Source organism: Archocentrus centrarchus, chromosome 2 (assembly GCF_007364275.1).
Source record: "Archocentrus centrarchus isolate MPI-CPG fArcCen1 chromosome 2, fArcCen1, whole genome shotgun sequence".
Lineage (NCBI taxonomy): Eukaryota > Metazoa > Chordata > Actinopteri > Cichliformes > Cichlidae > Archocentrus > Archocentrus centrarchus.
The window spans coordinates 15607683-15667492 of record NC_044347.1 but is presented as its reverse complement, the minus strand read 5'-3'; the positions used below and the strand labels follow the sequence as shown (position 1 = coordinate 15667492).

At 39.8% G+C, this 59810-nt stretch overlaps 3 protein-coding genes across 3 annotated transcripts; all 3 read left to right on the top strand.

Annotated features, from left to right (window-relative positions):
• Nucleotides 1-24579: 24579 nt before the first annotated feature.
• On the top strand, nt 24580-39592 carry LOC115797048 (C-type lectin lectoxin-Lio3-like). The gene is made up of 2 exons (XM_030753531.1): nt 24580-24628; nt 38683-39592. Exon 2 carries the CDS (start codon nt 38730-38732, stop codon nt 39468-39470), a length of 741 nt encoding a protein of 246 aa, XP_030609391.1. The 5' UTR covers nt 24580-24628; nt 38683-38729; the 3' UTR covers nt 39471-39592.
• A 3330-nt stretch (nt 39593-42922) lies between these two features.
• On the top strand, nt 42923-44366 carry LOC115797059 (C-type lectin lectoxin-Lio3-like). The gene has a single exon (XM_030753541.1). The coding sequence runs from the start codon at nt 42960-42962 to the stop codon at nt 43608-43610; it is 651 nt and encodes a 216-aa protein (XP_030609401.1). The 5' UTR covers nt 42923-42959; the 3' UTR covers nt 43611-44366.
• A 5426-nt stretch (nt 44367-49792) lies between these two features.
• On the top strand, nt 49793-50709 carry LOC115799384 (lymphocyte antigen 75-like). The gene has a single exon (XM_030756519.1). It carries the CDS (start codon nt 49890-49892, stop codon nt 50628-50630), a length of 741 nt encoding a protein of 246 aa, XP_030612379.1. The 5' UTR covers nt 49793-49889; the 3' UTR covers nt 50631-50709.
• Nucleotides 50710-59810: the final 9101 nt, after the last annotated feature.

Genomic DNA, 59810 nt, shown 5'->3' with positions numbered 1-59810 from the left:
CCTCTGACCATGAAATGTCATGTTGACCATAAATATTTTACTACAGGGATTAGAGCATGCCATAGGTATTGAAAGTACTGTACTGCAGTGGTTTGAATCATATTTATCTCATAGACTCCAGTTTTTTCATGTAAATGGGGAGTCTTCTTCACACACTAAGGTTAATTATGGAGTTCCACAGGGTTCTGTGCTAGGACAAATTCCATTTACAATATACATGCTTCCCTTAGGCCCTATTATTAGAAAAGTATTGCATATATTTTCATTGTTATGCAAATTACACCCAGGTTTATTTGTCCATGAAGCCAGATGATACGCATCAGTTACTTAAACTGAGGAATGATTCAAAGACATAAAATCCTGGATGATCTGTCATTTCCTGCTTCTAAATTAAGATAAAACTGAGTTTATTGTACTCGGTCCTAAAAATGTTAGAAACACAGAAATCAGACACTTACTCTGGATGGACAAGATCTTGAATAATCAGGCCCCATCTGATCTTAAAGACCTCATAGTACCATATCACCCCAATAAAGCACTTAACTCTCAGACTGCTGGCTTACTTGTGGTTCCTAGGATACTTAAAACTACAACGGGAGGCAGAGCCTTCAGCTTTCAGGTCCTTCTTCTGTGGAAGCAGCTTCTAGCTTGGATTCAGGAGACAGACACCCTCTCTATTTTTAAGATTAGGCTTAAAACTTTACTTTTTGGTAAAGCTTATAGTTTGAAATGCCGGCTCCTTGGAAGTAAAATATAAGGAAATGAGGACTGGCCCAGTACTTTTGTATCTACAAAAACATGCCTCACGTATAAGAAATTAATTTATGAAGTGATACATATCTTCCTTTTTATATTTGTTCCTTTTCCCTTGTCACACAACATGATTTATTTTACAACCAAATCCTGTGTTTTGGTTTAAGCAAATTCACAGATTTGTTTAGTCTGCCCTCTTTGAACGACCTTGTGATTTCTGTAAGTCTGTGTACAGCACCAGTCAAAAGTTTGGATGTAAACATTTGATCTGGTGCTGTATATTTTGGGAGATTCTACTAATTAAATCTAATAAATTATTAATTTAATCATTAATTAAATGTATTTTTAATTTTTTTTATAGGACCCCTGAAAGAAAACCTTTGGTGTGGTTAACAATAATTATTGTGAATGAAGTTAATACAACTTCTCCCTCAGGAAGTCTTGTGAATTTTGTGGTGTACTTTGCTGAGCAATACTGAATCTGATTATGGCGCTACACATGAAAAAAAGAGGTTTTAATGGGGCTCATAACTGTGAGAAGAAACTGTTTTATTTGTTATTGAGAATTGTTATTTAAATTGTCCTTTCTAGTTAAGTCAATATTCCTTTGTTTTGTTGAACTAAAGAGTCTGTGTGACACACTGGCAATTTTAGGATTGGTGAGTCTTTGAAATATTTTGCTTCCTACCAATGCTAGGGTTGTTTTGTACTGTGGCTCTTTTTGAATATCTTTGTATTGCCATCTCCTGCTTGTTATTGTGTGCAAATACTAAGAGGAGACATGGGTCTGCCATCCTGTAGCCCCACCACCTGCAGGAGGTGTGTCGTGACGCCAAAATGTAGTTTATGGTGGCAAAATTGTAGTTTCATGATGTGGTTGAAGAAATCCTTCGCCGACAGTCTTAATGTATAACATAAAGTTTATTTACAAAAAGACAATGTCAAAACAGGCGCTTTCCTTTGCGACCTGGGAGAGGGTATGTCTCTAATTGCCCTAGCTCCCAGAACATAAGGAAAGAAAAAGGTTATATAGTGTAGTGTTGGCAACCCCCACATCCTGCCTTCCATACATGGTTAAGAAACAAACTTCAGCCTCCTAACCTACAGCTAAACATCTGGACATCTCCTTATATGGCAAGCCAGAGAGCTACAAGGACATTCTATGCATTCCTTCTGGCTTGAGGCCAGACCTTAAAGCTCAGATTACCCTTCTGCACAAACAATAAAGCCTAAAAGAAGAGAGACCATATATGCATACACATAGAAAGTTTAACAGAACAATACAGACACTACATAAAGTATTTTCTGAATAACCAGGTATAGCTTATTTCCTGCATGTATGTGAGGTCATTCCTTTTTTAGAGAGAGCAACAAAAGGTTACACTCTCTCATACCATTCACTCCTAAAGCAGCCCTGACTCAAGGCCATAATCCTAAAGAAGAAAACCTATACATAGATGCAGTTTAACACACAATTTAACACACAGATCGATCAGACACTACATATTTCCCCCCTTTGAGACTTCCAAGTAAGTCTCAAAAGACAAAGATATTTATTATTACTCCAAACAACAGTTTCTCCCATAACATAACTTTAACAAAAACTCTTTTCTGATTTCCTGTGAGGTGTGGGAGCAAAAAACCCCTACTTCTGGCACCTCAGAGGAACTCAAAAAGAAAAAAGTGATTGTCATGTGACCATTCAGCAAATACACAAGAAAGCCTCAGTAAATAAAATCAAAAAAGTGTCCATTAGATCAGCTGGTCGACCCATCGGACCTCTCTATGGACCTTGTCCCTGCCTATCCATTTCTCTCCCTAGAATCGAATAAAAGAACAAAACATCTGAGGTTCCAATGTACTTACCAAATGACAGACATACTTCTTAAATTGATTTAACCAAACATGTTATGCATACATGAAAAACTGTCACAAGTTCTGCTATTGTGTTACTGTAATGAACATACAATGAAGCAATATTTTATTATCATATAAATTCAGCCAAACATTTGAATATCAACTGTAGTTCTCCAACAGCTTTGGCTCCTTCATGTGGTATCCATACTGTGTTGATTCAAAGCATCTCAGTCCTTTTTATTGTCCAATTGTATGAACCCCTCATCTCAGCGGGTTCCTGAACACCTTTTCTGAAAGACACAATAAACACTGAACAGTATCTTCTGTAAAAACCACAAATAACATTAAAACATCAAATGTTAATTCATTAATTTTCTTTTTATTTTAGATAAATGTAAAATTTCCTATTTCCCATTTTTGCATTTCCAATTTATCTTATTTTCTCTCATTTCCCCCCTTGGAAGCATCAAATCACTATATAAGACATAAACAAACAAACAAAGAAAAATTAACAACGGTTAGTAAGAGTTAATTAACTAACAACTACTAATAAAAACAGATGTGAAGATTATAATAAAACTCAACATAAAAGATCTAATAGGAGTACACATCAAAGTGAGTATTACTCCACCACTCCTTCTATCACCACATCATTATCCAAGCAAGTCAGTTGTTCGCATGCTGACAAATCTTAGCACAATTCGCAAACCTCATTCATTTTCCACAAATTAGATGATAAACATCACCAAGGCACTATTTAATTCCCAATTTTTCCCAATTTTTCAAGATCACTTTTACAGTCTTATCCACAAACTCTCTTCCATCTTTTCCAATCTTAAAATCCCCATCTGCTTTTCACTTCTCTGGACAGAAATTTAACAACAAATTACCCTTTTACTAATGCATAATCAGCACTCAATTTATCATTCACCATATTTTGGTTTTGGCAAGTTTTTGGCTAAATTAGCTATGACGCACCTCACTAAAGTGACATCTTCTCGCTCCAAGAGCCAACAATAGTCTCTAATTCTGGACATAGTCAATGTATATTTACCATAATTCAGCAATTTCTGCAACTATTATAGATAAAATTTTCACTAAGTAACCCCTCATGACCAATAATGCTTCATCATATATCAATGAATCCCCACTAGGACTCTATAGCATAGTGGTAGTCTCTGCTCCACTTCTTAATAAGCACTAGAATAATAAGAAACATATTGGGAATTTGTCCCTATTCCAATTGTCTGACAAAGAACTCCACACTCATATTTACCCGCCACAGAGGCAAACACTGAAAAAGTTCTCAAAATAGTCTGGAAGCACCAACGCTGGGGGCTTCTTGCAGCCTCTGTTTAATTGCTTCAAAGGCCAAAATGCCATCTTGCATCCAAGAAAGATTACAATGATGTTGCTTCAATCCATGCTGACAAACAGCCATCAATTCTCTGTTTCCAAAAGTTCTTCAGGTCGTAATTTGATTCCTCGCATATTGTCCTCACACACAGAGATGTGTAGCATCTTCAGGTCGCACACAGGTGAAATCTACTCCGCTATCCACCTTTACTGTTGAATCTTTCTCTGGTCTTGATGCTACCAGCTGACATCTCTCGCTCAGATTCTCTGGGCATCCCTAAAATCCTTGTTCCTTTCCCATGAAAGGGTTTGCTGGGCCTCTGGATCCACTTGGTTGGCCTCTAACTCCTCTGGATCTGTTGCAATTACGAGCAAAATGACCAAATTGTCCACAGTTGAAACATCCCTCTGAAAACTGTTGCAAATTTAAATTAAAACTTCTTCCTCTTCCTCTTCCAAAATTTCCTTGTCCTCTGATTCTCCAGGACTGCACTCGATTATACACTGACTGAGGGTAAGAGGTCACTGGAATCACCAATGATGGCTGCAACAGTTGAGGTTCAGCCTGCTTGGGCTGCATTTGTATTGCTGGTTGATCTGACGGCTGCTGGCTCTGCATGACCACAGCTTGCTTCTCCTCTTTTCTCTTACTCTCTCCCAGTTTTATCTGGTTGAGCTTTGTGAGAGTCTCTTGATCCTGTTGTTTTCCCATCCTTCTGTTCCTACTCTTCAAGGTTGATGTCTTCTTTTTACTTTTAGAACTTGGAACCAGTTTTGTAGTGGTCTCAGCTTGTCCCACTTCAATTACTCCATCGTTGTCATCCTTAATGTGGTAATTGCCATCTTGATTGAGTACTGGTAATTGTAAGCAGACGTCTTCAAACTCCACTTTCTGTTCGTATGGAGGTAGGTTTTGTACTGGAGTCAGTTGTGAGAATGGCAGATTAATTTCAGCCATCAGTTTCTGCGTTGATTTTGTCTTTTCCTCAATTTCTTTCAAGCTTTTTTTTTCTTTCTTCTTTTGTAGCTTGTATCAACTTCTGTCCTTCGATGTCAAACAGCTGTAAGATGCTCAGTTCCACTTCTCTCTTCACTTTTCGTCGTTCTCCTTTCTTCCCCTTCTTTTGTTCCGCTTTGTATGTAGACACAAGCACCCTTATGGTTTGAATCACATCTGGATTAAAAGTTCCATCCTTAGGCCAAGGTTGATCAATATGTGGCCATCGTCTTTGCAATTTTTCTGATGTCTTTGCGATGAGTAATTTAATTAATGGATTACTCCGTTGAACTACCTCTACTGGGGCAATTGCTCTCAAAACTGTGATATCATTGTCAGACATTTTAATGAATTCTCAAATTTCCCTTTTTTCCCAATGAATTAATTAACTTTCAAAGAAGGTATTTTATTTCCAATTAATCAATGGTATTGCAATCAGACAATTTTATTTATCTGTTTAATTGTTTATCATTAGCAGTAATTGATCATTTCCTCAATCTTAAACCACTTATTTATTAGTCACTCGGCAACAATCAGTAAACACTCAATTGCCAACACCAGAAGAAATACAAACGTGCTGATGCAAAAACTATTCAACCCACTATAACAATATATCTCAAATTCCTCCAAACCAGAATTAAGCTCAATATGCACCATAAGACACACTATTACTAACATCAACAAAGTATAAACCCCTTAAATGTGTCCAATCTTTTGCCAAATTGCCAGAGAATTGAAATCAAGCAGATGTTCTATATAAAATACCAAATTAGATATGTCTTTAAAAGCAAAGTAAATATGTACTCATAAATGTTTAAAAAACCATATCAGGAAGAGTTTGTGAATAAGAAAAACACTGGCCTTTCAAAGAGGTTGATCCACTGGCCCTCAGGCTCTAGCCAGATGTCTCCTCTGGTTCTGTCTATGTTGCCACTCCCCTTGTCTCTCATGCAGGGCAAAGAGAAAAGGCAACGATTAGTTCAGGTATTAACATATAAAATCACACATACATATAATAATAATATCCATCCTCCACATAGCTTTGCAGTATAGCATCAACAGAGCAAGTTTATTACACTACCAAGCATCTTGGACATGTAATCTCTCTTTAAACACCATTTCTTTAGAACCCACTTTATTTATTTCTCTTTTTCTTTTCTTTTTCAAGGAACCATAAAACTAACAAAATCCCTCTAAAAAGGAATCATGGAATTCTGTCATCAAAGACCTCTTACAGAAAGATGCACAAATTGTAAGAGCACCAAAACAAGATCATTAAGACATATTAACCTTAAACTGTTAACTATAAAGCCCTCAAAGAAGTGTCTGAATTTCTAACAATAGCAGGCAACTCATATGTTGTTTTTTTATCATTACCCATAATATAACATCTATAACCTCTATGTTTAATTACCAATTAGCAGTAACCTCATAAGGCAAGATGCCACACACACACACACACACAGAGATGTTCTCCAAGCGCAGGAGAAATAAAAAGAAAGGAGGGGGAACTCCTCCTCATAAACAAACAAAGGACAGGCTCAAATTCACACACACCTCCACAAAATGGTGAATCCTCACACACCCAAAAACCCAAAATGGACGCTTGGCCAAAAATGTCCACAACCACATGTTGATGATTTACAACTCTAAGCAGACAGAGGCCTCACAGCTCTGTCTCTCCTCCTATTCAAATCCTGCACAACCACATGCTCTCTTTACAGCAATGTATGTACCAGATTATCACTTTTTCACATGTTAACACCAATTATCAAATCCTCTACTCCAACTATTCCATTTCACACACACTTTTACTTCTCTTTAAAGCCAATAAAACTTAATTTATTAATCACACACCACTCTGCTTCTTCAGAGGAAAGGAGGGGCAAAAACACACACACACACACACACACACAGACATAAGAAGGAGGGGGGGTGAAAGGCTCCTTCTCACACATTTAATCAATCCATTCACATAAACATATGCCTACACACCCAGGTAATCTGCTCTCTACACAGACAAAAGCACTCACAGGCCGGCACACACACAACATAACTGTCAAACACATCTCATTTCACATAAACACATTTAGACTTTACAAAAGAGCCAGGAAAGTCAGGTCAAATTTTGTTATTCAAAAATAATAACCAATTTGACACACACACGTCTCGCTCAACATGAAACAGAAATACACAGACTAGTCGACTTTTTCTTCTCTAGTATTAATGCCGCTTCTTCTTATCTGGTTCTAGGATGATAATTTATGCTACCTCTTAACGAAAATGCAAAATCAAATAGAAGATTATATCATACACAACTCAGTGTCAATGAAACCTTTTCTACAGAACTTTTTACACTTCCAGTTTTCCTCCCCAAAAAAAACTGACCTAAGAAAACATTCTAATGTTTAATTAGGATTTAGGCCTACCTAAAGCAGCTCCATTATTGAAGGCTTAACCCAATTAAGCAGCTATTTCTTTCCTTATCTTTATTCTTATTTCTTTTCATTTTACTCTTATTTCTTCTCTTTTACACTTTTCTCTTTTACTCTTATTTCTTCTCTTTTACTCTTTTATCTCTTTTACTCTTATTTCTTCTCTTACAGGGGCTAGCTTTTACAATTTATTCTGAAGAAGAAAAGGACTTGTAAACCCAAATACTTGCTTTTAGTCTTAAGAATAAAAAGAGGGAACTCTAAACCCAATTTCCCTGTCTTTTGGGGGGCAGCTTTTACAATTAATTTTAAATCAAAGGACTTCAAAACCCCAATTGCTTACTTTTATGATTCAAAATTAATCGAGGGGCCTCGAAACCCTGCAATCCCTGGACTTTTAAGGGTGGCAGCTTTTTGCGGCATGTTGTGGGACATTGGTCTTTCTAACCTTTATATCCTAAACAGACCGCAAGGACCTCTAAACCTATTAAACCCCGAGGGTGGGCATTCTCAGTGAGGTGATCAATCTCACAGCCATCACCCATGTCCTTTTTTTTCTTTTAATTCTTATTTTACTTCATTCTTTAACACTGTTTCTCTCCCTCTCTTTTTTTTTTCTCAACCTCACAAATACTTAAAAATTTAAAACGAAGGATAACTACAACACACACAAAAACCCAAAAATCCTCCAACACAGGTGCTTTTGCTGTGTGAGCTGGAATAAAACACACACTCACTTCAGAGAGAAAGCTCCTGGCCATGAGCTCCCCAGAAGCAGAGGTCATCCTGCAGCCCACAAGCAGTTCTCAGTTCCGTGACGCCAAAAATGTTCGTGACGCCAAAAATGTCGTGACGCCAAAATGTAGTTTATGGTGGCAAAATTGTAGTTTCATGATGTGGTTGAAGAAATCCTTCGCCGACAGTCTTAATGTATAACATAAAGTTTATTTACAAAAAGACAATGTCAAAACAGGCGCTTTCCTTTGCGACCTGGGAGAGGGTATGTCTCTAATTGCCCTAGCTCCCAGAACATAAGGAAAGACAAAGGTTATATAGTGTAGTGTTGGCAACCCCCACATCCTGCCTTCCATACATGGTTAAGAAACAAACTTCAGCCTCCTAACCTACAGCTAAACATATGGTCATTCCTTATATGGCATGCCAGAGAGCTACAAGGACATTCTATGCATTCCTTCTGGCTTGAGGCCAGACCTTAAAGCTCAGATTACCCTTCTGCACAAACAATAAAGCCTAAAAGAAGAGAGACCATATATGCATACACATAGAAAGTTTAACAGAACAATACAGACACTACATAAAGTATTTTCTGAATAACCAGGTATAGCTTATTTCCTGCATGTATGTGAGGTCATTCCTTTTTTAGAGAGAGCAACAAAAGGTTACACTCTCTCATACCATTCACTCCTAAAGCAGCCCTGACTCAAGGCCATAATCCTAAAGAAGAAAACCTATACATAGATGCAGTTTAACACACAATTTAACACACAGATCGATCAGACACTACAGGTGTCATAGAGGTCCAGTGCAATGTGGCAGCAAAGGGCGAAGGCCCCGGTATACCAATCCCCGGCTGTCGAGGCTGGATATTGGGACATGGAATGTCACCTCTTTGGTGGGAAAGGAGAGTGAGCTAGTGTGTGAGGTTGAGAGATACAGGCTAGATATAGTTGAGCTCACCTCTAGGCATGGCCCGGACTCAGGAACCAGTGTCCTGGAGAGGGGTCGGACTCTGTTCCAGTCTGGAGCTACCCTTGGTGGAGTATACCCACCTCAGTGAGCTGGGGTGGGTATACATGTATCCTTTCTGCCCGTATATTGGAGTTTTCACCAGTGGATGAAAGAGTTGCCTGATTGTTGTTTATGCTTATCTGCCAAATGACATATCAGAGTGCTCCATCCAGTGACTCCATCATCCTACTGGGAGACTTCAACTCCACATGGACAGTGACTGTAAGACCAGGAGGGCCATGATTGGGAGGAACAGCCTGCCTGATCTGAACCTGAGTGGTGTTCTGTCATTGGACTTGTGAGAAAACCACAGTTTGTCAATAGTGAACGCCATGTTCAATTATAAGGATGTCACTGAGTGCACACGGAACCAGGACACCCTAGGTCACAGGTTGATTTTGTAATTGTATCTTCAGATGTGGCTGGACACTGGACACAAGACAGAAGCTGAGCTATCAACTGATGGTGGTGGTAGATGAGATTTGCCCTGAGTTCCTGAAGACTCTGGATGTCATAGGACTGTCTTGGTTGTCATGCCTCTGCAACACTGTGTGGAGATCTGGGGCGGTGCAACTGGATTAGCAGACTGGGCTGGTGGTCCCCATCTTCAAGAAAGGGGACCAAAGGATGTGCTCCAACAATCACATCCTCCAATATGAAGGTCTATTCCAGGGTGCTGGAAAGGAGGGTCCGTCCACTGGTAGAACATTGGATTCAAGAGGAACAATGTGGTTTTCATTAGAGTCTTATTCACGTATGTCGGGAAAAGGGAACAGAAGATCAACAGATGGATTGCGGCTGGTAAAAAGGGAGCTGAGTGTAAAAGCATAGCTGTTGATTTACTGGTCAAGCTACGTCCCTACCCTCACCTATGGTCATGAGCTTTGGGTAGTGACCAAAAGAATGAGATTGTGAATACAAGTGGCAGTAAGGAGCTTCCTCCGCAGGGTGGCAGGCCTCTCCCTTAGAAATAAGGTGAGGAGTGCTGCCATTCAGGAGGGGCTCAGAGTAGAGCCACTGCTCCAAAAGGAGCCAATTGAGGATGCCTCCTGGGCGCCTCTTGGATGTGGTGCTTCGGGCATGTCCTACCAGCAGGAGGCCCTGGGGCAGACTGAGGACACATTGGAGAGATTATATCTCTCGGCTGCCCTGGGAACACCTTGGCATCCCCCTAGATGAGATGGATGGATGGATGGAGGGATGGATGGTTGCTGTGTGTCATGAAATATTAACAAACTATTATCCATATCCTTGACAAGACTGCATTTTGCAGTGTCTGGGCAGCAATTCATTGAAAACGTCTGCAGTAATACATGTAGAAAAAAATCAACACAAAGTTTGCAAAAATGTTCATCATAATAAACAACTGAGAGGCTTAAAAGACATTTTTCAGAAGACTCATCTCAATTCATCATCACAATAGTCTCCAGTTGTGTGCCTGAGAGTGAGATGGGAAAGTAGGGCCCGACTAGGTCAAAATTCCAAGTAGTTTTGCCCAACAGGTAATGCAGCAACTGATCAAGCTGGTGGTGGGGAAACTTGCCTAGCTCTAACTGCCCTTACCCTTCTGAGCGTCTACCTTGACCAAAGACCCTGCCTGAGTAGCCTCGCAGGTCAATTAAAATTTGTCAGTCACGCTTGTTAATGGCAGCTCTATCAAATAACAAGAATCCCAAAATAAAATCAATTGAGATTTATTTGAACCTAATTAATAAATTTATTTTGGTATTAACCCAAACAAGGTGAATATAAAAAAGAGAAGATAAATATAAGACTTTAAGGAAGAATGGTGAAAGGAGCAGTAAAAGGTAGCTAGGTAAATTAAAAAATAAATTATATCCCTATCACACACACAAATAAAGACATTTTACTTCAGTCCTCTTTCAGTTTCTTGTCTTGACTTCTTCAGTTGTTTTCTAAGTATGATGACACGATAATATGTAAGTTTACTTTCTGTCCTGATCAGTGTGGTTTGGTTGTCTGATGTGAAGCCAGTGTCATGTCAAGTTTTGCCTTAAGCAAATTTAAAAAGAACAAAAAAAAAACCAAATCAGCTTGTCCACATCAGCTAGAGCTTTTTTATCAGCGTCTGTAAGTTTTTTGTTTTTTTTAATGTTTTTAAATCTGAGACCCCTGAGAGAAAACTATTTACTAAACTGACCCACCAGTGGCCATCATTTTTGTGATTAGGTACAATTACTGTGAAATAAAGTAAATAACTTGTCTTAGCGTTTCTTTCTTCAACCATAGCTGAAAACATTTATATACCTGTATCCTGTAAATTGTTATGTCTTAAGAATGGCAGTTGAAGCCCAAAATGTCACTTCATCTAAGGTTCATCTAAGGCTAAATTCAAAGGGAAAATGTTTTTTAGTGAGTTGGAGAAATCATGTCAAAAAACAAATCATTTCTTTAATTTACTTTACATTTAATAATTTACATTGATTTCTTCGGTTCTATTTTTCTGCTTTTGACACTTATATGAAATTCTGATGATGTGTTAGGTCAACCATAGGTAAACTCTTCATATTCTAAAGTGTTCATATATTTTCAAGCTCCACGTGTGAGATGAAAATTGAAGTCAAAGTTTGATGCTTAGTAGAATTCTAAACTGTTCCCTGTTGAGTTTTTGGTGATTAATAAAATTATTCATCAGCTACTTGAACAAGTGCAAGTGAGTAGTTGCTGTCTGTTCCTGCTGCTGAATACTGAAAGGTTTCAGTATTCTGAAAGGTATCCACCCTTTCACTTAATACCTAATATGACTAATATGCAAATACTTTTTGAGAGTCAAAGCTCACAGCTCCATCATATATGTTCCAGACCTCTTTGGATCCTCACTGCCCTGCAGAACCCTTTGAGAAACAACAATGGCTGAAATCTTCACCTGTATCCTGCTCCTGCTGAGCTTGTCTGGAACTTTTACAAAGTATGTTTACGTGAAGGAGAAAATGTTTCGGCAGGATGCTCAGAAGTACTGTCGGCAGACCTACACAGACCTGGCTCCTGTCAGTAATATGAATGATGTCAACGAACTTCAGCAGCTCTCCGTCAATAATGATTGTAACTGGATAGGACTGGAAAGAAATTCCTCAAACAGAACGCAATGGTTGTGGTCAGGAGGTGGAGCAGTGTCCTGGTCTTTTTGGGCACCAAATGAACCTAACGACTTTAACCATGATGAAGAGCACGCCTGTGTAATGAATACCATGTGGTACGATTTCAACCAAAAACATGACACAACCTTCTTTTGCTACAGTGTAGTTGTGGTGAGGGAGAGGAAGACTTGGGAGGAAGCTCTGGAGTACTGCAGGGAGCACTACGATGACCTGGCCAGTGTGGCGTCAGAGACTGAGATGCTGCTCATACAGAGAGAGCTGAACAAAAATGTCACCACAGAAAATGTCTGGTTTGGATTGCGCTTCTTATCTGAGGACTGGCTGTGGGTGGACGGGCAGGAGATGGACTATGAGGCCTGGGGTCAAGGGGGAAAACCATCATGTTCGAACACCAAGATGAAGTGTGCAGCCTTGCAGGTGATGGGAGGAGGTCAGAGTGATCCAAACCAATTTTTGAGCAGCAAGGCCACAGTTGGCACAAGCGTGAATGATGCAATAAATGTTCTTACTGGGCAAAGTTTTACAGTTTCAAGTGAAAAAGGTGTTTGGGGGGCTTGTGACTGTGAGCAGAAACTCAATTTTATTTGCTACTGAGCTATTTCATGTTGCAGAATGAATTTGAATCACCTTTATTTATTATGCTAGTATTATTTATTATGCTAGTATAGTTTATATTTATAGTATAGTTTAATAATATCCAAATGTAAAGTGACTCTTATCTCACAGGTGACAGGAGAGAGTAAAGGTGTTTGGGAGGCTCGTGGCTGTTTAGAAAATTAATTTGCTGCTGGGTTGAACTGTTTTAATGATGTGTGTGAGAATATTCTAAGGTTTTTTGTAAAGTATTCTGAATATTGAAAATTTGTCAACACATCCAAATTTGTCAGACTATCTGCCATAAAAAACACTTTTTTTTTTTCACATCTCGGCAACTGTGATGATGAATAACAATGAGCCAACAACCACCTCCAAAGGGGACAACCCCACTAGGGTTTAAATAAAGTCCAGTCACCTTTTGTCAAGTTCATGAGGACACCAGGAATGACACTTTACCCATCAACAGTGGGCAGCAAGTGGTAGCTATAAGAAATTAAGAAAGCATCCAGTTTCATCAAATTACATTGTCTATGCATATGGTCAAATTATTCTCTAATATGGGAATATTTAATACATTAATATCCAAATGTAAAGTGACTCTTTTTACTCAAGGAATTAAAACCCTGAGAATGCTGTAGAGAAGAGTTGTTTGAAAAATGTAAGGTATGAGTTATAATAATCATTATCTGAATTGTATGAATTGCATTAGTTATGAAGAGAGAGACTCCTACGTGTGGAGGATGAAAAATTTGTATGACTTCTTAGATGTGAAGACAAAAGTTAAGCACAGTTGTAATGTCACTCTCTGACTTTTATCTGAGTTTCATATTTGTGTACCTTGTTATTGAGAATTGACAAAAGATGTTAAGAGTATGTCTGATTTTCATCCTCTTCCCATGTCTGGTTTCATTATTAGTCTGCATGCACCAAGGCAGAACTTTGCAGAAATCTAAGTGTTTCAGTTGCTTCCTCTTTCTCTTACAATCTTCCTGTACCACGTGTTTTCTGTCTGTATAAATATGGAACTTAGATAGTCATTCGATAGAGTCCTTACGATGGCCCAGGCAAACTGTAACCGTCTCTCTCTTCTTGCAAGAATAAACCCTTTTTACCGCACTGATCGTGTGGTCTTGGTTTTTGATAAGTTTTAGAATTTATCCAACAAGATTCTAAACCAGTGGCTCCATCTTGTGGACAAACAGCCTCTCTCTCTGTTTGCCGTGCCACCAGGAGCTGGCAAATAATCCAAGAAGCAAATTTTTAGAGCAGTAAATCAGGCTTGGACATGGAAGCTGAGGTGACCTGAATGTGTCAATAAGCTTAGTTAATGCACTCATATTTACTTTTGCTCTTCTTTCAGTTGGTAGAGACCATAAAAATACATATTTATTAAATTGTGCAACATAACTTTATGACTTTGTAATATTAAGTTTGTTAAAAAAAAAAAAAAAAAGTGTGTGTGTGTCTAATTAGCCAATCACATGGCTGCAACTTTTTGCATTCAGAAATGCACACATGGTTAAAGACACCTGCTGTTCAAAGTGAGTGTGAGAATGAGGATCAAAGGTGATTGTTGGTCAGTATTTCAGAAGCTGCTTACCTGCTGGGATTTTCCCACGCAAACATCTCTAGGGTTTTCAGAGCTTGGTCTGAAAGAGAAAATATCCAGTGAGCAGCAGTTCTGTGGGTGAAAATTACATGTGGATCCCAGAGGTCAGAGGAGAATGAGCAAACTTCTTCAAGCTGTTAAGAAAGCTATAGTAACAAAAATAATTACTTGTTACAACAAAAAGACTTTGGAAACAAAGGCTAATTTTTTTTATTTTACTTTATTTTATAGGCTTTTATAGAGGGACACAATTATCTACTTCTCTGAGGAGGTGGATTACAGGGTGATGGAGAGGAGAGTCCACCAGTTTGTCAAACTTTTGTTCCAGGAGGGACAGTGCAGCTTTTGTCCAGTATGTGGAATACCAGACTCTATGCAGGTAATGCAGATGTACTCTTTGAGGCTGATTCTATTCATAATGTGAAAGGACAAACACAGAGATGAGAATTAGGACCTCCAAATTCAAGGGCATGGTTTTCAGCGGTAAAGGGTGGAGTACCAACTTTGCATTCTGGACTCACTGCTGACCCAAGTGGATGAACATAAGTGGGGTCTTGTGCACAAATAAGGGAAATGGTGATGGAATGATTAATAACCAGTCCAATTCTCCAATAAACTACTTAATTCCCCTAAAACCATACCAACTAAATTTCTTTCAACAAATAAATTTGAGAAATTTGCATCTTCCTACAAGAAAAAACATTTCTAATATTAGAGGTAATATCTTAACCTCTCATAGTATTTTATGTAGCACTGCTGATCAAATTACTGCCACAAGTGCAATGTCCACATTCTCACCTATAAATTCTAAAGACCTGCAAGAAATTGTTAACAAAAAAGAAAAAAAGAAAAAAAAAAAACAGCAACTCAACTCAACTCTGTTAAAGTTTGGCACTTCTTTACCCCATCATCACCAAAATCTGTATCTCATTGTTTTACAAATCATTTAGTATACATTATTAGCAGCTCTCTACAGTCTGGCATTTTCCCCGTTTCTCTCAATTGTGCTGTAATCACATCGCTACACAAGAACAAAAACTTAGATCCACTGGTAATTAAAAATTATTGAACTATTATTTCTAGTCTTTCATTCCTCAGTAAAATATTTTTTAAAAAAGATTCACAAACAACTGAATGAATACCTTTCAGTAGTGATTCACAGAGAGTTTCAGTTTTAGTTCTCCTTGATCTCAGTGCTGCTTTCAGTACTCATGGCATTCTAATTCAACTCAGTTGGTTTAACAGGTCAAGTTGTTGACTGGCTTTCATCATATCTAAAAGGCAGAAGTTTCTTGTTTCAATTAGATGTTTAGATCTACACAAGTGAAAATTCAAGCAGGGGTTCCTCAAGGGTCTGTCCTTGACCTCTTTAACTTTAACATGCTCTCTCTTGGTACTGTCATAAAGAACCATAATCTATCCTACATTCGTATGCAGCTGATACACAGTTGTACTTATCATTTTCCTCTGATGATCTAACCTCAGTTCACAAACTAATGAACTACATCAATGATATTAACTGCTGGATGTCTCAAAACCTTTTGGAATTGAACAGAGACAAGACAGAAATATTTGTTGTTGGTCCAAAAACTCAGCGACTGAAATTTTGTTCATATTTATCATCCCTGTCTCTGAAACAAAGTGAGCACATCAGGAACCTTGGCATAGTTATGGACAGTGATCTCAGGTTTGATGAGCACATCAGCAAGGTTACTAGAACTACTTAACCACTTTCAGCTTTAATTCAAGGGGTTTAAAAATATTTTATGTATGAACTGTTACAAAGAATTACACCCTTATTTTTAGTCCCCCATTTTCAGTGGTTCAAACTTAATGGGACAAACTGTCAAATTTAAAGACTTTAATACCTGGATGAAAAAAAAAAAGATTTCTGCTTGAAGTCTAGAACCAATGGATATCATCAAATGTTATGCTTCCTCCCTTGAGTTCCTCCGCTAGACCTTTACTATAGTTGCCTTCAAGTGCTGCTTGTTTATGGGTCTTTCTGCATTCAGTTTTGTATTTAATAATGGAAAAGAATTCTTTGTTGGGTAGCGATCAGGTGACTGACTTGGCCATTGAAAAATGTCCAATCTCTTTACTTTGAAAACTCTTACTATCCATTTACACTGTAAAGTGATATCTGATGAGTTTTTGCAGCATTTAGCTCAATCTGAGCAGAGTGTGTAGCCCTGTACACATCGTAGTTCATCCTGCTACTTCGGACAGCAGTCACATCATCAATAAACGCTACTGGCCCAGTTCCACTGGCAGCCATACACACCCATGCCATAATGCTGCCTCCACCATGGTGTTCAGGTAGTGTGGTTTTGGAACAAGAGCCTTCTTACTCTTTTCACATTCTCGTTCATGTACAAATTAACTTTGGTTTCATCCGTCCAAAGTTTTTTTTGTTTTTTTTTAACAGAACTGTACTCGATCTCATCTTTTCTGGCAAAGTCTAATCTGACCTTCCTAGTCTTGAGTGTAATCAGTGGTTTGCTCCTTGTTGTAAACCCACTGGATTTCCATTTCCATTCATGAAGGCATCTCTCACTTGTAGACATTGACAGTGATACACCTGCTTCCTCAAAACTGTTCTTGAATTGGTTAGATGTAGTGAAGGATTTTTTTCTTAACCATGAAACCAATTCTGTTTTCATTCACTCTCGTCTTCTGCTCTTTCAGGCTTTTTGATATTGCTGAGCTGGTCATTGGATTCAATGTACCAGATTGTCAATCTGGCCATTTCTAAAGTTTTTGCTGTCTCTCTAAAAGGCTTATTTGGGTTTTGATCACCTGATATTTAAAATTACATTAAAATTACAATGAAAAGCTATAAAATACAGATTCAACACTTTGAATCAACCTAAGATATTATCTCTGCTTCATTTGCACTGTACTGAAAATGAATTAAAAAAGCAGCCACTGTCCAAAGAAAACCTTTGAAAGACCTTGTTAAAAATTAAAAGACACTCTGGCTCCATGGAAGCAACATCTGCAAGACTTTTGTACTACATGCCACAAAAAACTGCCTAAATGGATAGGACTTAATGGATAGGAATTAACTTATGATGTGATGTCTTCTATTACTTTGAATTTGTTCTCTTGAAGTCATTTGTTTTCCAGGAAGATGCTAGGACAATATGAAAAACTACTTCCTCTTTTCAGATGAGATATTTGTTTGTCTGCCAGGCAACCCTTGGCTTTTCCCTTAAGCAAATTCATAAATTTGTTTAGGCTGTCCTCTTCCAATAACCTTGTTGCATCTGTCTGTGTATGTTTTTAAAGGTTTTATATTATTATTATAAATTATCTTTACTTCTTATTTCTAAGACCCCCAAAAGAACACCATGTGACAAAAAGACCCATTTCTGACCTCCATGGGATATTTGTGTGATTAATTATTATGCACCAAATTAAAATACTTGGCCTAAAGTATTCTTATAGAACCACAGCTAAAAGCTATACATATATACATATACATATATATACATATACATATATATGTATATATATATACACACTCCTGATCAAAATCTTAAGACCAGTTAAAAAATTGCAAGAATTTGCATTTTGAATCTTAAGAAGGTTCTAAGTAGAGCTTCACAATGCTAAAAGAAGAAATCGGTGCAAGAGACAAAAACTTTTGAGCAGGCAATTTTGTAAAAACTGCATGTCAGTGTGTTGTGATTGCTGTGCTGAGAAAATAAGCTCTTATTTCTCTACTTCAGCTCCCAGAATGGATTGCTATTAGTACTAGCAATCATTCAGTACCAGAAGGACCAATTCCCTGTCAAAATTTTTTATACTTTAATTCCTGATTAATGAATACATATAGACCTACAGTAGAAATGTATTTGGGAGAATGCTTGTGAATACAAAACATTAGAAGATTACAATCACACAGCCCCCAGTTTTTCAGCATAAACACTGATAACACAACAGCAGCAGCCAGCTCTTTTACTTGCAGTCTGCATGCACAAGCTCAAAGAAGTGAAGCCGGAGACGATGGGATATAAGGAAATGTTTTTCTAGCGTCCAAAACCCCCACCCCCCACCCCCTAACCACCATTAAACCTTAATGGAAAACAGTTGGAGGTTTCTTCATCAACCACCTGATCAGTAAGTAAAGAAAAGAGAACTTTGTAGCTGCTCCATCCCCCCTGTTTGTTTCACACAAAGAAAAACTGCAGTATGGAAGTTAAAATGACCATATCATTTTATTACAGAGATTATAGCATAAAGGTACTGCACTACAGTGGTTTGAATCATATTTATCTAATATACTCCAATTTGTTCATGTCAGTGGGGAGTCTTCTTCACACACTAAGGCTAATTATGGAGTTCCACAGAGTTCTGTGCTAGGACCAGTTTTATTTACATTATACATGCTTCCCTTCGGCAGTATTACCAGAAAGCACTGAATAAATTTTAATTATTATGCAGATGATACTCAGCTTTATCTATCCATGAAGCCAGATGACACTCAGCAATTAGTTAAACTGCAGGAATGCCTTAAAGGCATAAATTCCTGGATGACCTCTAATTTCCTGCTTCTAAATTTAGATAAAACTGAAATTCTTGTACTTGGCACCACAAATCTTAGAAATATGGTGTTTCTAGGTGAGGCAGGATAATAGCTTACTCAGCATATCTTAGAAAAACAACCACACAAAAAAGTCTCGTCCTATCTAGTACAATATCCGAATTACAAATAAAATATGCAGAGTCCCCTGCTCCAGACCTGATAAAAAGCTTTTTGATAAAAAGGCTGAATTTGAAACTCTTGCCTCTGATACAGCTGTGGCATTACTAGTGAAAACTTGTAATTATTATGAGTTTGGTGACAAGCCCAGCAAAGTGCTTGCTCATCAGATTCAGATTCAGCACATTCCTGAAATCAACACATCAAACAGATTTTCTATTAATCCACAAGCCATCAATAATCAGTTTAGAGACTTCTGCTCTGCTTTATACACCTCAGAGTTTTCACCAGGCGAGGCTCATTATGAAAGTTTCTTTAATAATTACCCACTCAATAGTTTACCATTCAAGACCTCACTGCAAGGATTTAAATACCTAGGAATACATGTGACTAAGAGTTATTCACATCTTTTTAAAGCCAAATTCACTCCTTTCCTTGACCAGCTGACTTAGGACTTACAGCATTGGTGTATGCTGCCACTGTCAATAGCAGACAGGATTAGCTCTATCAAGATGAATGTGTTGCCAAAATTCTTGTACCTTTTTCAGTGCATACCAGTATTTATCCCAAAAACATTTTTCCGGTCACTGGATGCTTCAGTTTTTCAATTTAAATCGAGCAAAAACCTCCTAGAATATGAAAGAATATCCTACAGATAACCAAATTTCCTATTTTATTATTGGTCTGCTAATATCCGTACAATGTTATTTTGGTGTAGTGCTAACCTTGAGATTCCCAAATGGCTACCATTGGAGGAGACCTCATGCAGCTCTGCTTCTTTGCACTCTCTCTTATGTCTTCCTCCAGCACTATCTCCTCTATCTCATAATAACAACATAATTGTCAAGAACTGCCTTAGAATATGGGCTCAAATTATAAAACATGTCCGGAGCCAGAGAATACCTCTTTTATCACCACTTGATTCTCCTTATTTCCATCTTCATTCATTGATAAGACTTTTGCAGTGTGGAAAAGCCATGGGCTACTGTCTGTGAAATACCTATACTTCGATGGAACTTTTGTCTCATTCGCTCAACTGTCTTTGAAATTTAACCTGCCGGGTGCCCATTTTTTTTAGATTTCTGCAAGTTAGAGACTTTATTCATCACTGACTCTCTAGTTTCCCAATAATCCCCACCTCCACTATGGTTGACAGACTGTTAGAAATTATTCCAACTCCAAAGGGTACGATATCAAATGTATACAAATATACAACCAACAACAACTTGGCCCCTGGGTTTACCCATCTTTGCACTAACTGGTCTGACGATCTGAACACAGAGATAGAAGAAGAAGTATGGCAAACATTCTAAAACGCATTCACTCCTCATCAATTTGTGCATGACACACAATTATACAGTGTAAAGTAGTCTATAGAGTACACTGGTCCAAAAGTAAGTTAGCTCAAATCTTTCCTGACGTGGATTCAGGTTGTGTGAAGTGTGGTTTGGGTCCAGCCACTCTTGCTCATATGTTTTGGACCTGTCCCTCTCTATCCCAATTTTGGGAATCTGTCTTTAATTCCTTTTCTGGAATCACCTCGACCACAGTATAGCCCTCTCCACTCACTGCTTTATTTGGGGTCCTCCCCAAAAATCAATTACTGTTACCCCATCTTGCTGACCTTGTGGCCTTCCTCATGTAGCCCGGATGGAAAAATGGGGATTAAATAAGCTTAATTCCTTTGGTCATAAAAGCAAAGTTAACAGGAGTGTAATGTACTTTGCATATATTGTGTATTGTGTAATGGAAGAGGAATAATGTTATGTAAATATAATGTTTTCTTACAAAGTTGCTGAATGTAACAGAGCTAACACTCTTAGTTCGTATTTTCTGAGTGGTCAGTGAAGGTGGTCTGTGCATGTCTACCTGTTGTAATGGGCTGGGTGTGAGGAGAGAGGAAGGAGAGGAGAACGAGAGAAAAACGGAGAACGGACGCAGCAGTGTTGGCTCGGAGCGCGCTAGCACACGATAAACTAACAGAAGAGAACTGACTAGTAAATACTACCCAGTGACTGTTAGTAGGAGGCGTTGGGAAACCGCCTGCTCGACAGCTGTGCAGCCGCAGACGACGGTGATTCAGAGCGAGGCATCAGCATCGGCGGCTAGCAGCTAACGGCTAGCAGGAGCTCGTCGCGGTGACGAGCGCCCTCTTCTTTGCCCTGTCGGTGGCGAGTGGTGAGCGGAAACAGACTGCAGACGAGAACTGGTTGACTGTCGTCCGGAGGGGACGAGAGGGTGAGCTGGTTCGCAACGCGGAACTGTAAGTCAGAAGTTTCTGGTGCAGCTATCGGTGAGTGAAGAGGAGTTTCGCCGCTGTGCTGCAGCACGCAACAATCAGGCCTGCAACGTTTGTGTGAATGCGAGCGTGTGTGTGGGGCCCATGTATGAGTACTGTTAAGTGACTGTGTATATTTGAATGACGGAGTAGTCAGAATTAACCCTTATAAGCCTAATCCATTCGGACTGATTGGGAAAAGCTAAGGTTGAGTTCAATATTTTTACTGGTATTATAAGAATACAAGTGTTTTAGTGTTTCATTTGTGTCTCCAGAGACTACTATGACCTGGATGACTGAGAATCTACACAGACATTTGTGTCTTACATTTTGCATTTAAAAGTGTGGTTTTCTATCTTGCGTTCACGTTCAGTAAATGTTCAGTTTTGGAGTTAAAGAGTCGTCTGAGTCAGTGTTATTTTAAATAGTGTGTGATTTAAGTTTCTTAATAGTCATCACATCATTGTCCACAAGTGAACCTTCGTGGTATCCACTTTGCATCGAACCCACACCCCACCTAGTTTGGTCAATCCTGGGGTTCCCGGTCAGAACACAATATAAAGCGGTGGGGTGCTACATAAAATGGAGGCACCGCTGGGATAAATGCTAATATTAGTCTACCCTTGTTACTGGCTCAGACAACTCTTTACAGATGCAGCCACCTAATGTTGCCGCATCCAGCCAGAGTCGGCCAGCTGAAGTCCAGCTCCCAGCTGGCCGACGTCCGGCTGTGTGGGGCTGGAAGTCCCCCTCCTTCTCCTGGGCGTATCTACTTTCCAGCATGAACACACCCCTTTCCCTCAATTGTAGACTGTCACCAAAAGGTGGCGCCTTCTTAACAAAAACGTTGAGTTCTGTGATTCAAAAAAGTTTTGGTGAAGTATCAAGTTTTGAAAACCTAAAATAGATGCCTAAATTTTTGTCAGTATGACCTTTCACACATTTCCATTGCGAATCACCAAAAGATTCCTTTGTTTCACTTCATCTTTTAACTAAATAAGTAAATAAATACAGTAGGTTAAAAAAGAAGCGGTGCTGCGCTGAGCCAACCCGGTCTCACGGCAGTTCGTGCAGTAGTCACGAAATTTAATCTATTGATTCGTGCTCATGAACACGAATTCCCTCTTTTTTTCGTGTTACTCGGCACGACTTCTAACCTGCCTGAAATGCAGTGGGATAAAGTTCGTGCCTCTGAGCACGGCTTCTAAGCTGCAGTATAGTTTTTTTTTTTTTTTTTTTTTGCCCCTGTCCCCCTTTTTTCCCCCCTTTTCTTTTGAACTGGAAGCTCAGAAGCTGAATTATGCCTTTAATTGCGATCCTTAACCGCCACATTTCCTTTTGACATGAATTTCTCCTTGTTTCATTTAATGTGGGGTGCTGCTTATGGTTGTAACGATGACATTTGTGGGGCTTTTTAGGTCTAAATTTATATTTACGTGTTTATGGTTAGTGCTATATTCGGTGTCCAATTTTTTCTTTGAGTTCCGTGGTCTGAAGCCGTTTTTCTTCTGTGTTAAATCCATGAACCAATGATGAATAAATAAATGAACTACAGTACCCATCACCCCATCGGCCGTAACCATGGTCCCGCGTATTCCCGTTGCTGTCCAGGCAAATTGCATTAGTTCACCCGCTTCGGATGTTATCAGGTAATTACTGACTTTATTAGCGGTTTTCAGGCCTGTAGATATGGGCCAGCAAGGGCCGTCTGCACCTCGTAGTCAGTCGAGAAGGTAGTTATCGTTCTAACGGAGGATCACTGACAGAGGGATGAAGGACTACAGAAGAAGGACTACAGAAGCCATGCTCGCTGACTTCCGGCGGATGCTGCAGTGTTCAGGTAAGAGGATTTCAATGGACAGCGTTTATATAGTGATATTATTAAGGCAGTGAGTTCAATAAGCACTTGAAATTAGATTAATGTGGTGTAAGAGAGCGCTGATATCCCAACTCTGAGATGCATTTGTAGAGATTATTGCGGGTTTTGCCGTCTTTGAGACGCTAGCTTAACTTTTCTGTGCAAATGTTAACGGATATCGTAGGAAAGCGCTCACTATTTAAACAATGTTATGACAGAAATATGAGCTTCTGGACTTACTAGTTAAGTAAAATGATTATTTTCAGCCACAGATTCCAAATAAATATCCTGATGAGCTTCAGTGCATCCATATTCAATATCTGCGAGTACAGTGCTTCATTTAATCTGCACTGAACTGACCCAGGGTTATCACAATGTAAAATAAAATGATACTGGTCTGAACACAGCTGCTGGATCAGGTGACCCTGAAGCCTCTCTTAGGTATGCTGCTATAGGCCTAGACTGCTGGGGAGGTTCCCGTGATTTCTTTATATTCACTGTAAACAAACCTTATATTAGCAAGTTTCTTATATTCACTATTCACTAACAAAGAGCAGTCTGTTTATACTTCAGACTGCTGGCTTACTTGTGGTTCCAGGATACTTAAGAGTAGAATGGGATGCAGAGCCTTCAGCTCTTCTGTGGAAAGAGCCTTGAGGTGACTGTTGTGATTTGGCGCTATACACATAAAACTGAAAGTCTGGCTGCCTTTAATCCTCTGTGACAAACCTGAGGATCCATGAAACCTGCCAGCACCTGAGAATGAGCTGAAACTTACAGTGTATTACTTACAGTGTATTAGCTTCCAGACTCTGGGAATCCTGTCAGTGAGCAGGGACTGATTCACTGTCCTCAGCTTTAAACAAACCCAGTCTCCATCTCAGGTTTTGACTCAGCCTGCTTTGGAATCACTAATCTAGAAGCATCAGGCTACTTACTTTCAACACCATAATTTTGTTACTGATTCATTAATATGTTTTACATTGTTGTTGTTTATCAGTGGAGGGAGCAGATTTGAGAACAGCAATAAGAACCACTAAATCTTTTTTTTTTTTTTTTTGTGGAGGAGGAGGTTCATCTTTAATACTTCAGGCTATATCAGCTACCAGTTTATAAACCTGTTTTGTGCTGCAGCAACAATCAAATATTTTCGCTTCATACATCATTGTAGTTTGTGTCTTTGCTCTTTCAGAACTGAATTGGAAATCCAAAGGTGCTGGAAAGCTTCTTCTCCAACCCTCAAAGCCAAACTTCACCCATGAGAGCTGACAGCATGCAATCATTTTGAGAAGTGACATTCTCAGAAATAAAGGTGAGCAATGATACTTAACCTGTTAAGTGGCAAGGGCCCGCCCGCGGGCCCTCTGTAGCGATTTCCGACTTTGAAGCCTCATAGCGTCACAGTAACGCTGCCGTTCGCCCTCACGATGCTTTTATATGACAGACTAGACCCTCAGAATTCGATTGACACCTCATTTAGCCAATCATGTTATGAAATGAATTTTCCAGAGCCAATAATATCCAGAGAGCGTCATGTGACATTTAAGGACATGCCCCCAAATGTTCTCCAATTGTTCTTATTGGTCAACTCTAACCCGAAATCTAAAACCACAGATGGATAGCCAATAAAATTCCCGACACGTGGGTATATGGCACTATGGGGTGTGTTTTCACATGAAGGCATAAACTCCCTGCGTATTCAGTGCGTAGTCGGTGCGTCCTCCATGCGTAAACCAAACAGGAAGTAGGAGTCTATGCGCTGACGTGCATAAACAGTATTTACAATGTTTTCTCTCTGCAACGGATTGTCAGAATGCATCAAAAACACACTACATTTATTCAACGAAGTGACTAAATGACTCACGAGAGTGGATTATTTTGTATTAGAGAATGTCGTCGCTGATTTGACCAGTTTTATCGCTGCAAATGAACACCTGTTACTCAGAAGGCAGAAGGTAAGTTTTTATTCTCAGCTCGTCCTCGTATTATATGCCGTTCTGATGTAAATATGTATGTAATGCTGAGCTTGGCATGCACCATTACACAGAAAATATAACCGTGCGCCGCTGTGGCGCCACTTATATTGTGTGTTTGCGTGGGCGCTGTATAGTGGTGTGATTTACGTATTGAAATGTGCCAGGTGTTTGGGGGTAGGGAAAGGTGTACTGTAAGTATCGATTGGGGGTTTCGCGGGCTTCTCTATTACGTCAGCATCACCCAATAAAAGGGCAAGGTGAGGTGGACAACGTCTCAGAGCTTCATTTGAGATTCGTCGTGATCGCATCGTTGTTTTGGAGTTTTGCGAAATGGCACAGCGGGCCGCCGGCAAGACCAAGTTCAGCGCTCAGGAGGTTGTGGAATTGCTCACACGGAGAGAGAGCGACGTTTCAGCATCAGACTTTTCGGGTTCAACTGATGATCCAACATCAGAAGAAGATTCGTTTTCCGATGGAGATGACCAGTAAGTGTCTAAAGTTTTACAAGTTGGGGGTGGGGGTTATTGTATCGGAGGAGGTTGTACATTTGTATCAGACAAGGACTACTAGGAGGGTTGTGTGGTTTTTATTTTATGTGTGTATGCACTGTCTGCATTTACTGTAACTTTTTTGATATACAATGTATTTATTTGTGTGTGTAAGGGAATCACTGAAAAATGACTGGGTTTTTTGTGCATGAAGGCCTGACATTTTCATTCTTTTACAAATTAGGGGAACCTCTGATCATGAGTGGCAGCCAGCCAAAGAGAAGATGGTGGAAGAGGCTTCTTCATCTGATGAAGAGGATCTAATGCCTGTTACAGCACGGGCCAGAAGGGCCAGTGCACCACATGTGACAAGCCATTGTGCTTTGTCCCAAACAGAGACTGTTATAACCGGTGGCACATTGAAAATTCCATGTGAGGGGGGGTGGGGGTAGAGCAGAATAATTGTAAATAGTTGCAGTTTGCTGTGCTGTTTTTTTTTTACATTACTCTGAAAAATAAAATAGCATTTACAGAAATGGTGATTTGTTTTGTGACTACTTTTTTTTTTACAATGTACAATAGTGTCATTCATATTTATTGGATTAATATGGCTTTATTTATGATTTATTCAGTAATTTTGTGTGTAGTACAGGATTCCTCAGGGTAGTATCTTTGATTAGAGCCCTCATTGATGACTGTATGTTGAAGCATTGAGGAGTTACAGCCCTTTAAAATTTGCATGTCAAAGGGGTTTAGATGCGGCACTTGGACTATCCAAATGGCACGTGAGAGAGCACGCCAGGGCATCAATGCACAAAAACCTTTACAAAACAATAGGCTTTTGTGCTATCTTGATGAAATTCGAAATGCACGACAAAAGACTTCATTCTACAGCTCCAATGTATTTTCCAGTCGATACCTTCTATATTCAGTGTGTAGTTACATGATAACAATCAGGAAAAATCTAGGCGAGGCAAAAATTGTCTACTTTTTCTGTGTTCCAAACTTAATAGCTACAAACTCATTACAGTTACAGTGCTTTTGACTACATAAATGAAAAATATAGGTTGTCTGCTTCGCAAAGACACTAAACTTTTGTGTGTACTCCAAAGAGTTCAGGAACAGCAGCTGATTTAATTTGGGTATGCTTTTTCAGGCGTTTTTTGTTTTTTTTTAGCTGCCAGTTAAGGGGTTAATGTGTACTTTTTGATTATCATGTTTAAAGGTTTGTCATTGCTCACAGTGGCCTTGTATTCATTAGGCATTTCCAGAATAGTATCCAGCAGTTTCTTGTGAGCTGAGCTGAATCATTTTTCTTTTAATACATGTTTAACATTCACTTGAGTATTACTTGTTATACATAACTGTGGCTCTGAAACAAAGGCTCTCCTGAAGGAGAAGAAGAGAGCGTTTAGATCAGGAAATAAGGAGGAGCTGAGAGCTGTGCAGAAGGATCTCAGAAGGAAAATCAGGGATGGAAAAAACACCTACAGAAAGAAGATGGAGGACCAGCTACTGCAGAGCAACACCAGTGGAGTTTGGAGAAGCTTGAACTCAAGTTCAGGCCACAAACCAAGCCCTAAGGTTGTAGGAGACTGTTGTAGGAGGTTGGAGGAGTGGGTGAACAACTTGGACCACTAGAACTACCAGCATTTTCACACTACTCCTTTTTCTACCAAGCACCTCCAAATGGCAGTTTACATCTCATTAGGCCACCTTTTGTTATGTACATGGGGCCAGTAGATCGGAATGTGTGTGGGGGTGGGGATGGGTTACCACTGATGACCCAGGGTTGCCAGGTGTATAAAAAGCCAGGTCACAACACATATTTCACCTTTAATAAGAACATATTTGTAATTGTGATCTCAAATTTGGAAGAGATGTTTTGTGTTCTCCGTGCTTCAGGTTCACAGCAGATGGAAGGAAACTCAAACAGCCACTAATGTAGCCATTGTGCTGACTGTAGACTGAGGGATCTCTTCAAATTGTTGTATTCCTCCTCTTCCTCTTCACCCACTGCTTCAGATCTTGCTGTCACCATCAGACTGCAGCAGTTATGTTATTTAGCCATGAAACATGTCGTCACCCTCCCTTGATTTTTTTCAGGCTTTTCAGAAAACACAAAAAACTGAACCGAATGTTGAAAATTTAATTTAGACAAAAATAAAATTTTATAAATGTCTTTGACCATTTTTTTAGGAGGGTGACGATATATAACCTCGTTCAGCCTGTTTAGGAATGCACTGAGATCAATAACCTAATTTCCAACGCAGATCTGGAGAAACAGCAAAAACCAACGGGACCCTACACAGCCACAGATGCTGCTCCAGAACTTGAAGTTCTAAACCATAAACACCAACCTGGGAAACTTGCTAAGTGTGACAGGTCCAACGTAACCCCAGATACAGCCCCTGGACAAAATATTTACTGTTACACATTTATTTCTCATAGGGATTTTTTTTTCTTTCCATATTTCAGTCTCTGGTTCTTGAGAGTCATGGCTCTGTCTGGTCTCTGACAGAGATCCTTAAAAATATTATTGGAAAGTACCTATAAATTTTACTTTCAAACAGCTTTATGTGAATGTTATCTTTTCATTTACAATTTTTAATATATTGATCACAGTGTAGTGTACCGTAGAGGCATCCAAAAATGATGAGACTGGGCTGCTTGTGTGTGATTTGGAAGGTTTGTGTCTGTGACTCTGCAGAGGTTAAAGCTGTGATCCAGTCTCAGTCTCTGACTGAAGGTTGCTGAGACTCTGATTAGATACACAATGTGAAGTTCACAATTCTCTAAACAAATAAAATTGTAATGACAAACATGAACAGCTGTACTTATTTCAGAGACACGAATGTTTACAAACATAATATTTATTTTAAGGATTGTACTTCATAAAGCGCACTGATGTTAGAGTGTGTGTTCATATTGAAATCATTTTGTAGGCTGAAATTGTAACGGTGGACCTGAGATGGTCCAGAGAAAGTAAACACGTTAATTGGAATAATAACAACAGCAGACTGAGACAGACAGCTGTGAAATGCGCACACAATGACCTCACGTCATTCATTGCTAGCTACACTGCTAGCTACATCGTATCATTCATGATCATCTATGTAAACAATGTTTAAAGATGTCGCCACAGCTCTGCAGCTGTAACTGTTTCAAATCATATATTTTTGTTCGTTTGAACTCTGAGGATGTTTTTAAAACGGTCTTAAAAGGCTGTTGCTATGGTGGTTGTCATGGACGCCTCAGTAGCTTCTTAGGCTAACCTGTCGCGTCCGGTTCCTGCTGCTAGCTGTCTGCCGCAGGAAGGCTGCGTCCCATTTCAAAGAGCCGCCGCTCCGCCGTAACTGTGGCTCAAACACCACTTTATCCTTTAAGAAAAGGCCTTTTATAGCCACTGATGACACACACACACTAATGCACGTCACTGTCACAGTGTGACTTCACGAAAACCTCTAAAGTATTGTTTATAAAATGGAAAATGAACCGGGCAGGGCTCTGATGATGGAGGCTCTGCAGCTGACGTTTCACAATCCTGATTGACTCGCTGTACATTCATATAATTAATCAGCGCAGAGTTTAGACTGCACAGTGCGCGGCGCTCACTGTTACTGTGTCAGCTGCTGCCTTCATATATGTTTACTGCTGAGGTTTGATGAAGCAGGTGGAGGAGAGTCTAAGAATGCTTTGTTAGATTCAGCAAAGGTAATATGGATGACATTTAGTCTGAATTACTAACCCTAACCCTAGCTCAGCATACAATGACGACTGCCAGTATTATTAGTTTGAGAAGCAGAGTCATTTTGGTCGCAGTTTTGATTATAAAATAAAAGCGAAAATATAAACAAACAAAAAGCTTAACATTGTGAAGACTTGGAAGAACAATGTGACACTGATGAGAGGATTAGGCTTCCCAGGTCATTTCCAGGCCAAACCAGCTGGTGATCAGAATTATTTTATTTATTTTTTTACCCAGTTTCGCTGGCGGTGCAGCGCTCACAGCCTGTCCGAGGTCCCGGGCTGAACTTCAAGCCCAGCCCGTCCCTCCAGACAATACTCACCGCTCCACTATAATGACCGCTTTAATCTCATCTTTCTATTGTTTTTAATGGACAGTTCCGCTTACAATTACAGTTCAATGATGTGAGGATCCTTGGTACAGTATACAGCGGACTGTAATGAATGCGCTTCCACTATTACTGCTCCTCCTGGTGGATAAACAAGACATTACCACCATTTTCCCCAAATGCTACTTAGGGGCGTTCCCACCAGTGGCCGGAATTCCTACGTCATTAGCGGGGGATCACGTTTAGGCCAAGGTTCGGCCACGAATCGGCCAAGGACCGGCCAGGGTCGCGTCACGGATCGGCCGGAAATTTTCGGTGGCTGCATCTGTACCACAGGCTTCAAAGATACAAATTAAACAACTTCTTAAAAAGCCTCCATGTGATCCAACTTTATTAGGTATTTATAGACGAATCTCCAACCTTCCTCTTATTTGAAAAATTCCTAAAATAGCTGTCAAACAGCTAACTGATCATTTGCAGAGGAATGGTTTATTTGAAAAGTTTCATTAGGTTTCAGCATTCATCATAGCACTGAAACAGTACTACTGATAGTGTCATGTACTGCTGTGGCAGGCAGGTTGAGGACCCCAATGCAGGAACATTTTAAGTTAAGGCTTTATTTACAGGAGTACAAAAAAGAACAGGCTGGACAGGAGCCAGCAGCACAAACTTCAGCTCCAAAATTAAATGTGGGATAACCATGGACATAAAACATGAGGTGCACAGCAGGAACAGTGGACATTAAAACAATGACCTGGCAAGGAACTAACAAGAACACGTTCCTGTATCCATGGCTCGTCTTTTTTTGGATCATGCTCCTTGCCTGGCTCCCAAGGGGATTTTGTATATTTGTTTTGGGACTCAATAAATACCTTTTAAGTTACGTCTGCCTGCAGAGTCCTGTATTTGGGTCCAACTCTGCCCGTTCACACCGCCCGTTATGACAACCGCATTGTTCCTCTTGAATTCAAGGTTCAACCAAAAAACAGACCCTCCTTTCCAGCACCCTGATGGGGAGGCCCAGGAGTGTGATCTCCCTATAATTGGAGCACACCCTCTGGTCTCCATTCTTAAAGATGGGGACCACCACCCCAGCCTTCAGAAAACTATTGCTCAAAACCCCCCAAAAAAAAAACAAAAAAAAATGCCGGCTCCTTGGAAACAAACAGAGGTGGCAAAAGTTTTGACATTCTATACTTAAGTAGAAGTACAAGTACTTGTGTTAAAAACTACTCTGGTAAAAGTTGAAGTACTGGTTCAACTTCTTTACTTAAGTAAAAGTAAAAAAGTACAGGCTCTGAAATGTACTCAAAGTAAGAAAGTAAAAGTAGCTCTTTGGAGGACGTTTCTACCAACTATTCTCCTGTAAATCTGACTGAACCTCATTATATATTATTGTAATAATATAAAATAATACATGAGAATACAAACATTATTCCAATCTAAATTTTAATCCTAATGAATGTACTCAGCTTGAATCTGTTATGTAGGACACAAACTGTGAAAGTAAATTTAAACACAGCTCTGTCCTCTGTGTCCTCCATAGTAGAGGGTGACTGTGCCTCCACCTAAACACAAACATGAGGATACTGAGGGGTTACAGTGGGATTCAGAAGGTGGAGGAACCCTAAGATCAGCTGTAGTGGCTCTGCATGGGGAAAAGAATCACAACTTTCTATTGTGAGCTGCAGTAAATGATGTTGGTGTGCAGGCTGTGATCAGCTGACCTGCTGCTGCTGCACTGAGGTTTACTGCTCTGTGTGGATGAACTGAATTCACAAACCCAGTATTTCACAGCTATCTGAGCTGATCTCCATCCCCTACACTGACAGCATACAGGCTGTAGAAATGTTGGATTCAGTGAATGAATCTCAGCATCAGCAGCTTTGATTCAAACTCATCTCTGCTGCACTGATGTAACCTGTAACTCTGACCATCAACACAGCCTCTGTGCACCAATACAAAGCTTTACTGTAAATACAGTACAACAAGCTGACCTGTTTATTACGTACTAAACTGCAATATTTTCATGCAATCTTTGAATTACACAAAGTCAGCATACTTCAGTTTGTTTTGCAGTCCTTACCTTTAAATCTAACCTCACTTCTTCCTCTCCTGTCCTCTTTCTCCATCTCTGAGTGAACTTCTCTCTCTTTGCTCTCGCTGAAATACAGCAGCTCTTCTTTTAGCTAACAGAAAAACTGTGTGACAAACTGCACACACTTTGTGTGTTTGTTGATATTTGTTCAGCATTTAGAAATGCTGCATTTACCTGCCACACGTTACTCCCTTTATGCTCGCTCCTCTTCAGTAGCGCTGTTTATGTCCCGCAAGCACAACTTACAGACTCAGTCTGGCCCGCTGTAACCCCTGATTATAGCGCTATAAATGATAAATTAATTATATGTGTTTGTGTATTTAACCCCTTTGTACCCGATAAGCCCCGGTGATGGAGGATACGCCAGGACGATCGTCCCTTGTGTGTTATTGTTCCTCTGTTTACGCTCAGATCGTTTGATGGAAATGCAAACTTTTCTCAGACGTGTTAAAGCTAAAGTAACAAGTCTGTTTTGAAAATGCAAGAAGTAGAAAGTACAGATACTTGTGTAAAAATGTAGGGAGTAAAAGTAAAAAGTAGTCAGAAAAATAAATACTCAGGCAAAGTACAGACACCTGAAAAATCTACTTAAATACAGTAACGAAGTATTTGTACTTCGTTACTTCCCACCTCTGGAAACAAAATATAAGGAAATGAAGAATGACTCAATATTTTCATATCTGCAAAAAACATTTCATGTGAATAAGAAACTAATTTATGAAATGATGTCTTCTATTCCTCTCATATTTGTTCCCTTGACCTCTTCATTTGTTTTCAGTACGATGAAATGACTTTGCCTTCACAAAATGATTTGCTTGGTTGCCGACCAACACCCGTGCTTTGCCTTAAACAAATTCACAGATTTGTTTGGTGTTTCCTTTTCAAAGAACCTTGTAATTTCTGTGAGTGTATATAATGGTATATATATATATTAGGGCTGGGACTTTAACAATGTCCAAATTAGGGGCCGCATCCTGCGAAGGACCCGGCCAACGTCTTTCGCAGCCCACGAACACCACAAAGGCCGGAAGTGAGCAGCTAGCCTTCATATCAGCGTCACCTGTCCTCACCTCTGCGTAGCTCATGTCGACTAGCAACCGTGAGTGTGAAGCACAGCTGTGTAAAAACAGCTGGTTAAACGGAGAACGAACTTTTTCTCCTTTTTGTGGTTTAATTTTAAGTCTTTAATTCAAAATAAGCTGTTAAAACAAGCATAACACATTTCAACATCAAGGAATACAGCTGAGCTAATGATTAATTTCCAACTATATTAAGTGAGACATTAATGTTGAATAAAACTATCCAGTTACGATGCTTAACTTTAATTTCAGGTGTTTGCTTATCACAGGAGCACTTCCACCCTTCATTGGTCTGTGTAGTAGACTGGTGGGAAAATAAACAAAATTTTGAAGTGTAAGCTTATGTATATTGATTCATTCATCAACCAAACTTAAATTAATATTTCTCATGTCAAATATTGAAATGCTATTAAAATGCGATTAATTTCAATTAATTAATTACAAAGCTTGTAATTAATTCGATTAATTTTTTAATCGAGTCCCACCCCTAATATATATATATATATATACAATTGCATTTAATTATTTCATTTTAGCCTTCATAAATGCATAAACCTATTTTCATTTCTTAACTCTAGGGCCACTGAAAGAAAACTATTTGTGTGGTTAAATATAATTACTATAAAAAGTTACTTCACATAAAGTCTTTTTATACAACCATAGGTAAAGGGTTCCAGGCCCTGCAAGCATCAGTTTTATAAGCAATAAAAAACAAACAAACAAACAAAAAAAAAACAGATGGCTAAAGCAGCTGTGCTTTCTCACTTGGTTTGTGATTACTGTGTGGTTCAGAGAGTGAAAGAGCAAGTGCATGTCTGAAGCTCATGAAAGGTGACCGTTCATAATAGATTTCTTCCAAAGCTGTTTATATCCAAGAGAGCAGTGGATCAAATCTTCACCTGCACCTGTTGAGTTTGTCTGGAACTTTTAGCATGTATGCTAAAATAAGGAGTGTAGGAGCCTAAATGCAGTTGTGATATTTAGTTAAAAAAGGGTTACCAATAAATACTTAGTTATGTTTTAAAGGACAGTTTAAGTTCACAGTAGTATAATTGATTTAGAAAGGATTAAGATCCTTATTTACAGGTACTTTATATTATTTGTCTGTTGTAATAAGTTCATCTCTTAAAAGGCATTTGTAATTTAATTGATGTGGTATTTCTAATGTATGGGAGCGTGTAAGAGGTGGTGGTATATTTGTTACTGCCACTTTAATTGAGGCCCATAAGATCAGTTTCATTAGCCTGTTGGGTGAGGTGAGGGGGAGCCACACAGTTTTTTGTTCTCTCTCTCTCCTAAAAGCAGGAAAAGTACTGGCAAGAAGCTCAGAAGTACTGTTGGCAGAACTACACAGGCCTGATCCCTATCAATAATAAACAGGATCAAAATTCTGGAGTTTGACAAAGGCCATGAACGTGTCTGGATAGAACTGGAAAGGATTTTGAGCACAACAACTTGGATGTGGTCAGGTGTCTGAGGATTTCTGAACACCAAGTCAATCCAACAATGGTGATACAGATGGGTGTGGCTTCCATCTATAACAACACACGGCATGATGCACATAGAAAGACTCGGAAGACCCTTCTTCTGCTGCAGGGCAATAGTGGCGAGGGAGAGAAAAACTGCGGAGGAAGTTTTGGAGTACTGCAGGAAGCATGGAATTAAATTGATGTCAAAAGTCACGCATGAGAAACAAGATAATCTGAGCAAACAATTTCATTTCATGAGTGCAGGTATTCATTTCTATATTCAGCAGCCTGCCAGCATACAACTCAGCAGCCACTCGCAAAAAGAGGCCAGTGGGCTGGTGTGCGTGCCCTGCTGCAGTTTCACTCTCCCATTGGAAACTCTCTGCACGTGAAACCTGCTGGCTAGGAGCCTAATGTGATAGGTCACTTTGATGGATTCAGGTTACTGTGTTAAACCGAGTTACATTGTGGCAGCAACATAAATGCTGGTTTAAACCTTATTTGTTTACAATTTGGAAAATAAAATTTGCAGAATTAACTGTCAACAGGTATTGTTTTCTGTGTAGCAGTGGAAATACTGTCGTTTTTTTATTTATTTATTTTAGACCACAAACATATTTGGTCCCTCTGTTTTTTCAGAATCAGAATCAGAATCAGAATCAGAAGGTTTTTATTGCCATATGGGTGAACAGGTTCACAGCATTAGGAAATTGCTGCGGTACTTCGTGCTTACAGAAAAAAAACAAATAAGTATAAAAACTATAAGACAATATACAAGTATACAATTGCAAATATACAGAGATATTAGAGCTATAACTATAGCACAATATTACAAAATTACAAAATATACAGTGCAGAGACTAATTAAAAGATAAAAGAATGTAAACTATATTCCACTAATATGTACATCAGTGCAATCAGACAGGTGCATAGACATAGGGTCATCAGCGTTTGTGGAGGGTGGTGGTAACAGTCTTAGGGTAATTGTTCATGAGTCCAACAGCAGAGGGGAAGAAACTGTTCTTATGGCGGGAGGTTCTGGTCCGTATGGACCGTAGCCTCCTGCCTGAGGGGAGAGGGTCAAAAAGTCTGTGCCCAGGGTGAGAGTGGTCGGCTGTGATCCGACCTGCACGCCCCAGTGTCCTGGAGGTGTACAGGTCCTGGAGAGATGGGAGGTTACAGCCAATCACCTTCTCAGCAGAGTGCACAACGCGCTGTAGTCTCTGTTTGTCCCTAGTGGTGGCTCCAGCGTACCACACAGTGATGGAGGAGGTGAGGATGGACTCAATGATGGCAGTATAGAACTGCACCATGGTCCTTGCTGGCAAGTTGAATTTCTTCAACTGCCGCAGGAAGTACATCCTCTGCTGGGCCTTTTTGATGACAGAGGTGATGGTGGGCTCCCACTTGAGCTCCTGGGTGATGGTAGTTCCCAGGAAGCGAAAAGAGTCCACTGTGGTGATGGGGGTGTCAGTCAGGATGATGGAGGGTAGAGGGGCTGTGTGCTTCCTAAAGTCCACTATAATCTCCACTGTCTTCTGGGCGTTCAGTACCAGGTTATTGTGGCTGCACCAGGACACCAGACGTTTGACCTCCATCCTGTAGGCCGACTCGTCCCCGTCTGAGATGAGTCCGATGAGAGTCATGTCGTCTGCAAACTTAATAAGCTTGACAGACTGGTGGTCAGAGGTGCAGCAGTTGGTATACAGGGAGAAGAGCAGAGGAGAGAGGACACAGCCCTGAGGAGTGCCAGTGCTGATGGTCCGGGAGTCCGAGACATTCTTCCCCAGCCTCACGTGCTGCTTCCTGTTCATCAGGAAGTCAATGATCCACCTGCAGATGGGATCTGGCACGTTCATCTGGGACAGCTTGTCTTGGAGGAGATCAGGGATGATGGTGTTGAAGGCAGAGCTGAAGTCCACAAACAGGATCCTGGCGTAGGTTCCCTGGGAGTCCAGATGCTGTAGGATGAAGTGCAGAGTCAGGTTGATGGCGTCGTCCACAGACCTGTTGGCTCTGTAGGCAAACTGCAGGGGGTCCAGAAGGGGGGCTGTGAGGGACTTGAGGTGGGACAGCACCAGACGCTCAAATGACTTCATGACCACAGAAGTCAGTGCCACAGGTCTGTAGTCATTTAGTCCAGTGATCCTTGGCTTCTTGGGGACAGGAACAATGGTAGCGGTTTTAAAGCAGACAGGCACGTGGCAAGCCTCCAGTGAGGAGTTGAAGATGTTCGTGAACAATGGGGCAAGCTCGTTAGCACAGTGTCTCAGTGTGGCAGGTGAGACACCATCTGGACCTGGAGCTTTGCGAGCTTTGACACTCCTGAACTGCTTTAGCACCTGGTCCTCCTGAATACAAAAGACTGTGGGGGTGGGGGAGGAGGGGGACTCTGGGGTGGGAGTCCTTGATGATGTGGGCTTCTCTGAGGTGTGGGGAGTGGGGGAGGTTGGGGGGTGAATATTTGTGTTGGCTGTATTGTAGTTGGGGCTGGTGAACACTTTGTTCATGCCCTCACGTCAATTCCGATAGCTTCAGCAGTTTTCCTCCAGGAATTTGCTGACATTTCTATTGATGCTTTGATTATTATTCCCGATTGTTATTCTCTCACTGATAAATTTAAACAAAACAAAAAACAAAAGAAGCCGGAAATTCATGAGAGGACAAGGCAGTGCTGAACAGGCCGATCACAATCATTGTGACTGGCTGCGTGGACTTGATGTGTAGTTACATTTCTCGAGAGGTGATGGTGGTGAGGGTGGGGGTACCTACTGTCCAGCTTCACTGCCCTGTTTAGCTCATGAGTCTTGCAGTTCTTAAAGCTGCCAAACCAGGAGGTGAGGCTGTAGGTCATAATACTCTCAATTGTGGTTAAGAGGACGATGGGAGACTTTATGAGAAAGTAAAAGGTGTTTTTACATGTACAGACGAGCATTTAAAATAAAATATTGGTATACCAACTTGTTAGGCTATATGTAATGAGAGTTAAGAATCTGTTCATTTTTGCATTTGTGTATGGCTTGTGTTGTCATTATGGTTAGTATTGTGTCTCATATAGGCAAAAATCTTTCCATTTGTATTCTGTAGCTCATGCTCTTCCTCTTGTTACATACCGTACCAATTAAAAGATTCATATGAACGGCTGAGTGTGTCCATACTATACACCCCTCTTGCACACAATATAAGGATGACAAATTTTTTTATCAGTCCTCTTTCACGTTCTTGTCTTGACTTCATTTGTTTTCCAAATATGATGACATGCTAATATGAAAAACCACTTTGCCTTAACAATGTGATTTGTTTCTCGTGTCATGTTGTTTGTTGTGAAGCCAGCGACACATCAAATTTTGCCTTAAGCACATTAAAAAAAACTGTTTAGCTTGCTCCAGCAAACATAAGCTTTTTATCAGCTTCTGTGTGTTTTCAAAATGTTTTTAAAACTATTTAACAAAATGACCCCCAGCAACCCTCATTTGTGTGATTATGTACAAATATCATGAAATAAAGTAAATAACTTGAATTTGAATTGACATTTAGCTGTCTGATAGCAACTAATTTAAACTCTAATAACGTCCTTATACTTACCTAAAGGTTCATCTTAACATATTTAATTTAATTTAAGCTGGCATAATGTTTAATAGTAACATGAGTAGAATTTTCATACTATTATAGATGTTTTGTATCTATTCAGACTTTGAGATAATTGTATAAATGTGTGAGGAAAAATATATTTACCTCTGATTTTAGGAGCTGAAAGCTAAATTCAAAAGCAAAATGGTTTTTAGTCAGTTGGAAAAATCAATACTTTCAGTTCATTTCTTTAATCGCCTTCTATACAATTTTTTCTGCCTTTGGGACTCGTATGAAATTCTGATGATGTTTTAGGACAACCATATGTAAACTCTTCATATTCTAAAGTGTTCATACATTTTGAGTTTTTAAGCTTCGCATCAGATAATAATTTCATTCAATTTTGATACATTTTAAAATTCTAAATTGTTCCCTGTTGAGTTTTTGGTGATTAATAAAATGACTCATCAGCTACTTGAACAAGTACAAGTGAGTATTTATTGTCTGTTCCTGCTGCTGAATACTGAAAGGTTCAGAGGATAAAGGGCCGCCCTGATATGCAAAAACTTTTTGACAGTCAAAGCTCACAGCTCCATCATATATCTTCCAGACCTCTTTGGATCCTCACTGCCCTGCAGAACCCTTTGAGAAGCAACAATGGATGAAATCTTCACCTGTATCCTGCTCCTGCTGAGCTTGTCTGGAACTTTTACAAAGTATGTTTACGTGAAGGAGGAAAAGAATTGGCCTGATGCTCAGAAGTACTGTCGGCAGACCTACACAGACCTGGCTCCTGTCAGTAACCAGAATGATCTCGACAAACTTCAGCAGCTCTCTGGCAATGTCGACAACCGTATGTGGATAGGACTGGAAAGAAATTCCTCAAACAGAACGCAATGGTTGTGGTCAGGAGGTGGAGCAGTGTCCTGGTTTTTGTGGGAACAAGGTGAACCTAACGGCCTTAACCGTAACGAAGATTATGGCGGTATACGGAATGAGAGATGGCATGATTTCTGGAAAGGGCATTTATGTAGCTTCTTTTGCTACAGTGCATTTGTGGTGAGGGAGAACAGGACTTGGGAGGAAGCGTTGGAGTACTGCAGGGAGCAGCATGATGACCTGGCCAGTGTGGCATCAGAGACTGAGATACTGCTGATGCAGACAGAGCTGAAGAAATATAACACCACTGAACACGTCTGGATTGGTCTGCGTTTCTTATCTGGGGACTGGCTGTGGGTGGACGGGCAGGAACTGGACTATGAGCTTTGGGGTCAAGGGGGAAAACCATCATGTCCAGATGCCAAGATGAAGTGCGGAGCCTTACAGGTGACAGGAGGGAGTCTGGGAGTTTGGGAGGCTCGTGACTGTGAAAAGAGACTAAATTTTATTTGTTACTGAGCTGTTTGAATGACGTGTGTGAATATTTAAAAGTCTTTTGTAAAGATTTGTCAACACATCCAGTGTTTAACAAATCTGTCAATCACCTGTCATAAAAACAAGAAAACAAATATTTTAGAAATCTGTCAAAAACATGTTTAAAAAAAAACCAATATTGTCATTTATTTGGAAAATAAACTGATTTAGTTTTTATCTCCAAATTTGAGCCGTCACACTGGACTTCTCTGAGAAGTCAGAAATTCATCAAGCATAAAATTCAACCACTAAAACGAATCTTTCTGTTCAGGAATGTAAGTAAATGACTTTTTGCATCTTAACCAAAAATAACAATTTCCTTTATTATTTATTTTTGTTTTGTTGTAAAACAGTGAGTTTGAAAATTCATGGATAAGAACGATAATTATATTTTAGCATTTAAAATATACTTTCCATTGAAGATTCTGCAAATACTGGTGGATTAGCTGTTACAGAAACATAAATAGTGCTCCTGTTTACATGCAAAGAAGAAACAAGGAGTTTTGGATGTTAATGCATATTTTGAAGAGATTAACAGAATCAGAACCATGAAGTGAAACTAGATAGGAGGACAATTAATAGCTCACAGTTGTACAAACCACTGAGCCTCCACAAATATTTTGTTTTCCACTGTCCTGCATGAGCCAGTAACCAGTGAAATCAAATGTTCAGGGTTTGGGTGGACGGGCAGGAGCTGGGCTATGAGGTCTGTGGTGCGAACACCAACATGTCCAGATGGCTAGATGGACTGTGCAGGCTTACAGGTGACAGGAGGAAAAAGAGTGTTTGGAGAGCTCATGACTGTGAGGAGACATTTTAGTTGCTAATGAGCTACTTTACTTTACTTTGCAAACTTAATCTGAATAAGTCTTTATTTATTGTGGTATTGGTATTGCATTTGTTTATTGGTGTTTTGTTCTTTGATGCATTTCGGTTTTATTTCTATCTCATCTCAATGTAAAAGTTTTCCTTTTCATTTTGAAAGCATTGTGTTTTCATCATTTTTTTTCTGTTTAAACAATGTAATAGTACAAAAATAATAAACTGTGGCTCATTAAAAATAATTATTTAAAAAAATCACTTGAATTAAACTTATACAGTTTTACCAGGTTGTTCTTGCACATATTTATTTATTTGTTTTAACAAAAAAAAAAGTATTTCAGATTCAAATTCAGTGTTAAGTTTGAAAGTGCTGGGAATACCTCCCTCTGCAGGCAGAGTGAAGCTGCACATGTAGAAGTACGGAGGGCTTCATGTTCTCCAGACTTGATCATAATTTAGGCATGTGTCACTTTTTAGATTTGACAATAGGTATATATTTCCATGGGAAAGATTTTTGCTTTTTTTTTTTTTACTTTTCAGTGACAAAAATATGGCTTTATATTTATCTTTCAACCAAATATTTTGTTTGAAGAAAGCAGACCTGCTTAAACTTTCTAAAGCTGTAGCTCAGGTAAGTGTGAGGGTCCCCCTCAGTGTGGAAGCAAAGTCTGAGAAAAGCAGCAGACGGTGAAGGTGGAGAGTTTCACTAGTCGCTGTGTCAGCGTACCTGCTAATGTTTCCGATGTTCACCATTTGTTGCAAATGACTTTTCTCCCAGGTCAATCACGCCCCAAATGTCATCACCCTGCACCCCATCAGTGGGGAGCAGCCCGCAGTTTGAGAACCACTGGGAAGGAAGGAACTTGTATTAGATATCCTTCAGTTCCAGTTTCTGACGGGAAATGATGAATAATATATTTCCATTGGCCTGAGCTTGGAAGTAAATATGAAGTACTGAGTAACAATAAGAGTGTGTTCTTGTCTTTATGAAAGGACTGGTGATTTGTGCCACAGCCCTCATGGCTTGGCCAAGTGTGCTAGGCTGAAATATGGGACAAGCAGAAAACAAGTCCCCTAGAGGTGTTCAAGTATGTACCATCGCCCACCTGTGGTACCATGCACACACAAGCACGTTGAAAAACGAAGGAGCTAGAAGAGAGGGTAATGAGCAGCTCCAATATGAAAATATTTTACTACAAAGCAAAAGCAAAAAAAAGTGAGTTACTTCGTTAGTGTTTTTCAAGTCATTGCCCGTTAAGGTTAATGGAATACTCGACTCCACAGAGCACCTCTTCTTTGATCTACACAAACAGATAAATGGTAAATGGACTAGTTCTTATAGCACTTTTCTACTCTGTTTGAGCACTCAAAGCGCTTATACAACAAGTTTACATTTACCCCATTCACACCCATTCATACAAGCACTTCCATGATTAACTAAGCTAAGTGCTTTTATTATCTAACATTCACACACCAACGCTTGCGTCTGAGAGCAACTTGGGGTTAAGTATCTTGCCCAAGGATACAGGAATCAAGCCGCCGACCTTCCGATCAGTAAGTGACCTGCTCTACCTCCTGAGCTACAGCCACCTCCCCAAAGAAATCTAGTTACATTTAAAAAAAAAAAATAAAAACAGTCAGGCTGTCAAGTTCCACAATTTGTACCACAAAATAAAATTTCAAAATATTTATCACCATGTGGGATCGGTGTTTGCTCAAAGCAAGTTATAGCAAATGGAAGACGTACAGTTTGATAGCAAGCTTATTTTCTACTTGTGATTTCTCCTATGTCAAAATTATTCTCTAATACGGTAATATTTAATAATCACCAACTGTTAACTGATTCTGTTTACTCAAGGAATTAAAACCCTGAGAATGCTGTAGAGAAGAGTCCAAACCAGTGGCTCCATCTTGTGGACAAACAGCCTCTCTCACAAATAATCCAGGAAGAAAGAGCAATAAAACTGGTAGAGACTGTCTCTCTCTCTCTGTCTGTGTGTGTGTGTGTGTGTGTGTGTGTGTGTGTGTGTGTGTGTGTGTGTGTGTGTGTAGCCACTTTGTTAGGTACACCTGTACCACTGCTTATTAACACAAATTTTGGTCCCTATTGGGCCATTTGGCTCCTGTAAGACCATGAAAAGATCATAGGCAGCAATACAGGCGTGCCCTTTGAGATTGAATCAATTCATAAATTTTAAGGACATAAAGAGGGATGAGAATTAGGACCTCCAAATTTTAGGGCATTTTTGGGCTACTGTGGGGCTGACTCAAACTCCCTCCTCAGCTAACAGTTCTGATAAGATGTGGAGTTCATCAGCGGCTATGTCAGGGAGATCAGTCCAACACAGGTCAGAAGAAGACAGGACAGCGGGGGTGTAGAGCATCTATTTACAAACATCCCAGAGACAATTTGATAAGCAGCAGTCCAAGGCCGCCAGGGAGCCAAATTCCTGGCGGATTCATCAGCTACTTGAATAAGTACAACTGAGTAGTTGCTGTTTGCTCCTGCTGCTGAATACTGAAAGGCTCAGAGGATAAAGGGCCGCCCTGATATGCAAAAACTTTTTGACAGTCATAGCTCACAGCTCCATCATATATCTTCCAGACCTCTTTGGATCCTCACTGCCCTGCAGAACCCTTTGAGAAGCAACAATGGATGAAATCTTCACCTGTATCCTGCTCCTGCTGAGCTTGTCTGGAACTTTTACAAAGTATGTTTACGTGAAGGAGGAAAAGAATTGGCCTGATGCTCAGAAGTACTGTCGGCAGACCTACACAGACCTGGCTCCTGTCAGTAACCAGAATGATCTCGACAAACTTCAGCAGCTCTCTGGCAATGTCAACAACCGTATGTGGATAGGACTGGAAAGAAATTCCTCAAACAGAACGCAATGGTTGTGGTCAGGAGGTGGAGCAGTGTCCTGGTTTTTGTGGGCACAAGATGAACCTAACGACCTTAACCATACCGAAGATTATGGCGGTATACGGAATGAGAGAGGGTATGAGCTCAGCATAGGGCGTGAACATACCTTCTTCTGCTACAGTGCATTTGTGGTGAGGGAGAACAGGACTTGGGAGGAAGCGTTGGAGTACTGCAGGGAGCAGCATGATGACCTGGCCAGCGTGGCATCAGAGACTGAGATACTGCTGATGCAGACAGAGCTGAAGAAATATAACACCACTGAACACGTCTGGATTGGTCTGCGTTTCTTATCTGGGGACTGGCTGTGGGTGGACGGGCAGGAACTGGACTATGAGGTTTGGGGTCAAGGGGGAAACCATCATGTCCAGATTCCAAGATGAAGTGCGGAGCCTTACAGGTGACAGGAGGGAGTCTGGGAGTTTGGGAGGCTCGTGACTGTGAAAAGAGACTAAATTTTATTTGCTACTGAGCTGTTTTATGATGTGTTTGAATATTTTAATGTTTTGTGGAAAGGACTGTGAATATGTCTAGTTTTACTTAATGTAAAAAAAATTAAAGGACTCTTGTCCTGTTTTCAGGGAATTGTGGAAAATATGAATCAGACCCTACTGAGCTGAAAACCATTTCTTTACTATATAAAAAAATCAACATAGTAAATATCCAGTGATGTGTGTTGAAGGGTGTGTATGTGAGACACACGAGCACGCTCTCCATGATGTGCTTCAATGAAACATATGAAGAAAGGAAAACTGTGATGAATCTTCGTGTGCAATTACATCCAGCACATAAATAGTGCTCCTGTTTACATACAAAGAAGAAACAAGGATTTTTGGAATCTGTGCATTTGAAGAGATTAATAGAATCAGAACCATGAAGAGAAACTAGATGGAAGGACAATTAATAGTTTACAGTTGTAAAAAAATACTGAGCAGCCACAAAAATATTACTTCCCACTGTACTGCATGAGCCAGTGAATGGTGATTTCAAACTTTTTAATTTGTGTTATAAACTGACACATGACATGATCTGTTACTGAAATATTTTAAATCAACTTGGTCATATTTGACAGAGATGGCCACATACCAATACATCAGCTGATTTTGCTCCATTTTAAAAAGTGAAAGTTCAAAGGCCTTAAGAAGCACAAAACTAAAGAGAATGATATGTGCTGGCTGCATTTAAGACAATAAAGATTTTTGTGGAGCATTCATCACAACGTAAAATATTAAGTGAATTTATGTATATATATTTGTATATATTGGAACCTGTATATATATTTTTGACCCTGTGTGAAAATCCAAATTAAATCCACACTTGTGCACCCAGTTCTTGTTTTTCAAAGTCATTAAAGATGTATGCTGTGCAAACATTCCAGCCTGGAAAAAACACTATTCAAAAAAAAAAAATCATCAAAAGTTTAAAGTAGGGATGGCACGATACCACTTTTTAAGGTCCGATACAGATAACGATATTTTACATTTGGATATCTGCCGATACCGATACAAATCCAAACTTAAAAAAAAAACAAACAAACAAAAACCAATTGATTTCAAATGCCTGGATACATTTTACATAAGTCAACAGTCTCACACACAACAAAATCAAAATATTTTAGCTGTCCCACGTACAAGACTAAGAACCAGGGAGGGGCAGAGCTTTTCAGACAGTGGCACCAAAGCTGTGGAACTGTTTACCACTCCAGCTTCATTTAGTTGACTCTGTGGGATCTTAAAAAAAACATTTGAAAACTTTTCTGTTTAACCAGACTTTCTGCTGACTTTATTTGTATTCTTTTTCTTTTAATATGGTAATGTTAATATGTTTTTAACATGGTGTTTTATCTGGGGTTTTTTTTGATATTGTGTTTTAATTATTGTACAGCGCTTTGTGACTTTTTGTCTGTGAAAAGCACTAAATAAATAAACTTTACTTACTTACAACAATCGCTCTATCACCAGAATCTTGTTGCTCCTATGTGAGAAGGTGATGCATTGGCTTATGGTATGTTGCAAATTTCAGTAGGGCTGCAACTATCGCTTAATTTAGTAATCGAGTATTCAATCAATTATACTATCAATTACCTGAGTAACTGGATAAGAAATACTTTTTTCACATTAACAGTTCATCTGCATATTTTAGCTCCAGTGCTGCTGTTTTTCCCTGAGTGAAACAAACAGGGTGGATGGAGCAGCTACAAAGTTCTCTTTTCTTCACTTACTGATCAGGTGGTTGATGAAGGACCTCCAGCTGTTTCCCAGTAAAGGTTTTATGGAGGTTACAGGGAGAAAACTTTCTTCCACTCCATCTGAGCAAAACAGCTGATTCCTGTTGTTGTCTTATCAGTGTTTATGTTGAAAAACTGCAGGCTGCATGAGCGTAATTTTGCAATGCTTTATATTCACAAGCATTCTCCTAAATAGTTTCTACTGTAGGTCTATATTTAGTCACTAATCAGGGATTAAAGTATAAAAAATATTTTGACGGGGAAGGGGTCCTTCTGGTACCGGATGCGGCAATTGCTAGCAGTATGTCCGGGAGCTGAAGTAGAGAAAAAAATAACAGCTGAAATTGTCAGCACAGCCAGCACAACACACAAACACAGCAGAGAGCGGTGGAGGCGTGGAAAAACAAGTCAGCGATGATCCACTCAATGTTAAAGGGAATCCGTCGCAGCAACGGAGAACTGAGGGGGTTATTTCCTGATCCCCACTCCATTTCCGTAGATGGCGGTAATGCAGCTTTAAGCTGGTTTGGTAAACCGCAAACCCACAAGAAGAAGACGACAGAGAACTGTAATGCAGCTAATGTGGGTCATTTTTTATTTCTTTCCGATATCCGAGCCAGTAATTTAGGCCAAGATCGGACCGATACCGCTACTGAATATCGGATTGGCGCATCCCTAGTCTAAAGTATGTATGTATGTTTGTATCTTCCCTGTCTCACAGCTTTGGACCAAGTGGACCAATCTTGATGAAAGTTTACATAAATGTTGCCTAGGGCACTGTGAGTACCAATATATATAGGGCATATGCAAACATTTTATACAAATCCCACAATCATATTTGTGCATTTGACAGTTCAGTTGAGAACTGAATGGAATTTCATAATAAAGAATGGAATGTCAGATTAGACAGTATGTTCCAATATAATACTCGACAGCAAAAAAACCCCCACAAACCAACAAAAACTGAATATCAAGTTGAAAACCTTAAATTTAAGGAATTCACATAGTAGTCTAAAAAGGCCATTTTATTGGTGGTCTTCCAATGCCCCATTTTCTGGAAGGCACCATGAGGTTTGCTGCGCTAAGTCGCATTCACAGTACAAAAACCTTTTCCCTGCCCTCACAAAACTCAGACCAAATATTCACCCCACCCACATCTATCAACTTAACACTGGTGTGATACACTTCCATTTGCATGGTTCACTCATTACACAGTGCTGTGGGAAAATCTCTATTTTCTTTATATTTTACAGAACTCTCTTATGCAGCTTTCACATCATTTCTTTATGTAGTCTTCAGGCCGGCTGTACCATGTGACTGATTCAGGAAATGATTTGCGGGTTTGGTGTGGAGTTGTGGACTGTGCGTTTGTTTGCGTTTGTTTATTCAAGCTTCATTTTTGTGTGATAGGACCAGCAAGAAAGCCATTTTCCCCTGTCTGTTAACATTTTGAGCTGATCTCTCATAATGAGATATGCACATTGAAATAAATTAAGTAATAATTTCCACTTTCCATAGTTTCCACTTTCCCTTTTGACCCCATCATTGTATCATAAAGACAGACACCATATTAATAAGAATTTATGTATTGGCATCACAGACATCATTTTTTTCATTGATTCTGTTTAAAGCTCCTCACGCCAAAGTCATGGTTTCATTATGATCACTCTGCCTGCTTTACATTTACTGTCCACTTGATGGTGCAGTAGAGCAAATGAAGCCTCATGAAGTTTCAGCCCATGAGTTCACCAACTGTATGGAAAGCTTCAACGCTTCATGAAGCTTCATCTTACCATCACTACAGAAGAGCACACAGTAAACAGAGAGCCGCCACCAAAGAACAGGTGAAAACACAGACAATAAATACAAAAGGGGTAATGAGTGGAGTGTGGAAACAGCTGGGGAGAACAGGTAGACAGAATCACACCAACAGACCAGGGGGGAAAAAAGTAAAAAGACTGCACACGATACAAGACACTATCAAAATAGGACAGCAAGCAGCAAACACAGAGACCAAGATTTGACATAATTATAAAGGATAAATACAAGCGAGACTGACGTATAGAAATACAAAATACCTGCTCAACCTGAAGCACAAACAAATCCCAAACCAGTAATTACTAGGAATCTAAACAAAGAAACATGGGAGAAGAAAGTCAAACCAAACAACAAAACACAAAACACTGGGCAAAAGACCCAGGACCATGACAGTACAAGTCACCTGCCCCCTGCTCCTGCTAAGCTTGTCTGGAACTTTTAGCAAATATGTTTACATTGAGAGGGAAATGTATTGGCATTGGGCTTAAAGCTACCATTAGCAACAGAACACTGACATGACACCTATTAATAATGAGCATGATGTCCACCAACTTCAGCTGCTGTTCAGCAATGTCAATTTCAACGACTATATCTGAGAACGGATTCCTCAGACAAAAACAAATGGACTTGGTCATCAGGAGGAGGAAGGGTATCCTGGTCTTTCTGGGCATTGGGTCAACCATGTGGTGGAGATTTTGAAGCCTACGGTGTTATGGAGGACTACATGTGATATGACACAAATAGATACCAAGACAACTCCTTCTTCTGCTACAGGGCAGTAGTGGTGAAGGAAAGAAAGACTACTGCAGGGAGAACCACACAAACTGTTCAGTGTGGAGTCAGAGACTGAGATGCTGCTGATACAGAAAGAGCTGAACAAGCATGTCACCACTGAACATGCCTTGATTGGATTGCGTTTCTTTCTTGAGGACTGGCTGCGGGTGGACGAGCAGGAGCTGGTCTATGGGGCTTGGAGTCAAGGGGGAAAACCACCATGTCCATGTAAAACAAGATGGACTGTGAAGGGTTACAAACATTTTGACAGGAGGAATAAGAGAGTTTGCAGAGCTCATGATTGTGAGGAGAGACTTTTTTTTTTTTTTTGCTAATGAGCTGCTTTACTTTGCAAAATTAATCTGAATAGGTCTATATTTGTTGAGGTATTGCTGGGTAGTGTATCTCATTTATTGGCATTTTGCTCTTTTTCTGTTTCATTACTCTCTCATCTCAATGTTAAAGTTTTCCTTTTCATTTTGAAAGCATTGCATTTTTATCTTTTTTTAATTGATTGTTTTATCTGTGTTTAAACAGTGTAATAGCACAAAAGAAATAAACTGTGGCTAATTAAAAATAATAATGATTTTTAAAAATCACATGAATTAAAGTTATACAGTTTTACCAGGTTGTTCTTGCACATATTTATTTATTTGTTTTAATAAAATGTTTTATTTCAGGTTCAAATCAAGAGTTAAGTTTGAAAGTGTTGAGAATACCTCCCTCTGCAGGCAGAGTGAAGCTGCACATGTAGAAGTACGGAGGGCTTCATGTTCTCCAGACTATTAGGAGCTCCTGTGTCAGTTTTTAGATGGGTAAAATAGGTAAAGATTTACATGGGAAAGATTTTTGCTTATGTTTTACTTTTCAGTAATAAAAAATATGGCTTTATCTTGACTTCATTTGTTTTCCAAGTACAATGACATGCTAATGTGAAAAATCTCGTTGCCTTTTTCCTGAAAAATGTGATTTGTTTATTGCATCATGTCGTTTCTTGTGAAGCCAGCAACGTGTCAGGTTTTGCCTTAAGCAAATTAAAAATTTGTTTAGCTCTTTCCAGTAAACTAGAGCTTTTTATCAGCTTCTGTATGTTTTCAAAATGATTTTAAATTTGGGACCTCAGAGAGAAAACTACCAAAATGACCCCAGCAACCTTTATTGGAGTGATTAGGTACAAATATTATGAAATACAGAAAATCACTTGAATACTACTCTCTCTCTACATAACTGAAGATTTTTAGCTGGATTATAGCACAACGTTTAAACTCTAATAAAGTTTTTACATTTAACTAAGCTTTCATCTGAATGTATTTAATAAGTTGGTATATTTAAGAGTAACGTGAGCAGATTTTTCATGCTATTATGAATGTTTTTGTATGCATATATATATATATATATATATATATATATATATATTTATATATTTACCTAATAGATACTTTAAATACATTTCTTTAATCGCCTTCTATTCTATTTTTCTACTTTTGGGGCTTGTATGAAATTGTGATGATGTTTTAGGTCAATCATATTTAAACTCTTCATATTCTAAAGTGTTCAAAAATGTAAAATTTTTAAGCTTCACATCAGATGAAATTTTGTAAAAATTTCTAAATTGTTCCCTGTTGAGTTTTTGGTGATTAATAAAATGACTCATCAGCTACTTGAACAAGTACAAGTGAGTATTTATTGTCTGTTCCTGCTGCTGAATACTGAAAGGCTCAGAGGATAAAGGGCCGCCCTGATATGCAAAAACTTTTTGACAGTCAAAGCTCACAGCTCCATCATATATCTTCCAGACCTCTTTGGATCCTCACTGCCCTGCAGAACCCTTTGAGAAGCAACAATGGATGAAATCTTCACCTGTATCCTGCTCCTGCTGAGCTTGTCTGGAACTTTTACAAAGTATGTTTACGTGAAGGAGGAAAAGAATTGGCCTGATGCTCAGAAGTACTGTCGGCAGACCTACACAGACCTGGCTCCTGTCAGTAACCAGAATGATCTCGACAAACTTCAGCAGCTCTCTGGCAATGTCGACAACCGTATGTGGATAGGACTGGAAAGAAATTCCTCAAACAGAACGCAATGGTTGTGGTCAGGAGGTGGAGCAGTGTCCTGGTTTTTGTGGGCACAAGATGAACCTAACGGCCTTAACCGTACCGAAGATTATGGCGGTATACGGAATGGGAGAGGGTATGATTTCAACATAGGGCGTGAACATACCTTCTTCTGCTACAGTGCATTTGTGGTGAGGGAGAACAAGACTTGGGAGGAAGCGTTGGAGTACTGCAGGGAGCAGCATGATGACCTGGCCAGTGTGGCATCAGAGACTGAGATACTGCTGATGCAGACAGAGCTGAAGAAATATAACACCACTGAACACGTCTGGATTGGTCTGCGTTTCTTATCTGGGGACTGGCTGTGGGTGGACGGGCAGGAACTGGACTATGAGGTTTGGGGTCAAGGGGGAAAACCATCATGTCCAGATGCCAAGATGAAGTGCGGAGCCTTACAGGTGACAGGAGGGAGTCTGGGAGTTTGGGAGGCTCGTGACTGTGAAAAGAGACTAAATTTTATTTGTTACTGAGCTGTTTGAATGACGTGTGTGAATATTTAAAAGTCTTTTGTAAAGATTTGTCAACACATCCAGTGTTTAACAAATCTGTCAATCACCTGTCATAAAAACAAGAAAACAAATATTTTAGAAATCTGTCAAAAACATGTTTAAAAAAAAACAATATTGTCATTTATTTGGAAAATAAACTGATTTAGTTTTTATCTCCAAATTTGAGCCGTCACACTGGACTTCTCTGAGAAGTCAGAAATTCATCAAGCATAAAATTCAACCACTAAAACGAATCTTTCTGTTCAGGAATGTAAGTAAATGACTTTTTGCATCTTAACCAAAAATAACAATTTCCTTTATTTATTTTTGTTTTGTTGTAAAACAGTGAGTTTGAAAATTCATGGATAAGAACGGTAATTATATTTTAGCATTTAAAATATACTTTCCATTGAAGATTCTGCAAATACTGGTGGATTAGCTGTTACAGAAACATAAATAGTGCTCCTGTTTACATGCAAAGAAGAAACAAGGAGTTCTGGATGTTAATGCATATTTTGAAGAGATTAACAGAATCAGAACCATGAAGTGAAACTAGATAGGAGGACAATTAATAGCTCACAGTTGTACAAACCACTGAGCCTCCACAAATATTTTGTTTTCCACTGTCCTGCATGAGCCAGTAACCAGTGAAATCAAATGTTCAGGGTTTGGGTGGACGGGCAGGAGCTGGGCTATGAGGTCCGTGGTGCGAACACCAACATGTCCAGATGGCTAGATGGACTGTGCAGGCTTACAGGTGACAGGAGGAAAAAGAGTGTTTGGAGAGCTCATGACTGTGAGGAGACATTTTAGTTGCTAATGAGCTACTTTACTTTGCAAACTTAATCTGAATAAGTCTTTATTTATTGTGGTATTGGTATTGCATTTGTTTATTGGTGTTTTGTTCTTTGATGCGTTTCGGTTTTATTTCTATCTCATCTCAATGTAAAAGTTTTCCTTTTCATTTTGAAAGCATTGTGTTTTCATCATTTTTTTTCTGTTTAAACAATGTAATAGTACAAAAATAATAAACTGTGGCTCATTAAAAATAATTATTTAAAAAATCACTTGAATTAAACTTATACAGTTTTACCAGGTTGTTCTTGCACATATTTATTTATTTGTTTTAACAAAAAAAAAAAGTATTTCAGATTCAAATTCAGTGTTAAGTTTGAAAGTGCTGGGAATACCTCCCTCTGCAGGCAGAGTGAAGCTGCACATGTAGAAGTACGGAGGGCTTCATGTTCTCCAGACTTGATCATAATTTAGGCATGTGTCACTTTTTAGATTTGACAATAGGTATATATTTCCAATGAAAAGATTTTTGCTTTTTTTTTTTACTTTTCAGTGACAAAAATATGGCTTTATATTTATCTTTCAACCAAATATTTTGTTTGAAGAAAGCAGACCTGCTTAAACTTTCTAAAGCTGTAGCTCAGGTAAGTGTGAGGGTCCCCCTCAGTGTGGAAGCAAAGTCTGAGAAAAGCAGCAGACGGTGAAGGTGGAGAGTTTCACTAGTCGCTGTGTCAGCGTACCTGCTAATGTTTCCGATGTTCACCATTTGTTGCAAATGACTTTTCTCCCAGGTCAATCACGCCCCAAATGTCATCACCCTGCACCCCATCAGTGGGGAGCAGCCCACAGTTTGAGAACCACTGGGAAGGAAGGAACTTGTATTAGATATCCTTCAGTTCCAGTTTCTGACGGGAAATGATGAATAATATATTTCCATTGGCCTGAGCTTGGAAGTAAATATGAAGTATTGAGTAACAATAAGAGTGTGTTCTTGTCAGGGTTATAATAGTTTTGGATTTTACATTATAGTTTAGTTTTAGTTAGTTTTTACTTTTGTTTCTCTAATTCAGTTAGTTTTAATTAGTTTTCAGAGTGGTTTTGCTCTTTTATTAGTTTTTATTTTTGGTTTCATGCTTAGTTTTAGTTAGTTTCAGTTAGTTTCAGTATTAGTTTTAGTATTTTCATACTCGATCAGGTGCAAGATTCAAGGCGCAAAAGTGACTATTGTGTAATGAAAACTTGACAAAAGATACAGTTTAAAGAAATATAGTCAACAACCAGCTGTTCACAAGACATGCTAAATTTGTGTAATATTAAGGACACACATGAACATCAACAGGGAGAAACAAAGAAAAGCATGAACTCCCAAACTCAATAAATTCTACAATAAACTCCACAATAAAGTTCAGCATCAGTGCAGCAGATTAATAACGCCTACATGTGGTGTTTGACAAAAACAAACTCTTTGAAGGAGTCAAAGCTCAAATCCAGCTGCATCCTGATGTTCTCACCACCTGAAGCTGCTTCTGTTTTGGAGCTAGCTTGGTTAGATGCTGCTAATTAAACCTGCAGGGTCTTTGCGGCCTCTGTACACAACCTACAGAAGTTGCCGACCTCATGTCCACATTTATGCTTGTGTAGCTGGATTGTGTGTGTTAATTACCTTATGGTCGTGTGTAGGGCTGCAACGATTCATCGATTAACTCGATTAAATCGATTAAATCGATTCTAAAAATTTATCGACACAAATTTACTGTGTCGATGCTTCGTTTAAACTCTGCAGCGCTCAGCTGTCTCGGTGTAAGCGGCGCTCCTCACTAGCATTATCAGCATTAGTGCTGACGTTTTTTTGTGGGTTTATTGGGGGCTGGCAAACCAACATAGAACTGCATTACCGCCACCTACTGGACTGGAGTGTGAATCACTCACGTATACACAAGCACACATTCTACAAAGCTCTCCGTCACTGCGATGGATTTCATTTAACACAGAGTGGATCATCACTAGAGTTGCCACCTGTCTCGTAAAATACAGAACCCCGTATGTTACGGGACTCCGTGGAATACGGCTCCGTAACATGCCGTGTTCCGTACTTTACGGGACGGGTGGCAACTGTCGCTGACATGCATTTCCACGCCTCCACTGCTCTCTGTGTGTCTGTGTGTGTTGTGCTCGCTGAGAATTTCAGCTGCTATTTTTGTCTTTACTTCAGCTGTAGCTACCAGAACTAGTTTGCTAGCGAGCGCGGGCCATTAGCACTAGCGATGGTTCGGTACCGGAAGGCCCGCCCCCCAGGACCGAGGGGCTCCTTCAAAATATTTTTTATACTTTAATCCCTTATTAGTGACTAAATATAGACCTGCAGTAGAAACGTATTTTCGAGAATGCTTGTGAATACAAAGCATTACACCATTACTCACACATGCGCCATGGCTCCCGCAGCCACTAGTTTTTCAAAACACTCATAGCAGGCAGCGGTTTTAACTGCGCAAGCGCAAAGAGGCGAAGCTGTGACGGTGAGCTCAAGTAGTGAAAAAGGAAACGTTTTTCCAGCGTCCAAAACAGCAGCTTTTTCTTTTAGTAACCACCATTAAATCTGTGAAACAGCTAGAGGTCCTTCATCAAGCACCTGATCAGCAAGTGTTAAGGTGAAGAAAAGAGAACTTTGTAGCTGCTCCATTCACCGCTGTTTGTTCACATGGCGAGAAACTGCATTACGGAAGTTAAAATATGCAGATAAACTGTTAATTAAAAAAAAGTATTTCTTATCCGATTACTCGATTAATCGCTGGAATAATCGATAGAATACTCGATTACTAAAATAATCGTTTTATGCAGCCCTAGTCGTGTGCAGGTGTTTGTACTCAAAGAACCTCCATACGGGACTCTGCCGCTTTGCAGACCGCAGCCATTACTTTGCGGATCAGCGCGGTGAGCGCACGCACATGCGCACTCACACAGTTGTCCTGTGGCGCTCCCAGCTTAAACTCGGAGAGCGGAAAAAAATGATTTCATATCAATCCACAAGGCTTAAAAAAACCCCCAAAAAAACAAGTAAATGAAAGTCAGTTTATTGATAATTTCAGTTAGTTTTAGTTAGTTTTGTAAACTCACAATTCAGTTTTAATTAGTTATCGTTTTTTCTTTTTAATTATAGTTTTTATTTATTTCAGTTAACGACAATGTTTTTTCAATTTCAGTTTTCGTTATTTCGTTCGTTTTCGTTAACTATAATAACCCTGGTTCTTGTCTTTATGAAAGGACTGGTGATTTGTGCCACAGCCCTCATGGCTTTTCGAAGTGTGCTAGGTTGAAATATGGGACCAGCAGAAAACAAGTCCCCTAGAGGTGTTCAAGTATGTACCATCGCCCACCTGTGGTACCATGCACACACAAGCACGTTGAAAAACGAAGGAGCTAGAAGAGAGGGTAATGAGCAGCTCCAATATGAAAATATTTTACTACAAAGCAAAAGCAAAAAAAAGTGAGTTACTTCATTAGTGTTTTTCAAGTCATTGCCCGTTAAGGTTAATGGAATACTCGACTCCACAGAGCACCTCTTCTTTGATCTACACAAACAGATAAATGGTAAATGGACTAGTTCTTATAGCACTTTTCTACTCTGTTTGAGCACTCAAAGCGCTTATACAACAAGTTTACATTTACCCCATTCACACCCATTCATACAAGCACTTCCATGATTAACTAAGCTAAGTGCTTTTATTATCTAACATTCACACACCAACGCTTGCGTCTGAGAGCAACTTGGGGTTAAGTATCTTGCCCAAGGATACAGGAATCAAGCCGCCGACCTTCCGATCAGTAAGTGACCTGCTCTACCTCCTGAGCTACAGCCACCTCCCCAAAGAAATCTAGTTACATTTAAAAAAAATAAATAAAAACAGTCTGGCTGTCAAGTCCCACAATTTGTACCACAAAATAAAATTTCAAAATATTTATCACCATGTGGGATCGGTGTTTGCTCAAAGCAAGTTATAGCAAATGGAAGACGTACAGTTTGATAGCAAGCTTATTTTCTACTTGTGATTTCTCCTATGTCAAAATTATTCTCTAATACGGTAATATTTAATAATCACCAACTGTTAACTGATTCTGTTTACTCAAGGAATTAAAACCCTGAGAATGCTGTAGAGAAGAGTCCAAACCAGTGGCTCCATCTTGTGGACAAACAGCCTCTCTCACAAATAATCCAGGAAGAAAGAGCAATAAAACTGGTAGAGACTGTCTCTCTCTCTCTGTCTGTGTGTGTGTGTGTGTGTCTGTGTGTGTGTGTGTGTGTGTGTGTGTGTGTGTGTGTGTAGCCACTTTGTTAGGTACACCTGTACCACTGCTTATTAACACAAATGTTGGTCCCTATTGGGCTATTTGGCTCCTGTAAGACCATGAAAAGATCATAGGCAGCAATACAGGCGTGCCCTTTGAGATTGAATCAATTCATAAATTTTAAGGACATAAAGAGGGATGAGAATTAGGACCTCCAAATTTTAGGGCATGGTTTTAAGCTGGAAAAAGGTGGAGTGCCTACTTTGCATTCTGGACTAGTTGCTGACCGAAGTAGAGAAATACATGTAATTTAGGGTCTTGTACACAAATGGGGAAAGTGTTGTGGCAGATTATCAGATGGATGTGTACAGTGTTTGCAGTGATGCAAAGAGAGAGAGTGGAACCTGAAGGTGAAATGAGAACTGAGCATGAAAGTGAAGCTGCAAATTTACTGGTTGATCTTTGTTTCTGCCCTCAGCTATGGCCACAAGCTGTGAGTAGTGACCTGCAAAATATGATCATGCATACATCTGATGGAAATGGGCTTCCTTTGTACTGAGCCCAGCCTTAAACTCGCCATTTTCTCCCTCAAGATCTTCTATCCTTCTGCGTGCGGCATAGCTGCCACAGCCAGGTTGAAGACACAAGTTTAGTGTCACTTTTTACTCTGATTTAAATGATATCATAATACAAATTCTTGACTTCTTCGTTTGGTTTACAAGTACGGTGACATGCTAATGTAAAAAATCACGTTGCCTTTTTCCTGAAAATGTATTTGTTTATTGCATCATGTCGTTTCTTGTGAAGCCAGCGACGTGTCAAGTTTTGCCTTAAGCAAATTAAAAATTTGTTTAGCTCTTTCCAGTAAACTAGAGCTTTTTATCAGCTTCTGTATGTTTTCAAAATGTTTTTAAATTTGGGACCTCAGAGAGAAAACTATTTACCAAAATGACCCCAGCAACCTTTATTGGAGTGATTAGGTACATCCATCCATCCATCCATCCATTTTCTTCTGCTTATCCGGGGCCGGGTCGCGGGGGCAGAAGCCTAAGCAGAGAAGCCCAGGCTTCCCTCTCCCCAGCCACCTCCTCCAGCTCATCCGGAGGGACCCCAAGGCGTTCCCAGGCCAGCCGAGATACATAATCTCTCCAGCGTGTCCTGGGTCTACCACGGGGCCTCTTCCCGGTGGGACATGCCCGGAACACCTCACCCAGGAGGCGGCCAGGAGGCATCCTAATCAGATGCCCGAGCCACCTCAACTGGCTCCTTTCGATGTGGAGGAGCAGCGGCTCTACTCTGAGCCCCTCCTGGATGGCCGCACTCCTCACCTTATCTCTAAGGGAGAGGCCAGCCACCCTTCGAAGGAAACTCATTTATGCCGCTTGTATTCGCGATCTTATTCTTTCGGTCACTACCCAAAGCTCGTGACCATAGGTGAGGGTAGGAACGTAGATCGACCGGTAAATCGAGAGCTTCGCTTTTACGCTAAGCTCCCTCTTCACCACGACGGACCGGTGCAGCGTCCGCATCACTGCAGAAGCAGCCCCGATCCGCCTGTCGATCTCCCGTTCCCTTCTCCCATCACTCGTGAACAAGACCCCGAGATACTTAAACTCCTCCACTTGAGGCAAGAACTCGTTCCTGAGCCGGAGATGGCACTCCACCCTTTTCCGGCTGAGGACCATGGCCTCAGACTTAGAGGTGCTGATTCTCATGCCAGCCGCTTCACACTCGGCTGCGAACCGTTCCACTGCGAGCTGGAGGCCACCCCGTGATGAAGCCAACAGAACCGCATCATCTGCAAAAAGCAGAGATGAGACTCTGAGGCTTTCGCAGATGATTAGGTACAAATATTATGAAATACAGAAAATCACTTGAATACTACTCTCTCTCTCTACATAACTGAAGACTTTTAGCTGGATTATAGCACAACGTTTAAACTCTAATAAAGTTTTTACATTTAACTAAGCTTTCATCTGAATGTGTTTAATAAGTTGGTATATTTAAGAGTAACATGAGCAGATTTTTCATGCTATTATAAATGTTTTTGTATGCACAACTTTGAGATATTTGTATAAATGTGAGAGGAAAAAATATATATATGTACAAAGTATATATACAATAGATAATTTCAGTTCATTTCTTTAATCACCTTCTATTCTATTTTTCTGCTTTTGGGACTTGTATGAGATTGTGATGATGCTTTAGGTCAACCATATGTAAACTCTTCATATTCTAAAGCATTGATAAATTTTCAATTTTCAAGCTCCACATCAGATGAAATTTTATCAAAATTTTTGATGCATTTTAAAATTCTAAATTGTTCCCTGTTGAGTTTTTGGTGATTAATGATGATACTTTATTGATCCCACAATGGGGAAATTACAGTTAACAGAACACCCATCCAAGAAGACAAACAGAACAAACTTGGGGAGATAGGTGAACTGTGGCCATGCTGCCCCCCTTCTGGAGGCGCTGCCATTAAAAAGACAGAAACTATAGTGAAAACATATAGGGATAAGTGAGGAAAAAAATCATCTCATACTTTGTATACATACGCACATACACAGTATAAGGTTACAAAAACCTCTGCGATAGTGCAGAAACATATAGCATGGGAGCACTAGGGTGGGGAGGGATGGACAGGGGAGCCAGCGGAGGCGAGGGGGGGGTGGGGGGGTTGGGCTGCTGTGGGGCTGACTCAAACTCCCTCCTCAGCTAACAGTTCTGATAAGATGTGGAGTTCATCAGCGGCTATGTCAGGGAGATCAGTCCAACACAGGTCAGAAGAAGACAGGACAGCGGGGGTGTAGAGCATCTATTTACAAACATCCCAGAGACAATTTGATAAGCAGCAGTCCAAGGCCGCCAGGGAGCCAAATTCCTGGCGGATTCATCAGCTACTTGAATAAGTACAACTGAGTAGTTGCTGTTTGTTCCTGCTGCTGAATACTGAAAGGTTCAGAGGATAAAGGGCCGCCCTGATATGCAAAAACTTTTTGACAGTCAAAGCTCACAGCTCCATCATATATCTTCCAGACCTCTTTGGATCCTCACTGCCCTGCAGAACCCTTTGAGAAGCAACAATGGATGAAATCTTCACCTGTATCCTGCTCCTGCTGAGCTTGTCTGGAACTTTTACAAAGTATGTTTACGTGAAGGAGGAAAAGAATTGGCCTGATGCTCAGAAGTACTGTCGGCAGACCTACACAGACCTGGCTCCTGTCAGTAACCAGAATGATCTCGACAAACTTCAGCAGCTCTCTGGCAATGTCAACAAGAATATGTGGATAGGACTGGAAAGAAATTGCTCAAACATAACGCAATGGTTGTGGTCAGGAGGTGGAGCAGTGTCCTGGTTTTTGTGGGCACAAGGTAAACCTAACATCTGTTTCCATGAAGTATATTATGGTGGTATACAGAATAAGAGAGGGTATGAGCTCAGCATAGGGCAGGAATATACCTTCTTCTGCTACAGTGCATTTGTGGTGAGGGAGAACAAGACTTGGGAGGAAGCGTTGGAGTACTGCAGGGAGCAGCATGATGACCTGGCCAGCGTGGCATCAGAGACTGAGATACTGCTGATGCAGACAGAGCTGAAGAAATATAACACCACTGAACACGTCTGGATTGGTCTGCGTTTCTTATCTGGGGACTGGCTGTGGGTGGACGGGCAGGAACTGGACTATGAGGATTGGGATGAAGGGGGAAAACCATCATGTCCAGATGCCAAGATGAAGTGCGGAGCCTTACAGGTGACAGGAGGGAGTCAGGGAGTTTGGGAGGCTCGTGACTGTGAAAAGAGACTAAATTTTATTTGCTACTGAGCTGTTTTATGATGTGTTTGAATATTTTAATGTTTTGTGGAAAGGACTGTGAATATGTCTAGTTTTACTTAATGTAAAAAAATTAAAGGACTCTTGTCCTGTTTTCAGGGAATTGTGGAAAATATGAATCAGACCCTACTGAGCTGAAAACCATTTCTTTACTATATAAAAAAATCAACATAGTAAGTATCCAGTGATGTGTGTTGAAGGGTGTGTATGTGAGACATACGAACACGCTCTCCATGATGTGCTTCAA

Excerpts from the sequence above, each read along its gene's own strand:
- LOC115797048 (XM_030753531.1), top strand. The coding sequence starts at position 38,730 with ATGGATGAAATCTTCACCTGTATCCTGCTCCTGCTGAGCTTGTCTGGA.
- LOC115797059 (XM_030753541.1), top strand. The coding sequence starts at position 42,960 with ATGGATGAAATCTTCACCTGTATCCTGCTCCTGCTGAGCTTGTCTGGA.
- LOC115799384 (XM_030756519.1), top strand. The coding sequence starts at position 49,890 with ATGGATGAAATCTTCACCTGTATCCTGCTCCTGCTGAGCTTGTCTGGA.